Source organism: Seriola dumerili, unplaced genomic scaffold (assembly GCF_002260705.1).
Source record: "Seriola dumerili isolate Sdu_G_001 unplaced genomic scaffold, Sdu_1.0 BDQW01000138.1, whole genome shotgun sequence".
NCBI lineage: Eukaryota > Metazoa > Chordata > Actinopteri > Carangiformes > Carangidae > Seriola > Seriola dumerili.
The window spans coordinates 18,161,279-18,233,367 of record NW_019174393.1 but is presented as its reverse complement, the minus strand read 5'-3'; the positions used below and the strand labels follow the sequence as shown (position 1 = coordinate 18,233,367).

The 72,089-nt window shown below is 39.9% G+C and overlaps 4 protein-coding genes and 1 non-coding gene across 12 annotated transcripts; 1 reads left to right on the top strand and 4 right to left on the bottom strand.

The window, feature by feature from the left end:
- Positions 1-20,215: 20,215 nt before the first annotated feature.
- Positions 20,216-32,716, bottom strand: msrb3 (methionine sulfoxide reductase B3). Of its 8 annotated transcripts, none has more exons than XM_022749720.1 (8): positions 32,515-32,599; positions 29,662-29,738; positions 27,173-27,321; positions 24,597-24,705; positions 24,406-24,483; positions 24,152-24,180; positions 22,060-22,157; positions 20,216-21,222 (listed from the first exon to the last, which is right to left on the bottom strand). In XM_022749720.1, the coding sequence occupies exons 3-8, from the start codon at positions 27,246-27,248 to the stop codon at positions 21,028-21,030; spliced, it is 585 nt and encodes a 194-aa protein (XP_022605441.1). In that variant the 5' UTR covers positions 27,249-27,321; positions 29,662-29,738; positions 32,515-32,599; the 3' UTR covers positions 20,216-21,027. The 8 variants fall into 8 exon arrangements, with proteins under 8 accessions (XP_022605441.1, XP_022605445.1, XP_022605437.1 ...); XM_022749724.1 differs by having other exon boundaries at positions 27,277-27,321; XM_022749716.1 differs by lacking the exon at positions 27,173-27,321 and having other exon boundaries at positions 29,662-29,829; positions 32,515-32,716.
- A 3,204-nt stretch (positions 32,717-35,920) lies between these two features.
- Positions 35,921-50,699, bottom strand: lemd3 (LEM domain containing 3). The gene is made up of 13 exons (XM_022749752.1): positions 48,897-50,699; positions 47,125-47,165; positions 45,778-45,847; positions 44,818-44,891; positions 43,454-43,533; positions 43,174-43,319; positions 42,964-43,065; positions 41,241-41,343; positions 40,555-40,733; positions 39,157-39,238; positions 38,957-39,062; positions 38,778-38,856; positions 35,921-36,235 (listed from the first exon to the last, which is right to left on the bottom strand). The coding sequence occupies exons 1-13, from the start codon at positions 50,239-50,241 to the stop codon at positions 36,054-36,056; spliced, it is 2,589 nt and encodes an 862-aa protein (XP_022605473.1). The 5' UTR covers positions 50,242-50,699; the 3' UTR covers positions 35,921-36,053.
- A 716-nt stretch (positions 50,700-51,415) lies between these two features.
- tmbim4 (transmembrane BAX inhibitor motif containing 4) lies at positions 51,416-57,130 on the bottom strand. Its single transcript, XM_022749440.1, has 7 exons — positions 56,931-57,130; positions 56,302-56,410; positions 54,395-54,500; positions 54,113-54,146; positions 53,907-54,024; positions 53,772-53,817; positions 51,416-52,383 (listed from the first exon to the last, which is right to left on the bottom strand). Exons 1-7 carry the CDS (start codon positions 57,019-57,021, stop codon positions 52,177-52,179), a joined length of 711 nt encoding a protein of 236 aa, XP_022605161.1. The 5' UTR covers positions 57,022-57,130; the 3' UTR covers positions 51,416-52,176.
- A 7,945-nt stretch (positions 57,131-65,075) lies between these two features.
- Positions 65,076-65,147, bottom strand: trnap-agg. Its single transcript has one exon. It is a non-coding gene; the product is annotated as a tRNA-Pro (tRNA).
- A 3,221-nt stretch (positions 65,148-68,368) lies between these two features.
- LOC111224633 (beta-2-microglobulin-like) lies at positions 68,369-70,705 on the top strand. The gene is made up of 4 exons (XM_022749186.1): positions 68,369-68,509; positions 69,358-69,630; positions 70,076-70,111; positions 70,234-70,705. The coding sequence occupies exons 1-3, from the start codon at positions 68,446-68,448 to the stop codon at positions 70,087-70,089; spliced, it is 351 nt and encodes a 116-aa protein (XP_022604907.1). The 5' UTR covers positions 68,369-68,445; the 3' UTR covers positions 70,090-70,111; positions 70,234-70,705.
- The last annotated feature ends 1,384 nt before the right edge of the window (positions 70,706-72,089 follow it).

Sequence of the window (72,089 nt, the reverse complement as noted above, 5' to 3'; positions counted from 1 at the left end):
TGGTCGCTTGGGGACAGGCTCTCCACTTGGCTCCTGAGAGGGAAGGGAGGACATGAGATGGGTGTCAAGGACAGGAAACAAAGCCTTGAACCCCCCCCACCACCACCACCACCACCACCACCACCTCCAACCTCTTTGGTCCATGCATGTAGTGGGGACATAAATCTGTTTACAGGACTTCATCGTGGGGACTCCACTTGCTTTTAGGGACAAAAAGGAACCCCCATAACCCAGCCTTCATCGCTTTGGAGGAAGACTGGGTTTAAGGTTAGGATGAGGAGGTTAGGGTTCTGTGCATGGGTGGGGAGGGAATGAATGAGTGGGATTTATTCTGCACTTTTAAATTTTCTCGCCGAACTTCAACACGTCAACATTTCTATAATCAAAATAACCTAAATGCAACGTGATGCAGCTTCTCATCATATATTTTACTCATGCTTTATAATAAACAGCTGCAGGCTGGCGTGCGTCTGAAGGCGAAACTCATGTACAGCCACAGTGTCCAGTTTCTGACACCTTCACGAACTCTGCAGCCTGTGGCGTCAATGGACGTGATTCTGCTGTGAAGCTTCGGTGGGAGTGTGACTCATCAATCGACTACTAAACGCTTTCACACGAACACTTAAAAAAGAAAAAAAAAAGAAAAGCCCCTCAAGTTGTCATGGCGTCTAGTGATTCAACTCACGGAAGATCTGCAGAGTTACATTCATCCCCATACCTTTCCTCTTACTCATGTTGTCAACTGGAGGCACGCGCATTGCTCATGATTTGTACAGAAACATATTCAGCTCACAAAGCGAATGAAAACAGCAGGAACTGTGCTCCGAGCTCCTCTGCAGACAGAGAGCTGTACCTCACAGGAGCCATGAAGAGCATAAGGGAAGTTATGGAGGACTGCGCTCCCTGCTTTAATGTAAATACGGAGCAATCTGTTGCAAAATCAGCTCATTTTCACACAGGTTATGAAACATTTGCACAGTTAGTTGCAAGTATATGAAATCAGAGCCGCTTCAAAACACGCTGCTGCTTTACAGGAGCGAGTCAAAGCTGAAGTTTAAACCTCAACTCTCCGACTTCAAGTGTCGAGTCTATAGGATTCAAACTGCAGCACATCCTGCTCGGACTGTGCAGATCAATTCGTACTTGCAGAGTTAAGTCGTGAAAAGAGATACCATCCTGTCCAGCAGCGAGGCACAAACTCAAGACTCACTTTCTGGGGCTTCCTCGGTCTCCCCGGCCTCCTCTTCTGGGGCTCCGCGGCCCCCGTGGGCTCCTGGGAGCCGGAGCTCTCCCCGGCCTCGTCCCCGCGTCCGCTCATGGTTCCCGGCGCTGCAGCTCCTCCGTTCTCCCGGTGAACAGAAAAGACTTCAAAAGAGAAAGAAAGGATAGAGGGAGGGAGCCGACGACGATAGTTTCAGTGGCACTTTCACAGGTCCGCTGTCTTCTCGTGAGTCCTCCACAGGCGGGACGACTGGCGGCTTTGAAGCTGATAAAGTGAAGCCAGGGAGCAGCTGGAAGGTTTGGCTCAGTGAGCATAAGACAGGACACCGGGGACATCGGACTCTGAGAAGCCGAGCAGCTCCGACTGAAACTCGGCTACAGCACCCCCGCGGCACCGGGCAGGACCATGCAGCAGCAGCGGCGGCAGCAGCAGCAGCGAGGCGTGACAGCTCAGTCCGGATCGTCTGGGAAGTGTGGGCATAATAACCACATCCACACTACTCCAGAACCAGGCTCCACTCAATAAGGATGGAGTTAAAAAAAAAAAAAAAAAAAAAAAAGGAAGAAGAAGAAGAAGAAAAAGGAAAGAAATCCCCTCTCTCCTGTGGGTGGATAAGACAGGCGGGGGGAGGGGGGGGGTCTGGATGGGAGCCAGAGAAAACAGAGGAGACGGAATCCTGGCTGCAGGCCAGAGCTGGCTGGCCGCGTTTATGAATTAAATTCACATTTTCACGCGTTTCAATGGAATCCGGATTCCACAGAGGTGAATTCATTCAGAATTCATTCACCTCCGTGGAATATGAAGCTACTTCTTAAATCCGGAGGCAGTGTCATCTCTACACTGAAGTAAGAATAGATACAAACAGATGATAAGTACTGCATTAAACATTTAGTCCATTTACAGCCTTTTGATTTACACAGCTTAATCGAAAGTTAACTGTACATCTACTCAGGCTGCCTGTAGGTGTAACTTATTGTCCTGTAAGTTGATACAAAACATCTGAAAACAGCAGCCTACCTATATCTAATGAAAAATTATACGCAAATGTAACATATGAATATATATTGAATTTCCATTTATGACATGCTGTATATGTACATATAAAATAAAAACAAAATTATATATAAAACCTATTTGAAAGTGGACCAAATTCATACATGGACATATATATTTGCCCATACAAATATGTATGTTTATGTGTGCTTATATTGTAGACAAGTTACATAAATATATATATACCAAAGCCTTTCAGTAAATCTTATTATATACAGTAGGGTCTAGGGAAATGGGAAGATAGCCATGTTTAAAATTAATGAGCGCTTGATAATAAAAACCTATATAAACATATAGAATATGTTCTTTTGGTAAACTAACACATATAAGTTCAATATACATTGTTAGCGTTTATGGTTGCAACATATTGTAACATAAAAATTCTTCATATAGATATTTTTAATATATGTACATATACAAATTTTACTATGGGTGTTATAAACTTCATATCTACAGAATGTACAGTATATATGTGATAGTAATATATTATATCCTTTATAAGTGGCATATATATATATATCACTCTTTATATAGGGACATATATGTCATATTTCAAATATGGTGATATTTCCAAACATTTAGTGAACTGTGAAATTCCATGTTGCATATGTGAAATTAAAACTCACAATCAGTGAATTTGTATTTTAAATGTAAAAATGTCCAAAACTCTCCAGGTTGAAAAGTTCATGTTCATGTGTGAAGCTGGACTTTAAATGTGAATTTTTTATTTTAATAGAAATTTTCACCCTCTTTTCTACAGTTGCTTTCAATCTGTGTCTGTTTGTTTAAAACGTTCACATTCCTGTAACCTTCCCCTCAGGTTCCTGTCTGTTAATATTTCTTTAACCTGAGCACCTATGCATGCCTGTTCACCCTCTCCTCATCATACAGCACATACAGCAGGCCGCTCAGCTCTGAATTCATCTCTCATTGTTCAAATCCTCAGAACTTTATTTTTAAATTCTTGTGGAAGTCCCAAAGTTTTCAAAGATGGCTGAATTTTGGTGGAAATTATGCACTAGACATATTTCCTCTTCATGTAACAGTGCAGGCGTAAAACAAAAAAAAAAAAAAAAAAAAAAAAAAAAAAGAAAAAAGTGTGGCGCTTTGAAGAAGTCCACCGTGGACGTGAAGTGAGATCAATTACACAAGAACAACAAACACAAAGAATAAAGTGCCTTACGTGGAGGACCTTTCCCACGATCCTGCAGCCTGCGCTCCATGCTCGCCCTGCACAACACTGGCCACTGCGAGCAGAGGTAGCTGAAAGCTCAGGGAGGATCAGCCTCATTCTGAGCTCTGTGACATTTCACAGGAATATCATCAGCACGCACATTGTTGTATGAAGCATTTATTTTCATAAGTGCATGACTTCCTCCCACAGTGGCAGTCAATTTATGTAGTGTGTGGTTAATTTGTAGCTGCTGTTCACTTCATTCATAAGCCCCATTCACGGCCCTGAGACCCCCAAAGAAGGGGTTTCTGTGCAGACCCCTCCCTTTCAGACAGAGCGGCGTCAGCACCAAACCAATACAATCAATGGCTGCACAGATCCATTACCTCAGGGTGGTTTCATGCGTTCATCTCTGCTGGGCATGCAGCTCGCCGTGAGCCAGCTCAGGCACAATGAAGCAGGAAAGAAATGTGTTATTGCACTGAAACGGAAAGTTTTGTGTGTGTGTGTGTGTGTGTGTGTGTGTGTGTGTGTGTGTGTGTGGCAGAGTGTATATTCATTTCAGCAGCTGAGACACACACAGGACTGTGGTTGTAGCTACTGCACAAGCCAGTGACCTTTCACCTTGTTTGGCTGAAGTGCCCTTTTGGACCAATCAGATGCATCAGATAATAATAAGTAACATTTTCATGGTTGTTGCTGTTGTAGTTGCCAATATTCTTATAATTATGTGTTATTATTATTCCTGAGTACTCTGTATAATTGTGACAATTCTTCTGGAAGAGATGATCATCTTCAGAGCTGCATTCATTGTCTCAGAGACTGAGATGAGAGCAACTCTTTGCTTTCCTTGTTGTAACAGTTGTATTTTCTGTCATTGTCAGATTTACGACCATTTGTAAACATATGTTCAAAACTCAGGCACATATAATAATGTTAATAACAATAATAACAACAACAATAATAATAATAATAATAATAACAATAATAATAATAATAACTTTATTTATATAGCACTTTTCTTAACAAAGTTATAAAGTGCTTCTCAGACAAATAAAACCAAATAAAAATTAAGGCCAAAGAGTAAAAAGGTAATAAAACATGTAGCCAAGCAAAGTGATCCATAGTTAAGTCATACAGTAATGTAACATTTGACATACAGTATATGTCATACATATATATATATATCATATCAAGAGTTATGCTGCCATATATGTCACCTATAAGGGGATATATTATTATCACATACAAACATCCTTTAGATACTGTATGAAGATTATAACATACGTGAATTTTTATATGGTATAACATGTTGTGACCATATATGTTAATGACATATATTCAATTTATATATGTTAGTTTATTAAAACAACATACTTATTAAAATTCTACATGTTTACGTATATATGTTTTTCTCATTCGTTTCTCTTTCATTTGGGAAAGTGGTCTGAGACTTTTGGACTCTACTGTTTATAATATCAACATATACTGACAGGCTTAAACACTATACTTAAACATATATATTTGTATGGGCTAGACATACTGTATATGTTAATATATGAAATTGGTCCAGTTTCTAATAGGTTTTATCTATATTTTTTGCTTTCATTTTATATGTACATATATTTCATGTATGGAAATTTAATATATGTACATATATGACATTTGCATATGAGAATTTACACACACAGATTGAAAACACATGATCACATCAATGTTTAGGGTTTTTCTTCTTTCTCATGAAGAAGACGAAGAAGATTATCCCTCATTTTCTTAAAAAATGAAACAATATATTCATGTCCTTATTAGGGCTTGGAGCTGAGAGCCACAGCCTGGCGAGGAAAGTGTTAACAGACGGACCAACACATTGAAGGTTTTGGTCTCTTCGCGGAATTTGTTGACCATAAGAAAACTATAGAATAACGGCAGACTTATCCTTTAATTCTAGAATAACCTCCAGATACAGTTTGTTCCTCCCAGTGTCCGTCGAAGCAGCAGCACATGTGTGATGCATTTATGGTGCTGAGAGGCCATCTGCCAAACACTTCAGACTGTTTAAGGATTTCTGTTTCTATCTGCTCTCAGGTTACATTATTTTCCTAAATACGTTCAGGGCATCCCACCACAGTGGTGTCCTTAAGACAATTAAGACACAGTCTCTCTCTCTCTCTCTCTCTCTCTCTCTCTCTCTTTGAACTGGACAACATGTAGCTGCTGCAACCTGCTCACAGCTCAGGTCTCTGTGTCTCATCCCCACTCTCAGAGAGGAAATGAGCAAATTAAATATAGAAGCTGGTGGGAGATCCACATGTTAGGCAGTCGGACACCAAGTGTGTGTGTGTGTGTGTGTGTGTGTGTGTGTGTGTGTGTGTGTGTGTGTGTGTGTGGGTGTGTGTGTGTGTGTGTGGGGAGTATATATGTCAGAGGTCCAAACAATTGATGATCCATGCCTGATGGCTTCTTCCTGGACAGTTAAGACACAAACACACATGAAGGCTGAGTACAGTGGTCTTGTGAAATCCATGGTGTTCTCAGAGCTGAGTTCAGTTTTACACAGTCAGTGTGTGCACCAAACTGTGGATCGTTACGCAACATTCAGCCAATCATCACATGTTTGAAAATTCAAGAACTATTTTCTCACTGAAACTCAAATTTACAGACCGTTTACACACAAACGCTTCTTTTACAATGCAGTCTACGATTGAGGTTTCTGCTGAGGCAGCAGATGGTAGAGTCAGAATTTGGCGTCAACATCATGAATCCATGAATCCAACCTGTCTTGTGTCCAGGTTGGTGGGGGTGGTGTGATGGTGCGGTTTCCTTGACTCAATCTGGGCCTTAATATCAATCAAAGATGATTTTTAACGCCACACTCTGTCTGAGTATTATTGCTGATGTGCCTTTATTTATTCAAATGACAAGATATAATTTCAATCTTCCCTAGATCTACGCATCAAACTGTAATATTGTTATATTAAATATATTAAACCAGGTAAAGCTGGTGAGTCTCCTTCAGCTAAATATATAGATAATAGATCAGCAAAGGTTCTGGTGATTTGACTCATGTGAGGTTAAGTGCTGCTGAAAGCAAACCAAAGCTTTACCCATTTCTAGACAATTGTATTGTTTTGCATTGTCAGTTGTTTTTATCTGACTATTTGTCTCTTTGTTGTGCCATTCTTATTAGACTGAACATCTGTATATATTCATCTAATTGTAGGAGTCTAAACCAAAACCCTCTTTTATATAAAGTCTATATTTCATAGGACAACAGTTTACATCCTATAAACTTTATTATAAGAAACTTTTCTTTTCCAAAAACTGTGGCTGACAGACGGACGGATGGACGGACGGAGGGACAGACAGACAGACAGACAGTTAATAATGTTAATGATAAATGTATTCCCTGCACAGATTCTCAAACCAATTTAGTCTGACTAATGAAGAGAAGTCCAGCACAAACTTTTGATTTACATTTATTTAACAGCACACATATTTTACAGCATACTGTAAAAAAATATATATGACTCAGTAATTAATTATAACCTCACTGGAAACATTTACAGAATCTTGCAAAAATCTTAATGCTGCAGACACTGAAATCAAGATCTGAGGAAAACTGATATTTATTTAAGATTAGAGGGAAAATGAAAACTTGGGTTTCGTGTCATATGAAATAATTTATCATCATCATCATCATCATCATCATCATCATCATCACCATCATCATCATCATCATCACTGTATATTCCACGATTTCTACCCTTCAACACTTCAACAGAACAATAATCATTTAAACATGGAATAATGGATACCAGCCGCAGAGAGCAGTGAGCTCGTGCGTGTGCAGCCGCTGGAGGGCAGAGCTCCACAGAGACGCCGCTCTCAGCTGCACGCTGACCTGCACCGCTGTCAGGTGGAGGCAGAGGTGCAGTCACACCCGAGCCGGTGTGTGAACAGTACAACAAAAAAATCACATCTGTTCACTAAAATTAACGATGACATCATTTGACATCATTATGGGCTGTGGTTAAGGTCAGTGTTATTGTACCTCAGCATAAATAAAATAATGAACTGTTGCATCTACAATAATTAATCAGTGATTTACACGCTCATATTTCTCTTTACTGAGTTCACTTTTTCAGAACTCTTCCCACTGTCAGTGTGGACCAAACTATGGAAACAATTTTCATTGCTTTGACAGAGAATGTAAATCACCACATCTTTCAAAATTCAAGCTCAACCACCATCAAAACTTTTTGCACATTCACTGCACATAAACTGTTGAATTCTCACTCCGAACCCAACATAACATTAAATGAATCCATTGCTTCATCTACGGTGACATTAATGTAACATCAAATCACCTGCTAAATGTAATTCCTCTATTTTTATCTTCCACTCATCACCTGTTCATTTTCAGTGATGAGCAGTGAGTTCAGTTCATCTTTATTGTCAGACACAACGTCCACTGGAAAAACATACAATACAACATGGTACAATACATGCATTGATGACTGGTATTGTGCAGCACTTAAACCAGGGTTTGACTGCAGCTTAATAACTATGGTCTGAGAATCATTCAGTCAGCAAATAAACCTGATTTCTCCGTAGAGTCTGGAAAGTACTGACTCCTGCATTACAAAAAGAATCCTTTGTACTAGAGAATGGTGTCCCCGTGTCAAGTGCAGTACAGCAAAACATGGAGGTTACAAAAGTTGGTTTTTGGAAATGCAGGCATCAAACAAGAAGGCAGATAAACAGTTCTCAGAGTTGAGAGGAAACTCTCTCAACGTCGTTTGTCAGGAGTCTACGGTTATAAGTGAGCAGTGTCGGTTGATCAGGTTCGGAAAAGTCAGTGTGTTGCGGTGAAATGTGTGTTAGCAGTTGTATAAACATGCAGAAGCTTGTTAAACACATTGATGAATGACTTTCAGCCAATAGCAATCACTTCCATCCTTTGTGAATCTACAGAGAGAGTCCTCAAAGGTCGTCTAACTTCCTCTGTGGCCCGGCACTTAGACCCACTTCAGTTTGCTTACAACAGTTGCAGAGGTAGAGACAATGGCTGTGTTTAATCAGATGAGTTTTATTTGTGGATTTTGGTTCATCCATATGAAGCTATGTCATTTTACAAAGACTCAGTGATCTTGGGGTTGATGATAAAACCTTTTCATTCTAGTGCTTTTTGTCATATTTACAACACATCTGTGATTAGGATTCATTACTCGGTCTGCCTTGTACACAAGTTCCTTCATTGATTCCATGTTATTCAAATTTGGCCTCATATAAAAAGGCTGTAGTCTGGACACAGCTCACCTATTTAACTGCACTGTGACCTCCAACCTGAGCTATTATGGGTCATGCACAAAGTCAGTACTTTGACTGAAGCTTCATTTTACCTCCCTCAACACAATAAGTGCTGCTGTTATTATTAATAACACTATTACACATAAGTATCAGTATTATAATTATCATTATAACAGCCAGTCTGACAGTGATGAAAACAACAGTATATACAGCTGTTCCATCCCACCAAGATCTGTGGATTTACTGTCCACATTTACATACTGTTGTAAAAACTGCTACATCTACATTCAAAATCCAACATAACATTACATGAATCCATTGTTTCATCCACAGCTTTAGATATTACCGTCATTTCAAATCACCAGCTAAATGTAATTTTTATGTTCCACCAGGATGTGCCGTCACAGAAAGAGTCAGGGGTTAGCTGCAAAGAAGTCCATCAGATCAGGGTCATTTTATTGAAACAGGTTTGAAAAAGTGAATTTATTGTAGAGAAATGTGTGTCAGCAGGTGTGTGGTCTTTACAAGGTTATTCCGGTGCTTATGAAACACATGCCGAAATGATTGATGATGAGGGAACTGTTGGGTTTCTTTAGGTCTTGACCTTACTCTGTAAAGTGCCTTGAGATAAAGTATGTTATGATTTGGTTGTATGAATAAAAAATGAATTGACTTAAACTGAACAGTTAATGTCACATTCAAAATGCACTAATGGAACCAAAGCACTCCATACTACGGTGGCCCTGAGAACTCAGCAAACTGCAAATTAAGAAAACACAAGCAAATACTCACAACACAACCAAATATAGAAAAACATGCTGCAAGTAGCACAGACGAGTTCAGCACTTTTCTTGTTTCCCTGGAAATACTTCCATTGTTGTCTGTGCTACTTGCAGCACATGTTGTCAAATTGATGTTTTCTGAATTTGCTTGTGTTATTTGTATGTGTTTTCTTAAGTTGCACTGTGTTGAGCTCTCGGGGTCCAGACCCAGCCTGGTTCACTACTTTTTTGTGTCCCCTGTGCTACTTGCAGCAAGTTTTTCTGTTTGGTTGTGTTGTATTTGCAGCTCATGTGTTGTGAAATTGAGGAAGATGTTTTCTGAATTTGTTTGTGTTTTGTCTGTTTGCATGTGTTTTCCTAAGTTGCAGTGCGTTGCACTCTCAGGTTGTGTCCCCTGTGCTACTTGCAGCGCGTTTCTTTGTTTGGTTGTTTTGTGAGTACTTGCGGCACGTTTGTGTATTTGATTTTGTGTTGTGAGTATTTGCAGCACATATGTTGCCAAATTGAGGAAGATGTTTTGTGAATTTGTTTGTGTTTTCTTAATTTGTAGTGCGTTGAGCTTGCAGGGCCACCGTATCATACATATCTCAACTCAGAACACTGACATTTGTCTGTCAATAGCAAACACACTGACCTTAAACAACACTAACAACAGGAAGCAGAATATGTATCACTGTTGACTCTAAAGTATCTTTTATTTCTCATTACAACCAAAAACGGAAACTTGTATCAATTGCGCTACTTTACAGTACATGTCACAGAAATGAATCAGAAATGGTGAAATCTGCTTTAATTAAAAAACTGTATTACATGAAAACTAAAGTAATTCAAGTAATACACTAATATAATATAAAACTATACATCCTCACCATACATATTGTTCATATACATCATCACACCCTCTGTCTTCTCTTGCAATACACTGGGGTAAGAATGTTTTTTGCATGTCTGATCCATCCCTGGCAGTTTTCTGCAGATATGTCCAGACATCCAGGAGAGTCATCTGATCATGTGGCTGGAGGTCATAAACTTTCCACCTCCATGCGGAAAAGAATTCCTCTGTGGGGTTGAAGAACGGAGAGTAAGGTGGAAGGAAAATGACAACGTCGTAGGATGAGCTGTAAACCACTGGAGGAGAATGTGGAAAAGCCACATCGTTCCATAGAATTACAAAACGTTCTGGATTCTGCCTCACCTGCTGCTTTCCTCACCTGGCACACGTCTTTCATAGAGCTCATCAAGGAAAGAAAACAGGGCCTCAATGTGGCGTTTATACGTTTTTATTTTGTTATTTATTTTTAGATGTAGATGTAGCACAATGTATTTGCAACAGGATGTAAACATGCATCAGTTTTGAAGGTCACTGAATGCATTATGTGTCAAAACAAAGTGATCCACAGTTTAGTCATGCAGAAATGTAATATCTGACATACAGTATATGTGTGTGTGTGTGTGTGTGTGTGTGTGTGTACACAACTTTACATATATAACATATATGAAATACACATAAAAATTGTATATGTACATATATTAAAAATACAAGTCATTCATCTTTATATGGTAAAACATGTTGTGACCATATATGTTAATGATGTATATTTAATCTATATATGCAAGTTTATTAAAACAACATAAAATGATATATGTTTAAATATGTTTCTGTTATTCATTTATTCATTTTAAATTCTGTCTTCATATTCTGGTAAAGTGGTCTCAGACTTTTGGACCCCACTGTATATAATATCAACATATACTTTGGAAAAGGATATACACAATATAAGCATACATATTTGTATGGGCTGAACATATATGTCAACACATGAAATTGTCCAAATTCCTAATATGTTTCATATATAATTTCTACATATATGTGTGTTTACTTCATAAGTACATATATTTCATATATGGAAATTCAATATATGTACATATATTACATTTGCGTATGGGCCATTGATAGCTGTTGTGCTGACTGTGTGAAGAGTTTTGTAAAAGTGACAAAAACTGTTACACTAAGGAGAAGAAAAAAGAAGGAGAACAAAACCTCTGCACACCATCATGGTTTTGTTTTGAGCCTCACGGTCGTGACTCTTCTCCAGCGGCGCAGACGCAACGTGTGTTTTCTGTCACAAAGTGGTGTGTTTACTTCCTGTGGGAGATACAGAGGAAACTGAAAAAACAGTGGCCTTTAAAGGGCTGCGGTTGAACTCCAGTGGATTTGCGGTGGAATCCAGCCACCACACCCACAGAGGTCAGAGGTCACATTGCAACACAAGAAGTATCTCCCAAGGGCTCTCTGTCAGCACCCTAAAGAGGTTTCTGCTAAAAAAGGTATATTTTACACTGATTTCACCCAATTATTTAAGTTTCTTCTGGAGACTGATTTAGTAACTGTGATGTAGCAGTGCTGATGTACAAACATGGTTGTCACCTTATAATCAATTATAAACATAAGTTTTGAAATAGGCACTTTGGTTTTCCTCTTTAGTGTACAGTAACAATCGGCCGTCTCTCATGCAGCACTGTACAGCTGGCAGGGAGAAGGCTCCATCTGCTGGTCTACACACTCCCAGAGCATCTCAAAGTTCCTGCACACCATGAATGTGCATACAGCAGATTAAACTGCTGCAGCTTTGCATTTATACATCCTATATGTACTATTCCTTTTTCTTCTGTTGTTATTCTTGTATTTTCTTGTATTAAAATATTTATATTCCTATATAATTCGATGTAAAGCACACTGAGTTTTCTTGTAATGAAAAATGCTATATAGATAAAAATCACCTTGCCTAAAAACAGTGTATAGTGTGAGCGTGTAGAATGAAAGTGGGACATAGTTAAATGCAAAGCTGCATATTGTTTATCATCTGCATCTGGAGGACTGGAGATTTTTAAGGTGGTGCTCAGACTGACTAGCATTGCACAAAACAAATTGCTGCCTCTTGGTTCATGTCAGTGAGTCACCGCATTGACACAGATGATGACTGACGCACAGAGCTGTGGCAAAGCAAGAGTACAGAGTGCTGCAGGGGTGATGTATTTTTGTAGGAAAACCCAGATGTTAGCATCTCCCTGGTTCCCTCCACAAGAAGACAATAGAATTTTCCCATTGTCTTTTGGATTATTGCAGAAAATTAACAACAGTTTCTGATCCTGACAGGTTTTATTCAGCAGGATCATCTGCACTAATCAACACCACTTTATGATGTTTGAAGCCCAAATACAATCAGCCGAAGTAAAAAGCTGATGTTAGGTTATAAACCAACTACACCACGGTCACATGACTTCACCGCAAAGACTTCAACCTGTAGTTTGCTTTAGCTCTGACCTCTTCTACAAAAAAAGCCTTTCCTCTTAGTGACAGTTTGTATAAACACAACAAGACTGTAAAGGTGGACTGGAGAGGAGATCATTGTTTTTCATGTTCAATGTGATGAAGTTTAATGTCCCCGACAACCTCTTAAGTCTCGAGACGCTTGTTACCAACCGAGACATAAAAGCTTCAAGAAATCAGTACCGGGGTATTTACTGACTGATTTTATGTTGTAGAATAAAATTTGCATAAAATGATCTCAGCCATGTTACCAAAAACACACTCATCAAACCCATAGACTTCATGAGGAGGTGTTAAACATGCTAACAGATTTCTGGGTTTGATTAAACATCTGCAAGAACACGACTCTGGTGAACATCATTTGTAACATGAAAAGTGTAATTCTGCTGTTTACCTCATAAACTGTTGCCGTGACAACCTTCCAGAGTTGTAAAATCCTTATCTAAAAACTGGATCTCCAGTTTGTTTGTTAGTTGTTTTGACAAAGGCTTATTTTTCTGAAAGCCTGTAAAGAAAGGAAGTGTGTCTGTGTTGGCGCTGCTTTGGGCCGGAGACCTGTCCACGGTGCTTGAGAAGTAAGTTTACATCACAAACATGACAGTTAATTAATGTATCATATTCTTTGTGCAGTTCACTGGCTTCATATACAATCAACTAAATATTTCCATATGCAGTCTTTTAAGTGTTAAAGCTCTGATTTTTTTCAAAGCACCTTCTGCTTCAGACCCCCCCCCCCCCCCCCCAGCCTCAGTCATATTTTGTTCTTATGGGGGAAGGACACCTAAAGCCGGCCGGAAGTGTTAGTTATTGTGTGGGGCAGACAGAGGTGAAGAAGTGACAGCAGCAGCTGCTGCTTCGAGCTGGTTCGACAAACTTCACTTCAAAGCCAAGTGTCTTTCTTTTCACATGTTCCAGGCCTGTCTGCACCAGAGGATGTTTAAATTTACACTAATCCACATTAAGAGCGCTCAGGTCAACTTCCTAAACACACACACACACACACACACACACACACACACACACACACTGACTACATTCACTCCCCTAACCACAACCTTAACTATCACTGTATACCTCTAACCTCGAGGCCAGTAACTAAACTATTTTACACAGACAGGATTTAGTTATTTTTCCAATGCTGCACAACACACTATATGTTTCACACACAACCCATACATGATTATTCATAACTATATTCATACTATATTCATAACAAAAAACAGGGCACTGTTTCACACATGTGTAAAATTTATATATGAAACCTGTCAGAAATTTGAACAATTTTCATATATTGACATATCTGTGTACTCCATACAAATATGCATGTTTATGTGTGTATGCTTATATGTTACATCAATATATATCCAAGCCTGTAAATATATGGTAATATTATATACAGTGGGGTCCAAGAGTCTGAGACCACTTTCCCACAATGTGCAGAGACATGTTTAATATTAATGAGAAATGAAGAAAAACATATATTAACATATTTGTCTCTATGTACAGTATGTTGTTTTAATAAACCTTCATATATAAATCAAATATATACCAAATATATACAAATATGGTTGCAACATGTCATACCATATAAAATTCACCATATAGATATTATTAATATATTTCCCTTTCCAAATTTTACTATGGGTATTTCATATATGTTATAACCATATGTATCCAGAGGATGTATGTGATATTAATATAGGTGACATATATGACAACATCACTTTAGATACAGGGACATATATGTCATATATTACATTTCTGTGTGAGCATCATCAGTCAGCTTTTGCATCACCATCGATCTACACTCAATAACCCATAAGGACAAAGTGGAAACATGTATTAAAAAATCTGAAGAGAAAAAAATGTTCAAACCACCCAAAGACAGGTCTTCAAGATGATAGAAAATGTACAGGAGAACAACTGGAAGGCTCCTCCAGCACGGTTTCATTTGACTTGTTTATATACATGTATCTTGGTTACGCTCTTGTAAAACTGTGGGTTTTGGTTTCCATGCATTATCACCTCAGCAAGACGAGGAAGCAGGTTTGTTTTCTTAGAGTCGTTGCAAAGAACTTTTCCAATCACACAGCAACAGCAGCTCCGTCTGCTTCCTCTACACCTCCCTGACAAACACATGAAGCCAGTGAATGAACTAGAGGTACGGAGAGGACGGAATGACTGCTCTTATTTTGGCGAGGTCCACAGGAGCGGCATGCAATAAACCACCGGCTGAAAGAGCGTTTTTTTCCCGGGAGAGGAGAGGCTGAGATGTTCCCATCATGCTTGTGTCCTCTCTCTGACAGTTTATCATAAACCAACAATCTCCCTGCCAGACGGAGGCTTTGTTTAGCCTGTTCTTCAGTTAATGGAGGTCGTCCCTCTCAGTCGCACATTCCTGACCACCCCACAACCTTCAACCCTGTTTGCCTGAGAGCGAAAACACACCTCTACCTTACCACACCCGTCCTGGAAAAAGCTGTCACTTGTTTGAGGCAAAAAGACAAATTTCCATGCCCCTTCGCTCACTGCGTTTCACCGTCAGTTACTCCACAAACTGATGTCATCCTTCACAGTTTTAGAAAACAATTTACTCTCCAGATAAAATGTATCATCAGAGAATGAGTACTGACATCCTGTTGCTCACACTGTTTTACAGTTTCTAAAAGATATTGCACTTTTTGACCAAATACCCACAACTTTTAAAGGGATAGTTGGGGTCTTTTGACGTGGGGTCGTGTGAGGTAGTCATGCATAGTCAGCATGAGATCCTGAGCAGCGAGCTTCCAGTTAGGAGATCCGACTGAACTCCCGAATTCCTACGCACAAGTGTACCTACGGGTCGCACTGCATTACGCCGCAGCCACAGGTCAGCTGAGTCAATCAGAGAGCGACGTAATACAGTGAACTCCGTAGGTGCGCATGTACGTAGGAATACGGTTGTTAAGCGGTTTAAAAATGTAGCGTCAAAGGAAAGTGCTGAAGATAAACTGCTGAAAATATTCTACACAAAGCTACGTTTAAAGGGATATTGGATTGTTTCGGTGGGCGTCTTTTTAAAGTGTTTAAAACCCCTTTTTTATGGTGGCCCAGTGCACGGCAACACATCGCTCCCGGTTTGATCTCCTAACTGGGATCACGCCGCTCGGGGATCTAGTGCAGGTGATGTTACAACTATTCACGACTACCTCACACAACCCCACGTCGACAAAAACCCAACTATCCCTTTAAATACAGAGGGCAGTATTCACGAAACATAGAATGGAAAGGATCGTAGCTGTCTTACTCCCCACCATAGCTGACATCCACAAAGCCCAGTGTCTCTGAAAGGCCTCCAACCCAGCAGCTGACCCCTCACACCACTCTCACCATGTCGTAGCACTCCAGATCATACAGGGCGGGTCTGCCAGACTATGTAACAGTTTCTTCCCACAAGCCATTAGGATTCTGAACACTCAGGGACAAACGCCTAAACGTCCCCTAAACGCCTCTCATGCAGACTATCAGTAGACGTCTACAATTTGCAGATGTTCCCTCAATGCCTCACATGCAGGCAATGGGTAGATTCGAACTACAGCAGGGGCAACAGCAGTGCACTGTAAAAAGTCTTTATCAGAGTTTTAAGGGAGATTATAGTTGTCATTGCAAAATGTTCCAGTGTGAGGGGCCATCAGGGGCCCCTTTTCCTCCTGGGGACCCCAAGCATTTGCCTGGGTAGCCTCTCCTGATGGTGCACCTCTGAACACGCACACATAAATTGAACCGCATCTTTCTTTGGGACTGATTTTGTGTTATTTTTGGATTACCTCATATAGCGTATCCTGTAGTGATCCTGAATATTTCCTACATCATTATATTTATTTTCATTCCTACATTACAAACAGCACAAATTCCATATTGCACATAGACTTTATTTAATGGAAAAAAAAAAAAAACACAAAAACGTTCAGTTCATTATGCAGGTAAGGACGATTGCATAACATCTTAAACAGTATCAACATGTATATCAGCTTTTTTTTAACGTGGGGTTGTGCGAGATAGATACATGCATGTTCATCATGCTCGCAGTTAGGAGATCCCACCAGTCCCCAACTATCCAATATCTGTTTAAATGTAGTTTCACATAGAATATTTTCAGCGCTGTATCTTCCTGTGAAAGCAGCACTTTCCTTTGGCACTTCCATTTTTCTCAACTTTCTGATTCACTCAGCTGACCCACAGCTGCGGCGTAATACAGTGACTCTGTAGGTGCGCTTGTGCACAGGAATACAGTAGTTCAGCAGTTCAAAAAATGCAGTACCAAAAGAAAGTGCTGTTTTCATAGGAAGATAAACCGCTGAAAATATTCTACATGAAGCTACATTTAAACGGGGATATTGGATTGTTTTGGCGGCTGTTTTTGTTTTCTAAAACGGCTTTTTCCTGGCGGCCCCACGCACAGCAACACAACCACTCTGCTAGTCTGCCGGTGCTCCCGGTCGGATCTCCTGACGGGGAGCCCGCTGAACAGAATCTGCTGTGGGCAATGTGACAACTATTCATGACTACCTCACACAACCCCACGTCAAAAAAACTCAAACTATCCCTTTAATGATGTATCGTACCATATATGTGGAATGTGAATTATGGAGGTAGCAATAAAGAAACTGGAACTTTAACAATATGGAACCGGGGCACGGACTACAATTGCTAGCATGTAGCCGCTAATCTCCTGCTTAGCAATGAAGGTGACCGCCGTGTTTACAAGAATGTAAATAATGTTTCTGAGGATATTTCAACAATCAGTCCCATTAACAACATAGCAAGGCTCAATAAGACTGTGCACTTTCAGCCAGGCTTCATTGTATGAACTGTTAGCTGGTTTTCACAGGATAATTGCGCCAAAAACATATTTTTCCCACCCATCAAGATTTAATTGAACCAGTAAGAGGATGTGTCTCTACCGCTGAGAGAGAGAGAGGAGGGAGTGGGTGGGTGGGAGGGTGGGGGTACCGCTGTGGGGAATGTGAGGAATGTGAGAGCAGACTTCTTGGAGTCGACAAGGTCACAACCCAAACAGTAGCAACACTCACCAGTCCAGACGGACATTATCAATACGCTGCTCAGAGAGAGGGAGAGCAGACGTGTTATCAGTGTTTCCAGTTTGTCTTCTGTTGGAAAGAGGAGGAGGAGGGGGAGGAAGCTGTAGTTACACACTCACACACACATCCCTGGAAATTATGTTTAGATACCGTTAATATGCAGCAGCTTTTGAAGTTCTACATCCAGTTGTGCTGGTATTAGAATGTTTCGGTTATATTTACACACTCTCGGTTAAAGATCAGGGTCTGGTGTAAAACAGAAAGAGTCCACAGTGACTTGAGACGCAACATGTCATTAACATTTTACTAAAATCACAATCTTTTCATTAAATTAACCAACTTCCATGTCGGTGAATGAACCTCAGGCAGGAGTCAGGACCAGGACGCAAACCCTGGACTCTGATGTCACAGTCCTGCACATGGCTGCCAATCAAATCTGTTTCCACTCTGCCTCCATCTCTAATTGTCATCAGTGCTACAGTTTCCTCTGACAGACAAACCCGTCCTTTGTGTCTCCCGTTTGTGAGGACTCAGAACTGCGGGCGTTGGCCGACCCCTGTTACCGTCTGCAACAAGCGATGACACCATCAAACATCAAACCCTGACGCTGGGTTTCTCTGAGTGCTACAGCCACATTGTTATTTTTGCATGTGGCAGAAATGAAAAAGATGAGCCACGCTGTGAGAAACCACAAAAAAAAAAAAAAAAAAAAAAAAAAAAAACACAACCGTGTTTTGGTTTTACAGCAACACGAAAGGGTTTACAGCACCTGGCATGAGTCAGGTGTGATGTCTAATGCTGGCAATACAAACAGCGGAGCTACCGGTGCTGCTGAGGTCACTTCATATGAACATTTGAAGACTTTTATGAACAAATCAGTTCAGATTACAACAGAAACAATCATTAATGATTTGAGTTGAAGCATGAGAGTGAATGATGATCACAAGAAATCATTAAGAAAGGTTAAGACCATGATCCAACAGCCACTAAGTTCCTCCACCTGAGTCAAACTCACAGCAGAGACACATAAAACATTTACTCACAATGATTTTTCTTCTGTTAAACGTCATCTCTCTATAGTAGTAAACAGTAAATCATGTAGTTTGAGAAGTGGCAGTGATTGGAGGCTGAGGATGGATGGAGGAGGAGGTTCTACAGAGTAAATGAATGTGAACCAGTTCATTTTAACCTTTGTGAACTGAACTTTGAGCGAGCTCTTGCGAACTTGCACAACACTGTGAAGAGGTTGCTAACTCGCTGGTGAAAGTTTCCCCATCATGGTCCCTGACCGTCAACCACACCGTGGTCTCGTGAAGAAAACAAAACACGGCACGCCGTCACCCAGCTCACTTAGAGATGACCACGGTTTCCACGGTCTGCAAAGAACCTGGGATCAGTTAATGGCAGGGTGAAAAGAAGGGCTGCACACATGGAGAGTAAAGGAAAAGTCATCTTTTTTTATGATCATTAAAGCATGAAAACATTTTCTAGCAGATACATAAATAAATAAAAAATATCAACCTGAAAATGAGCTGACTATGTCCCCTTTAAATGACGGTTATTTAGCTTTTGTTTTTAAAAACTGAATCAATTGTTTTTCATTGTGACATGAATTTCCCGACCCAGATAAAAATAAAACCACAAGACAGGAAATTTGGCAGTTCAGGGGAAAGTTAGGGGAAACTTAAGTCACAGTGTTGAGTGGCCGATTGTCCTTTCTTTTCTTTTTTTGCCCCTTTTACTGTTGTGAAAAGGTGTTAAACATAGTGAGTAAAGTCTTAACACTGAGATCCGCCTTCAAATTTGTGAAAACTTTATTTTATTTAGGAAAGCAATAAAGAGCTTTTTTTTTCCCCACATGTAGGACACATCAGACCAGGTCCAGATCAAAAACCACTATATTTAGACCGGTCACAACTGGACTAGGTTATCCCAGAGAAGATAAAGACACTGCTGTTTTCATATGTAAACCTCATTCTACCAGGTCCACATCAAACACCATAAAGTCTTCATTAAATGTTCATTTGTTTTTCCTGGCGGACTTCACTTTGGTCAAATCAATCAAATAATGCAAATAAAAAAAAACACCTCATGACATAGGACAGTAATGTTGCTTCCACCCCACGAAAATGACTTATGACACTCTCCACATGCAGGTCACTCAAGGCCACTTGAAAATCTCCAAAACAGAGTTTGGACACACTTTCCCGTTGAGAACCACTGACCTACACACACTTTTCAAAAAGTAGAACAAGACAGTCATAGTGTTTCTAGATATTTTATTCATCCATTAAATATTTTAATTCAAGCTGTGAACGACTGAAAATATTTTCTAATGCAAAGAAGGAACAAATACAGGAAGTAACCTAAAGGCCACAGTTGTGTTTACCCATAATAAGATGCCATCTGTCACAGCTCCGTTACTGTGTTACTGCTGACAGGAGCACTTGCATAGATATCTTTAAACCAACCTCTCAGTATCAAATATCATTTCAATATAGTGACATATACATATTTATATACATATGTATGTATGTGCATATGCGCGCGTGTATGTGTGTGTGTGTGTGTGTGTGTGTCTACAACACAGCACTTCATCCAGAGCTTAGAACATTAAAGGGAGAAAATCCTGGTATTTGTTTTTTGTTTTTTTGTTTTTCATGCCGTTCTCTCATGACAACGTTTAATTCACCACCTCTGCTCTCGACAAATCTTTACAAATACAATGTTATGACGAACTATATTCACAACAGAAGAATCAGAGATTAACACCCAGGCTGACAAATACTGGAAGTTCTCTTTAAGGCAGTCAGTTTACGCAGTGTGTCCTGCAGCATCGACTCTGGCGACAAATTGGCTGTTTTTCGAAACATGCACTTTCCTTTGTGACAGATAAAACATCAGAGTATTTGGTCTGTGTCTGAGGCCTGAGCACCTTCCTTCCTTTTGCATTATTACCACCTCACTCTATTTTTACTTTGTGAATCAAAACCACTCCACTCCTAACTATTTAATGCGTGTGAGTTTTCGGACTATCCCTGCACAGGCGCAGTCATCGGTCTGGTCTGGTTCTTTCAGAGCTCTGTCTTCCCATCGCTCACTGAGCTGCTGGCAGCTCCACCCTCAGCCCCGGAGCTGGAGGTGGAGGCGGAGGTGGAGGTGGAGGCCGCATCTTTGGCCTGGAAACCCAGTGAGGCCGAGTTAATGCAGTAGCGCTTCCCTGTCGGTTTTGGTCCGTCATCAAACAGGTGTCCCAGATGAGCTCCACACTGAAACACAACAGGAAAGATTTTGACACTCAGGCAATAAGTTGTACATGTTCGACATTATCAGCATTTCACTTTGTAATCTACAGTAACAGGAATGTGCACTTGCAGGTGTTTGATTGGCCAACACAATGCGATGCGATGTTGGATGACATTGTGTTGATTATAAAGCAGGTCTAGCTTCTATATTAATACTGTGAAAGTATCAAAGCCTCAGTCCACAGAGAAATGCACACAGCCTGTATTCACGAACTGAGCCTTAAAACCAGCCGTCAGGACTTTAACTTTGTGATGTCACAACTATACAGTCACCACTCTCAGCCACGGCACAAGTCCCGCCCCCACACTGGACCCACCATCCAACCTTGCAGGATTTGGTTTCTCTGAGTGTTTTACCTGAAATCTGCTATATTGTTATTGGATCACTCAGAAAACAGTCAGCCAATCAGAAGAGAGACTCAGAGGCTCACTGACCTGTAAAACTACACTGAGATGGTTTTCGGTTCTTAAAACCACAAATATATTTTCTTATGGATCAACACTGGAGAAGTATAAAATACAAGACATTTAACATCTACTTCACTAAATGAAATTGAATTTTTTGAATGAGGTCATAGTTTTTCCTCTTTAAAATTAAACTAAATTTTATTATTTTTATTTCCAAAATATGTAGATACAGTAAGAGGGTCAGACTCTTTGATCATCTGCTTTGTTTTTTCATTAGTCTGTGAAATGCTGCAGGGAAGCTGCTGCATTTGATTCTATTCTCACAGCGAGTTTTGTGATAAGGGAGAAAACGAGAGCTACTGTTGGGGGTGTGATGCAGTGTTTCTATGGTACCTGGCTGCAGGTCGTCTCCACTCTGTGCATCCCGTAGGAGAAATCATCCGTCAGAGATACAGACTCCTCCTTCACCAGGTCGTAGAAGGACGGCCAACCTGAACACATGAAGAGGTATCACGTTAGGAAGCTGTCGGCACACAGAGGACAGTGAGAGTTGGTCAGAGAGCGTCAGTCATACTGGTCATCTGATGTGAGCTGGTGTTAAATGAAAGCAGTGAAATGCTGCATGCTTACTGGGGTAAATACTGGCTCAGAGCTTGATTCAGCTCTTTTGTAATAGTTTTTTTTGTTTTGTTACTTTGTGTTGACGTATTACTGGATTACATGTTTTCCTCGTTCAACGCTACACTGAAGACGTTATTTTTAGCCGTGCTCGCTGTACGCCAAGTCATGGTGTGTCGATCGGTCGTTCCGCCACTTTGGTCCAAATGGAAATATTTCAACAACTGTCATTAAATTCTGTATAGACATTCATGGTGCCCAGATGATGAAAGCTGCTCTCTGCTCATCTGTGTTTTTGTCATGTTTCCAATTACACTGAACAAAAATAGAAAATGCAACATTTTTGTTTTGAGTTGAAATAAAAAAAAAAATTGAAGACTTTGTCTGAACTCACAAAAAGCGTCTTTCTCTCAAATCTGGTTCATGAATGTGTTTAAACCAGCGTTAGTGAGCGTCTCTCCTCCATCTTCCTCACAGGTGTGACATATCATCAGCATGACTGTTGCACAGGTGTGACCTGGGCTGGTCACAATAAAAGGCCACTTTAAAAAGTCCAGTTTTATTTTGAAAAACATTTATTATGTAGTGAACTGTGTGGCAACAGATGTGCATTTTCTTGGTAGGGGGTTGTGGGTCCGAAAAAACGAGCTTCATGCAGTGCGACACATCTCCTCTGTTGAGTGGGTGATGTGTCTGGTGACGACACAGGTCATACAGGAACCGGCATGTTTTAAGCTTCCAGGTATTTTTCTACATGATGCTGCAACTCATGAAAAATGGGAGTGAAAGCAAAAGCGTTGATTCTGTATTTTCGTTCAGTATAGATGCTTCAACTTGTTTAGGGGAACTCATCCTCATCACTGAGGTGGACTCGTGTCCAGATGGAGGGGCAGCACCCTCTGCTGACCGACTGGGTTTTCTCCTCTAGTTCATGATCTCTTCACAGCGCTGCTAACAGGCAAACCCAGGAGGTTTACAGCATACAGTAATTCACAGTCAGCCACACTCACAACAAACTGGCTGCAAGGTCTAAATAACAAACTGCCCTCAGTGTTCACCTTCCTAACAGAAGTGACTTACACTGCAGACGAGTGCGAAACCACCAACCGATGTGACGGAGGTCTCATGATCCTCCTTAAAACACAAGCTCATATGTGTATCAGTAACATTAAACAGCATTATTAGGTCACCTAGGTATGAAACCACAGAGCACAGCAGGAAACCATGTCTGAACCTCCACGAATCACAAACACAACAGTGTTTATTTTTCTGCCTCATGAGGCTGAAAAATTCATGATAGAGAAAAACCAAGAGAGGGAACAGATCCAGGGGAGAACAGTGAAGTCTGCAGCTCAGCACTGATCCATGAAGGAGGTAACTAACTGTTCACAGTGACTGTCACTGTGCTGAGGGAGCAGCTGCTGATGGAGTGGACAGTTTTAAACCAGTCAATTAAGCCGTAAACTCTCTGTGCAACACATCAGTTTCATGCTTTGTATTAGAACTATGTTAAACTGCATCGTCCCTATCAGATAAATAAATAAACAAAGTTTTTAAATGCTGTGTACAGCGTGTCGCCTTGTCAATAGTGTATATTATCAGAAGGGAAATCCCACATCCTCCCACTTCACAGACTGTCCAGATGTGACACAAGCAAACAAGAAAAAGTAGTTTTTTTTCTGTATGTACATGGAGATAAAGTCAATAATTAAGAGTCAATGATGAGCAAATACCAGAATTTATATTCATTTGAATTTCAGGGTTAAGAAATGCAGCAAAAATAGAGCCGATCCGTAAAGATGAAAGAGCAGAGGAAAGAGCTGCAGGTGAGGAACTGGACAGCCGGGACTACAGTGATGGAACTCACCTGATCCTGAGTCAAATTTAGTGTTGGAGCTGGAAAAGCAGAAAACAGAAATCATGTTAATTTCATGCTTTAAAAAAAAACATACTTCCTCCTCTTTCTAATGTTATTCTTTTAAATTGTGGTGAAGTATCATGACTCCCAACATCTGGCAAAAAATTCTACTTTTAAATCCAAGATAAAAGGTCATGTGAAGCCTGCACACACACGCACGCACACACACACACACACACACAGAGAAGCAGTGCAGCTCTTACCTGAACAGCACGGCGCCGCAGACAACACAAGTGTAGCTCCCCTCATCTTTATGATGCGTGAACTCTCCAGTGAACGCACTGTTGAAAACAGCTCTGTCAGTCAAGCTGAGCGCTCCACACTGCCACACTGTTTTTCTATTGAATGGTGATCGACAGAGAGTGTAAACGTAAGGCTCGCTGGTGGGTCTCACCTCTCAGTTCCTCTCTCCTGAGTGACTTGGTACTGCATCGGTGTGAGGCGTTTCTTCAGCTCCTCCTGAGAGAAGCTCACCGGCCATGTCTTCTTAGTCCTACGCGCTCCTGAAGGGGGGGGAAGGCAGGGAGGACAGATAATACTAACTATGCAGGAAGACAAAAGAGCTGCAGGTCACAATAACACTATCACTTATGTCCAGCTATTCTAAGTCTTCCTCTGTCTTCATATCACTCTGAGACACTAAATATAAATAAAAGCAGGTGAGCCAAAGACTGCTCTCAGATCTGTGTGAATCATCTCTGCTGCATCATGCAGATGTTTGTTATACAAGGATAACTGGCTAAAAATACATATTTCATCTTCATCCAAGAACAAAACACAAAAATAACCCAAGAGCAAGAAAAACCTTTCAAGTGTAAATTTACTGAGCAAAACCACAAACCACAAACCAAAGCCAAGCAGTGAATCATTTGATTATTGTGTTAGTATTTGAAATTCCAGCTGTGCGACAGCAACATGGACCATTTTTACAAAGAGAATATGTTGACCACTTGAGACCGGTGAGTCGGAGTGTGTGGGTGATGTGATACAGAAAACTAAAGAGTCTACACTACTGTAAACAAAGCCTTCGTAAATGCTCCCAAGTTTGTGTATGTTTAGTCTCTTCGGGGCTTTAATATCCAACCTGTGTGTGAGGTGTTTGTCTGTTAAATCTCAGGGAAATTAGGTCTAATAACACGCATCCACACACAAGTGTCAGTTTAGATTACAAGCAGTGGTCCCAGTCGTTTTTGTGTCCAGATTTAGAGCTTGGTGCGGTTTGAAGACTGAGTTTTTCTAAACCCGGGATCAGTTCCAAGAGGCAGCGTTACTGTGTCATCTGGGTAACTTTACTGGTTTTACATGTTCCTCCATGTTGTATACAAAATAAAAAATAATAATTAAGATATTACCATTTTATCTATTATTACTATTTAGAATATTATAATTATATAATTATAATTAGCAATAATAACAATATCTTGTTGACTCAGATACGAGCGTGCACCTGATACAGTGCTCAGGACGTGGAGCTGTGCGCGCTGTCACTGTTTACTAAATGATAATATTGCCCTATATGTGTCAGACGTTTCCAGGCAACAATTAGTGGCTAACATTATTAGCCAAAACAAATTATTAAGGTGCTAATATGTCAGGATTGCGACATTTGAGAGAGTGTTGTTGAAAAAAATGTTTTGTAAAACATTCAGAATGACACACACAAAAAAATATAAATCTGTTTAGATAATCTGGAAAATGTGACCACGAATCCAAAAATCCAATGTTTCTGCTTAAACACATCGCAGTAAAAAAAAAATAATAATAATTTTGTTGTTCAGCCTTGCTGATTTGTAACCAGTGACAGAACATTGTGTGAGAATCATTTCAGCTAATTATCTCCTGTTGGATGTGAACCTGGCCCTGATTTTCTTATAGTATAAACATAGTTTTTTTAATTTAAAATAAAAAAGAGCTAATCTCTCAAATGTATTACTGGTTGATGTCTGAATGTTTCACATCTTTAAATAAACAAATAATATGCACTTTGCATTTCTAAAAAGGGCTAGTTTGACCATTTATACTACTGTTGATTATGGGATGTATTTTTTAAAGCAGAATTCAGGTTTCAAGAGATTGCTAATTGATTTTCATACTGTACAAAAAAACGAGCAGAACTCAACGGACTCCTGGAGCAATAGACAATATATCCACGTTTGTAAAATACAATAGCATCGTTTACAATATGGTTTTCTGTTGTGTTAAATATACAAAGACATGCAAAACCACTGCTCTGGCTCTTTAAGAGAAACCTTTATATCTGGACTTTGCCTAAATAAAAGATGCATAAGTATGAAAGATTTAAAATGCCAAACTATAAACAAAGTGTAAAAAACAACACACTTTGTTGTATGTATTTGCTTTTAATGTAAGAATTTAGTCTTAATTAAATGAAAAACGCATGTTAACAGGACTAACATTCAGCTCCTTGTCTTTAACAAGTGAATTCATTGTTTTTCATTGTAACCTGAATTTTCCATGCTACATTAAAATCAAATCACAACACAGGAAAAAAAAAAAAAAAAAGAATTGGTGAAGTTCATGTCAGTGTTGTCCAGCAGAGGGCAGCAGAAACCTGCAAAGCAGTGTCATTAGTTCTCATGCAGAGGTGCAGGTGTGCTTTTTTCTTTTTTGAGATGGCGAAGCACCTTCCATGCCAACATGAATCAGTAGAACATAAAACTTAAAAGAAAATAAAATAAAATAAATCAGGTAATATCTGATCAAAGAAAGTATTGAGATCCGATTACCAGCCCTGGTCAGATTTGGTTCAGATTTGGGAGCTCTGAAGCATCGCTCAATGCAAACCACTGATTACTGTTCCAAATCAAATGTAAGAAAAGAAGTGAAAGCAGTTCACGCCACTCTGAACACACGCAGACTGGGACAGTAAAGACATGCTGACACACCAGCCAGGTGTTAAGGCTTTAGAGAGGCAGAGCACAGCAGGCACACAGCACCCAGTCAGTGGACCTGAGGGAAGACTGCAGGACCTCAGAGTTACAGGCTGACTCTTGGTTATTAGATGCAGCAGATTGAAGCCCGACATGGCTGCTGGACAGAGGTACTCCACCCACCACTAGAAACAAACACCCCTCAGCAGGGCTACACCAGGGACTGGGCTAGATGAAGGGGAGCAGATAGAGGGAGAAATAACACATGACAACACTGGTTTATACTGAACAGCATTAGAGACAAGGTGTGGAATAAAAGGTCATGGTTATTAGGATCTGTTCTGAAGGGCACTGCTTAACAGGTATGTGGAACATGGACCTAGAAAAACAAAACAGATTAATACCCTCTCCTGCGTGGTTGACTAATCCCTTCATTGTAATCCAGATACACAGTGTAGCTTCTGACCTTCAGCTGGTGATGTGTAAAAGTTAACGTTAGCATTTTTATAAAGAAACCTGATTAATCTCACTGACCATGAAACACACAGAAAAACTCAACCCACCAATACTACTATCACAGGTATTTCCCAATGGTTTATACCATAGAATAAACTGTCTGGAGCTCAGTTTATAGTAGTAGTAAAAAATAAAATAAAAAAGATAATATTTTAAAAGTAAAATAAACAAATGACTAAATAAATAAATAAATAATACAGATATTATAATATTTAATAATAATAAGTTATCATAATGGAATTATTATCATTATTGTTGTTGTAATTATTATTTTAGAATATAATTTATCTATATTTTATTATAACAACGGAAAATTTTATGTCTGTTTCATGTTAAAAATGAGTTTACAGCACAAAAAAACTGCAAAAGAAAATGAAAAAAAAAAATGAGTGAAAAACAAAATCAAGAGTAAAATCTGCAGCTCTGTTCCAACAGACAAACACAGAGGTGACAGAGACTGAAGCCGAGAGCAACACAGAGAGAGAAAGAGACAGACAACGACACAATAGAGCAACGACCTGCTATTTTCAACCTCTCTGTCTCCCACAGTTGATTCCTGACTTTTACTGGCCCACTCCTCCTTACTCCACATTCAGCAGCAGAAAACTTTAGCTTCACAGACCCGTTACTTTCCAGATGTGCGCAACGTGCGTCAAAACAACACGGCATCAGGTCTTACTGAGCAGCACTTTAAAGGCCAATTTAAATGGATTGCGACGGAGCTCATTTACATAACTGATCAATTGTGATGACACAACCTTTTTTTTTTTTTTTTTTGCCCTGGCGACAATTCTGTGACAGGCTTGGAAAACAAAGTTGGACGATGATGTCTAAAATATCATTGTCATTGTACACACCAGCACAAACAGACCCAGGGCACTATTCCCCCTTCATCAAACTCTGCAGGTGCAACTACACATTCAGGCATCTGCCAAAAACAGACTTGTCCATTAGACTGCCAGAGAGTGAAACATGATTCATCATGATTCATCAAAAAAAAACACATTCCCACTGCGTACAACCTAAACAGCAGTGTGTGTGTGTGTGTGTGTGTGTGTAGTATTGTGCATAGTGTTCTTGGGGTTTGCCTGTCACTGTTTGGGCGTGGAAACGTAAACCTTGAAGTTCAAACTCTTATTGTGTTAACATTACTTCCGGAGGCTGGTGGTGAATGTTACAGATACTGTGTCCCAATTCAGAGGCCTCATCCTTCGGAGGCTGCATTTGAAGAGTGACTGCATCAAAGCGGCGAGACTAGACTGTTCCATTTCGAAGGCTCCTTCAAATACGTCTTTCTTTTCCTGGAGCAACAAAGGCTCAACCTATCCCGAGATTCATCGCACGCTGGCAGTGAAAGCAAACATCAGTGACAGAGAGCCCGAGGATTACACTTTTAAATCTAAGTACTGGGTTTCAGCTCGGTTCAACAGCTAACACTAGAACTGTTAAAACCAAGGACTTTAAAACCTCGAATTTATGTGAAAACAAGTTGCATGTTGTCAGGGTTGCTAGGCGACAGGAGCCACGCGAAAACTCTCGCAGGCCAGACCGTCTCATTTCAGTCCGGCCTCCGCGGTCTACAGCGGCTACGAGGGGGCCACACCTTCCTAGACCACATCCTCCGAATGATGTGGCCCCTGAATTGGGACACAGCTAGTGACACATGAAAAGATACTGAGCTCTTGGAAAATGGAAATGTTTATCAGTGTAGCTTGCTTGGCTTGCTTAATGTTATGCATCTGACAGCTCCGATTAGAAGGGGTGTCCACATATTTTTGGTCACATATTGCAAAAAGACTGCCTGATTAAATAAAAATGATTAAAAAAAAACATAGTGCACAGTAGGTACTTCATGAATTTCCCCTAGGGGCTAAATAAAGTATCTATACTGTATATGGTATGCTTTGCTATGTCATGCTATTCTACGCTATGCTATGCTATGGTTAGGCATCATAGTAGATGGACTAAAACATTCAAAAAACTAACATGTTCCTTAAACGCACCACAGTCACAGCTGGACATGTGAACACTAAAGCTAACAGGTTACTCTACCTAGAAGAGCGGCGCACGGCGCAGGGCGGCAGACTGAGCTGCTCACAGCGAGACGCACAGCCACGAAGACGCCACGTCTGAAGAGGACATCCATGAGACAAACAGTCAAACTGAAGAGAGAGAGAGAGACAGAGAGGGGGAGGGAGAGGGAGAGAGAGAGAGAGAGAGCTGCCAATTTCTGTGAATAAATATTTAATTACCTTATTAAACATGACCTCAATGATGGCTGGACTGTATTTAATCTCTCTGGGTCAACTGAGTAAAAGTCACCAAAGAAAATATAGTAACTCACATTCAAAGCCAGACAGCCACAAGAGGAAAATCTCACTCTGTGATAAAAAGGTGGCCTTATATGGCAGTGTTTCCAGCAGTGTGCGAACATCATCCTACAGGAAAACAGTTGTCTACCAAAGGATAAACAGTGGTTTCAGAAACTATTCAAACTCCCTCACTCTTTGCACACTTTATTGTGCTGTACATTTAAAGGTCCCATATAGTATAAAGGTAGATGTCCATGTGTTGTTTGATTATAAAGCAGGTCTAGGTTCTATATTAATACTGTGAAAGTATCAAAGCGCTCAGTCCACAGAGAAATGCACACAGCCTGTATTCAGAAACTGAGCCTTAAAACCAGCCGTCAGGACTTTTGGAGCTTTGTGATGTCACAACAAAGCAGTCACCGCTCTCAGCCGTGCCCCAAGTCTATCCCACCTAGACCCACCATCCAACCTTAAAGGATTTGGTTTCTCTGAGTATTTACCTGAAATCTGCTATATATTTTATTAAATCACTCAGAAAACAGTCAGCCAATCAGAAGAGAGGCTCAGAACCTCCTCTCTTCTGATTGGCTCACTGACCTGTTGTTACTAGAACTCCAGAGAGAGATCTAAAACTACATTGAGATTGTTTTTGGTTCTTAAAGCCACAATTATATCTTCTTATGGATCAGCACTTCAAATATGTATCAAATACTTATTTTCGCTTCGTCATTATGGGTTAATGAGAGTAGATAGTTGGACAAAAGTAGCTAAATTTATCCATTATAAATGAAATCTACAAACAACAAATTCTGCAAAAAGTAAAGGGCTCTGAATACTTTCTGAAGCCACTGTATGCCAGCCTCAAAATAATAAAGACACCAAAGCCTGACTGATGAGACCCTTTGTATTGGATGAGAATCACCACATGTTGAAAACTGCAAATGAACACACCACACATACTACAGCTAACAGCCAGTGAGAGGAAGAAACTGGTCTCTAGTCTGAAACATAATGAAAACACAAGATTACAGTTTTCACACCACTGTGAGTCTGTTTAAACGGCCAGTCAGCCTCTGATGTGGGCCGACTACTGGCCAACGATGCCAGCTACCACAGAAAACAATAGGAAGTGGTCGGCCACAGACACTGTTAGTTTGATGTGTCTCATTCACAAACTTTTTCTAGTGAGTTTCTCCATAAGAGTTGTAATACATCCTAATTCCACTTACTTTTTTCCACTTGATTTAGCTCTGATAAACATTTTAAGTTACATTCCTATTGTTTTTACTTTCATCAACAAAATGTTAAAGTATTCTGTGTAGTTTTCTTTATGCTGATTGTATTTCCTACCTCACAAAAAAAAAATCCAAAGCCCTTTTCAATTATTTAAAACCTGCAACTTTTACATTCTGTGTTTAAACCTGTCCTGTCTTGCTTTAGTTAGAGGACTACTTGATATTTTGCACTGTAACAAGCCTCAATGTACTATAACAATATATCCAAGTAATGGATGTTATGGATATCCGTGTTGCATGCATGTCCCTGTCAGCCATGTTCACCAATGTTTTCAGGTTTTCATTCAGTGCTCTCTCTGTGTTTGGCTCTGTGCACTGCTCTGTCACTCTGCTGCCCTTAGCTGAGCCAAACAAGAACAAACCTAACAATGTCAAATACTCTGCCACAGCTTCCTCTCATGCTGACAGAGGCAATTAAACCCAGGAGGGGCAATTCACAGAGCTTTGGTGTTTTAAAACTGAACTATAGTTGTGATAAACACTTTGTTTGACAGTGTAAGAACCACCATTTTTATCTCATGTTAGATGCTACATACTAAACCCTACGCACCATAGGTAAAACAAAGAAGGTACAGTAATAATTAATATTACACTGTGTGCATAATTCAAGGACCAGTTCATTAACAGTGCTTTCAATGCTGTGACTGACACTACCACTAGATGTCAGTTAGGTGAAAGGCAGTTAGAAATGCCCTGTAATGAGTTTCACCATAACATTGTAGTTTAAAGTGAATATAAGAGGAAATTGATCCTGATTTCATCACACAGCACGGATTACACGGTATACGTTAGGAAAACCGGGAAATACCGCGAGTTAAATTTCCTGAACTCTCGTGGTATCTTAATTACTAAAACCTAATTCACCAGTGCGCCACAGTGAAACACGGGTTGTGTTGATGATGGTATCTCAGACAGTTAGCTACATAAAAGAAAATGTCTGGTCAGCTGACGATGCGTAGAGTTGAGAAATGTCAAAGTAATAGTACATTTTACAACGTTGCGTTATGTAACGCTGTAGCTCACTGCCGCCATGTCTAATTTGAGCTTGACAAGGCAAGAACCCAAAATTAACAATAACTGAATCTTGGTGTTCTGTCTGTTTCTGAGAGGTTCACAGTCATTATTGAAATTTGTGAGGTTATCACAAATTCGTCAAAGTTTATGTTTCGAGTTGGTAAATTCCCCACGCTACAAAAAACTCCGTAAACGCGTCCCCATCAACATTAACTTTTGCCTTCGTCACCGTTAATGCTAACTGTGCCCTTCAAAATACACAGAAACACAAGACACTGACGTACCGGAGAGAAGCAGCAGCAGGAGCACGACGCTGACAGTCAGAATTCTCAGTGGTAATATGGCGGTGTCAGGTCGGAACATGAGCCTGACCTGGAGCACAAACACGGGTTACTAGTACAAGACACTAACACAACACGGTCCGTGCAGCTGATCAACAGGCTGTTTGTGTTACGGGTAGAATGACAGGCGACCTGCACATCTCCAATTATGGCCAGGACCACGCTCCGTTTCCGTTTTGTTCATACATAGCTGCCTCGTTACGTCATAATGTAATCGGGCTACAACCAATCAGCCAAATTCATCAGTTCATTTAAATATTAAAATCTTCAAATCGACTAAAACAGTAGATGAGGAGGCAGAAAACAGCTTTAACTGATGAAGCTCGTGAAATAAAATTAAAAGGGACAGTGTACATCAGGTGTACACAGGTTTGTTATAGTCATGGATGTTGAATACACTCAGCTATTGTATACACTGACAATGTAATAACAAAAACAACAACAACAACAACAACAATAATAATAATAATGATGATGATGATGATGATGATGATGATGATGATAAGGTCTTTTCCACGACTTCCCATTGAATTTATAGTGGTCAAGAAGTCTTAACCTCATCTCTGTCCTTTTGGAATAAATTGAAGAGTCATACTGTAGGTATAGGAGGCCAAAGTGCTCAATAGAAAATGTGAAATAATGATGATGCAAAATACATAATGTGTATTATTTTTAAACTTGGCTCAAATGTTATTTCAAACTGATTTTGGGAAAAGGGGCCATGTTGAAATTGTTTGTTTTTGCATATTTTGACTTACATTATCTCGTTATCTGTTGTTGAAAGCTAAAACGTTTCTAGGAAACTAACCGTGTATAAATGGGATTTTGTCTGACTAGAATACAACAAAAAGGTGTAAGAGAGTCATTAAACAGTGAAGCCTTAGCGGGTGAAAAAAATGGGCAGGGACCTTGATGGACAGTTTGAACTGACGCAAGTATTCAGAACATTAACACCTATTAAAACTTAAAAAAAAATTATGGATTTCAATTTAAAAAATTTAATAAAACAGCCTTAAAATGTATGAATAAGGCTTTTCTCTCACACGTGCAAATGACAGAAAAGTACAACAAACAAAATGTAAAAACTCCTAATAAATCTTTAATTTGAGCTGTTTGTACAATTGACAAATTACATTAAAACATCTATTTTTTTTTTTAAATGTCTAGTATATTACACCTCCCCCCTCTGGCTAGCAGGTTAGGGATACTGGTAAACCCAAACATACAATGCAATGGAAATAAAGCTGCATATAATGGTACATACTACACTTATATCAATGTACAGTGTTTACATAAAATACATCAGAGGAAAAGAAAGCATCCACGAGGATGTATTTATAGGTGAAGCACAAGCCTGGAGAGGTGGCGTCACATCAAACCAACATTTACATTCAGCCTCAGTACAGTCTGTGAGGTGAAATGCTGCAGGTGCACCGTTCTGCTGGAGTACAAAAATAGATTACAGTGATGCACTAACAACTGGCTTCTTTCTTAAAGTGTTCACTTTATTTTGTTGTTTTACACATCCTGACAGTTGTTTGGAAGTGGATGTAAGGTTGATTCTCGATGAAATAAAGTTATGACACATATGTAACAGGTACTGTATAGTGACATTAAAATAGTACATCACCATGGCTGTTTTTTTTTTTTTTTTAAAAAAAAGAAATAAATAGAGAGAAGCATTTGGTTTAATATCAAAGGAAACTGCTACAAAATACCAAATCTGAAGATGTAAAACTCTAACAAAACTACATCTATGGCAGGCCTTACTCACCCTTTGAACTGTTTCTATTTCTTAAATCCAGTATTGTCCAGTAATGCAGTGCCAGTCTTAAAAAAAGCACAAATTTAAGGCACTGTTGGGTTGTCCGCTGCCTACTGCAGCAGATTTTGAACATTTTGAAATGTGCATCATTTGTACAATTTCACACTGCAAATACTGAATCCAACTTTCAATTCACTGCATTTAAAAAAAAAAAAAAAAAAAAAAATGTAATTACGTCATAGCATCTCCTGGATTCTTAGCGTTTTTTTTTTTTTCTGAGTACACGAATGCTGTAAAAACACACAAGCAAATCAGGAATCCCTAAGTTCAGTAAACTCTCCTTACAGGGAGGGGCTGGCAGGGTGGTGGGGGTTGGGATGTTTAGAATTGAGTATTACAAACTTGTCAACATTCTCACAGTACTCCTTATGACTAAAAAAAAAAAAAAAAAAAAAAAAAAAAAAAAAAGCGTGGTAGCATCGTTTACGAGAGGCCAGTGGAGACAGAACCAGGCTCCGTCATGACAGGAAACATCTGTGAGGTGAGCACAGATTCTGAAACAGTCCTGACTTCAACTGACACACACCACTCATTCAGAACAGGCGTGGAAATCCAATTCAATGAGAAGGGGGTGGTTGCACCACAACTTGAAAGAGGTAAATAATAAATATAATAAGTGGTAATAATAACTTGGGGATATATTGGATTATATCTGCAGTAGAAAGTTTCAGGTGACTGTTAAAAAGGTTACACTCCCTGATTTTGTTATATCGCTCAAACGTTGAGGGTAATGGGAGCTCTGCTGGATGCCATAACAAAACCAAGGACAAAGGGAAAGAAAGCCCATACATGGAATACATGGAGCAAACAACACACACACACACAGCGGCTGAATCGGCATTCTACCACCTGAACTGTTCTGTGTGTGTGCATCTGTGCTATTGCGGCCTCTCTGGGAGTGTTTGCCTCTGGATACAGATGTACTCTGCTGTGGTACGTGAGCAGCAAAGGAAGAAAAAAAAAAAAAAAAAAAAAAGTGAGCTTATGCTTTGCTTTTTAATACAGAAGATGTAATAAAGCTTGTGCCACCATTCACATGTATTTACAGGACACCCTCTGCAAATCTGTCCATGCCTTCCTCGCTTGACTAAATAATAATAATAATCAAGAATAATAATAATAATAATAACAAGGAGTACATCGAACATCTTCAGGAAAAAAGAAATCAACATCCACACTGTTGTATTGAAAGCTTACATAGAGGCATACTCTGAAATAGAGGCATACGCTGAAACATGCAGCCGTTTTCATACAGTGCCCAAATGAATTCCATCATGGGATCAGTTAGTTACACTGTGGAGGAGGAGGAGGAAGAGGAGGAGGAAGAGGAGGAGGGAGGGTCGGAGTATCTGCACACATCTTAAATATTCCAGAAGAGCTTCGCTTCCTTGTTAAATCCATGACATTTCTAATACAAAGATTATAGAAAACAAACACTGCAACGCTGAACAGCTTTTCTTGCAAAGATCCTGTGTTGAAAAAAAAAAACAAACAAACAATTAAAAAAAAAAGAAGAAGAAAAAAAAAAAAAAGCTCTCCCATGGCACAGACTTAAGTCTTCCCCGTTATAAAGCAGTGAAGGAGCAGCAGCAGACTGGTGCTGTGCTGCTGGGAGGGCACAGAAGAGAACGCTAAATCTAATGCTTTAATGGTGATCTCATGAGAAGCCTGAAGAGTTGGCTGAGCCGTGGTGCTGCAGGCTGGGCGTAGTGTCCGCGGTGCTTGTGGTGTTCGGGTGGAGGAGGCTGGAGGCCTTCAGGGGCGTGTTGCAGCCCTGTGCCTGCGGGAAGCGCTGGTGGTATCGGTCCAAACGCAGATACTTTACTGTCACCAGCTTACCTGTCAAAACGGAAAACACGTGAGACTGTCACTACAGCGCTCTGTAACACATGCAGATAATCATCACATTAGAAGTAGTGAGTCAGCAGCTGCATGCAGGATGCTACGTTTTGTTTTGGATCTGTCTTCTCCCAAAATCCTCCACATACTGATGCTGTGATCTGCTCTGTGGTGGAGATGGTGATGGAGGAAGAGCAGCTGCACTAAGAGATTCTCCATCCCTTTATTTGACTGTTCCATGCTCATCACTCGAGTAGACAGGCAAATAATACAGTTGGAGTAGAGTGTTCTTGATTTTAGAAATTAAAAACAGTGGCTCTATAGGTCTGATTAAAGGTCCATATAGTGTAAAGGTAGATGTCCATGTGTTGTTTGATTATAAAGCAGGTCTAGGTTCTATATTAATACTGTGAAAGTATCAAAGCCTCAGTCCACAGAGAAATGCACACAGCCTGTATTCAGAAACTGAGCCTTAAAACCAGCCGTCAGGACTTCTGTTAATTTGTGATGTCACAATAAAGCAGTCACTGCTCTCAGCCAAGCCCCAAGCCCCACCCACTCGGAACCACCATCCAACCTTGCGGGATTTGGTTTCTCTGAGTGTTTACCTGAAATCTGCTATATTTTTATTGGATTACTCCAAAAACAATCAGCCAATCAGAAGAGAGACTCAGAGCCTCCTCTCTTCTGATTGGCTCACCGACCTGTTGTTACTAGAGCTCCAGAGAGAAGCCTGAGAGAGGAGATGTAAAACTACATTGAGATGGTTTTTGGTTCTTAAAACCACAATTATATCTTCTTATGGATCAACACTTCAAATAAAACACAGAAGAAGTGTCCCCCTTTAATCGGTATCATGAATAATATATTGTAAGAGAGGAGTCTGATGTCTTTCAGAAATAATCACTTTTCTTGTCCGTCATCATTTCCAGAAACTATGAGGTTTGATACGAGATATATTCACTAAATTTGCTCATTTCTGCGAGTTATGGGTAATTGTTAAATTATAATGTTACAAACCAAATATAGACGCTAATAATCAATAAATAAAATTGCTGCTAATAGAAATGTTTCATTTGCATTCAGTGTCTGAGCAGTGAAGTTCATTTACAGACTTCAGGTTCAACTGATTTGTTCACAGGGTAAATACAGAAAGCAGCTTTTTAGCTAATATACTGTTTCACAAACATATATTGCTTGCCAACTGTTTTTATGGGGAAACCCCATCACTGTGATAGTAACTATGCACCCTTCCTTTTATGTCAACAGTGCATATATGGGTAATTCTAAACCAGTGCAAGTTGTATAAGGCTGAGCGAGATGATTCAGTGTCTTAATAATGTGCTCAAAATGTCTTCTGTTGTCATCGCATGCTGCCAGTGAGCTGCTGATTGTTGTTGTCAGCCTCAGCAGGAACTCAGACTGAGTTCAGTACTTTGTTATAAATAACAGAAGGAGCTGTGTAGGTGTATTGCTACAAGTGAGAAGCTGAAATACAATCCAGACAGTCCAGTTTCACTGATATGTTCACGAGTCTGAAGACACCGAAACACTGCACACTGATGTCAGTGGGCTTGGGGCAATATCCAGAATTTAATATGTGGACACAGTCCAGCTCAGTTATCATATTATAAGATATAATCACCCGGGATTCTAATAAAATCATATTGTTTATTTCATGTTTTGTGTTTTAATAATTCATAATTATGATTGTATTTTATGTTTCAGGTATAAGTGATGCTGCTTGTACAATGTACACACGTGCATTTGATATTAGCAAATATCAGCCCATGTCTAGATGTCAGTATGAACACAGCCTTAGAGCCTCAGCCTGCTTCAAATCGAGTGTGTGTCAGATTGTACGGTATCTGGAAGCTCCTCCACCCAAAGTTTTCCAGCAGTGAAACAGGGGCTACGTCCTGTAACGGCCCAAAAACAATGGAGCTGTAAAAACAGGCACAGTTTGAACTTCTCTCTCAAGCTTTTTTCCAAACTTCACACAAGTACTTCAGTCATTTTTTGTATGAACAACCAAGTGCAACATCATGAACTTCAAGCAGAGACTGTGTGAAAGCTTTCGCTGTTATCCAGATTTGCACGACTCATGCATCTCACGCTGCCATTCAGAGCAGATTCAACACTGCTGCCTTTACACACCCCTGCCTCTGTGCTGCCTTCAGACCACTGTGTTGGGCTCAAACGCAAGCCGTGACACATGATGACCTACCAAAGATGTACAACAGGACCTTTTGTATCTTGTGGTTGTCAAGGTGGACGAGAAAATGACGATCACATGAGCGGACTCAACTAAATTCTGTACTACAATGTCCTTAAAATACAAGAAAAACCATCTTTAATGAATTACTAATGCTTTTAATTTGGAGGAATTGAGTTAGTTTCCTGTGGCAGCGACTTGTAACCTTCTGTCTCCTAGTATTATAAACTGCTGTTCAGCCTTCTAAACCCATGGATGAATTATTAGAACTGGACTTCCTGGACAGTAAATCATGTGACGTGCTGTAAATGTAAGTGTGTAATTTACCATCAAACCAGGAGCCATGAAGTGCCTTGAAGGCTTTCCCTGAGTGCTCTGCAGAGAGACACTTGACATAGACGCAGCCCTGTAGAGAGAGCAGGAAGTACACTGTAACATCCTCACAGCAAAACAGCATAAGAAGGTGGACATGACAGTTTGCTCGTCATTGGTAGGACGGAGCGTACCTCTCGTGAGTTCTTGTCAACAGTGATGTGGACGATGCCGTCGTTGTCACTGCACTTCTCCAGGATCGCCTGCTGGATGGCTAGATCCCAGTTCTCCCCAACCTCCCTGTAAAAAACACACACAAAGATGTTAAAAACCACAAAGTCAAACCAGGGAAGAGACTGAGCTCATCCAACAAGCAGCAGAGACCAGTACTCACATGACCGGGTCAAACATGTTCCTGATCTTCAGACATGGAGTCAGGCTGTTGGGAGGCGAGTTCCTCCGGTCCAGAGGGAACGCTGGCGGTGGGGGGAGGGGGACAGAATCTCAATGAACTGAAGACCATGTTAGATTACAAAGTACAGGGATCTAAGCTGGCTGTGTGATTCCTGTGGTGGACTCCACAAACATACGTGGCTCCAACACATCTCTCTCAAAATCTGAAAAACATCAAGCAGGGTTTCCCGCTCTTTTCTACAGATCATTTCCCAGGACTTTTCCAGGACATTTTTACTGATGATGTCACTCAGGAACTTTTGCTAGGTAAATAAAATTTATCATTATTAAAAACATGTATAACCTGCTTCCCTTTTTTCCCCATTTCTGCCTGAAAACCAATACAACAATTAGTCACCGACAATTTTCCCTCCTGACCAATCCAGAGCTTTGTGTGGCTAAATGTACGATTCAGTTTCAGCCCCTTCAGTTGTAAATCATCCAACCTGCAGCATGTGATGTGGCTTCGGGGTGCGTTCACAGTTCGCAAACAAAACCAATAGCCTCCTATTCAAAATACTATCCGACCATTTTGAACATCAACACGATCCTGAAGATGACTTTGGGGGGGGGTTGAAAGGTTGAAATAATTTTCCAGGACATTTTACTTTTTTCTCTCGTGTTCCATGTGTTTTCCGTGACTGGAAAACTGAGTTCCAGCTGACTTGCTGTTTCAATGACTTGCTCTTGAGCAGCCACGTTTCTAGGAAAGTTCACAGTTGTTCTGCCAACATTTTGTGTATCTTACAGCAAAGGGAACACATGTTTGCAGCGTGTTTAGATGCTTTGTGGCTGTACCTGAATATAACAACCCTCTGTGCCCTCTAGCTTTCTCTGTCATCACTCGCTCGAAATGTCAACAATGAAGCGGCGATAAAAATAATGATTTCATCTGCAGCACACCACCTTGGTAATGAACGCTGGTTAACACGCTAACATATTTATGAGCCACGATCATATCTCACACTAGTTCTGAGATTCCAATCGTCCAATCAATCTGACATCCACTGGTCTGCGGTAAGTCTGACCCAATCATTTTCTCTCCCGCCTCCTTCTACAAACACACTGATAATCGGATAACCATAGTGTTTATAAAGTAATAGGAAACAGCAGGTGTGCTGTACAGTGGTCACATTGTAGAAAGGACACTTTAACTGTTGTAGACAGCGTGACACCCCCCCGCAGAGGGGGTTGCAGAGAGCGCGCTGCAGTAGCTTGTTCACTCCACGTTCACTGCACTGTCAGCTATAAATATCCGTTTATCCATGATACCTTGCATTTCCGGGTTTCTGAAGGACTCATTACTACAGTCTGAGTGAAAACATTTAGTGTGCGTTACCTTTTCCCTGCCAAACTTTGGAGGGCATTAAGGAGGTCTTGTCGCAACTGAAAGAAGGCTGGATCCACCTCCAGACCAGGAAGTCCGCTCCGCCGATCCTCTGATTCTCTGTTCGAATCCTGGACTCGTCGGCTGAGAGGAAGCTCACAGCCCGGTCCCAGATCTTCTTCATCTTCTTCCTGTAAAATATCACAACTTGTCACTCATCATCTTCACCTGACAGATCCACAGGCAGACTGGACAAGGAGTTTGAAAGTGTATCTGAATGTTAACTTTAAGGAAGCCTATTAAAACACATGAAAACTACAATAACCATCACCCGAGACATTTCACCTGCTTTCTTTATATCCCAAATTTAATATCTCAACACATCCAGCCCAAATATCACGATACACAAAATGATCATGATATACAATATTATCATGGGGGACTTACTTATTTTCTAATAATACATAAAGTTAATATATTATTGTATTTTTTGTTTCAGGCATTTTTTAATAATATAAATATATAACTTTTCCGATATTATGTAAAATATTGCGTATGGAAATATCGCAATATTCAATATTATCGATTATTAGCCTAAGCCTAATGGCAGGTGTGAATATCAGGCCTTAATATACTTTTCTTGACAGTTTTCTATCTGGATTCAGACGGAGCCGTGGGTGGCAGCTGTTGGTACTGACCGATCCTGAGGCAGAACCAGGGAGTCTCTGACATGGGGGATGGGCATGTAGGGCTGTAGGTCCTGGTTCTCTTGGCAAGCCTCAGTGTGGCTCCTCAACACGTCTGAACAACAGAAGGTGGTTAGGAGAAGTCAGGAAGAATAAAAGGATCAAAGAGAAAAACCTGCAGCTTTCAAGAGTGGACATTATGTATATATACACACCGGCGTCACTGTGTATTCTGACCCCTTCGCTTTCTGCACACTTAATGTTGTACATTTCATTTTAAATGGATACAATTGCCATTTCTGCCCATCAGTCTCACTCAATAACCCATAATGACAAAGTGAAAACATTTCTTTTAGAATTTTTTTTGCAAATTTATTAAAATCAAAAACATCAATCTCTCATTTACAAAAGTATTTAAAAGCTTCATTCAGAACTTTGTTGAAGCCTCTTTGGCAGCAGTTACAGCGCCAAGTTTTCTTGGGTAAGTCTCTCCGAGCTTTGCATCTGGATTTGGGCAGTTTATCACATTCTTCCTTACAGATCCTCTCAGGTTCCATCAGAATGGACGGGAAGTGTCTGTGAACTCCCATCTTTAGATGCTGTTAGTCAAACTTCCAGCAGACTGTGACATGCCGTTTACTCACAGTGACTTATGTCTAGACACTCCATAAAGACTAACGCAGTGTCTTGCTGAGACGGTCGTCCCAGAAGACTTCTGAAGCTCTGTGACTGTTGGGTTTTTTGGCCCCCCTTCTCACCAAGGCTCTTCTTGCTCAGTTCTACTCAGTTTGGCCAGACAGCCAACTCTATGAGGAGTCCTGGTTCCAAACTTCCTCCATTTCACAATGATTGACTCCACTGCTCTCCTGGGAGCACTCAAAGCTTTAGAAATGGTTTTATACCTTTGCCCTGATCTACGCCTGGCCACTAAATTTTATTGCCGTCTACAGAGAGCTCCTATTCATTTCAGATTCTAGGTGCTGCTGACTGGAAAGCTGTTGCTAGAAAGTAGATAAAACCAGACATGATTTAAGAAATATTTAGTATGAAAAGAATTACTTTTTTTCATTTTCTATTTTTTAATTGTGTTTTATTGTACTGGCCCTTAGCTGCCTCTGTATTATCTATTTTAACTTAGATTCATTACAATGATGTCTTACAGAAAGCTTGTATGGAAAAGACTTCACACAAGGCATCACACTGTTTGTATGGATCACTTGATATCACAACAAAAAGAGAATTAAAACTTAAAACAATGACCCACAGAGGATGCACCTGACTACAATTTGGGGCGGCATTGCAAAGAGTCTGAATATTTTGTAAAAGAGATTTCAGCTTTTTTTTAAGTTTTAATACATTTGCTAATATTTCTGTTTTCACTTTGTCATTTTGGATTGAGGGTAGATTGATGGGCAAACACGACAATTTCATCCATTTAAAATGATATTGACCTCACAATAAAAAGTGCATAAAGTGAAGGGGTCTGAAAACTGTAAATATACTGTGTATGTGATTCAATGTCTCTATACATTATCAACTTATCATGAGTGGTTTTTATTTTCTCACTCCTTACAAAGCTAAAGGTTTCCTCAGTTCCAGTCTTTGTCATGAAACATGTTGGGAACCTTCTTGGTTCTGGATACACAGATGAAAGTGAAGACTGGTTCCTAATCTCTGTGTCAGACAGCAAACAGCAGTGACGTCAGACTGTCTCTGCGCGTGCGGCGTTTCTTACCGATGATCCTCTCCACCATGTCATACATCTGCCTGGTCTCCTCCTCCTCCCTCCTCCAGCGATACTTCATGTACCAGACCACGCTCCACACACAGCCCACCACTGCACAGACGCACAGGATTCACAGGTTCAAACGCAGTTTACTGGAGTCTGGTGGCAAAATGCGACACTGCACTTTGGCAACGCATTCATTAACTGTCGTGTTCTCACCGACTGCGATGACGAAGACTCTGCTGATGACGGTGACGAAGGCTCGACGGAAGCGGCATGTGAAGGGCATCTTGGGGTGCGTGGACTCCAGCCGAGAGATCTCAGACACATCGGTCACCGGGTTATCAGCTACCTGCCCAGTCAGCCTGCGCACACGCACACACACACAAACGCACACACACACACACACACACACACAAAGAGTGAGTACAGATGTCACACAGTGAGGGGGGGCTCTGAAAAGCTTGTGATCAGCATGAATGCTTGTGTCTTGTTTTACCTTATGCCCACGTCCTGTCCTGCCCGGATGATCCACTCCAGAGACAAATGAATGAAGCCTTCAAACTCCTGATTCTGGGCCTGAACAAAACACATGATACTGATGAGAGGAACAACACAAACAGTTCCCACTCCTAAGGGTCCTGCTTTATCGATACTGCTCGTCAATAATCTTCCATACTCTCTGGGTTTTCTTTTAAGCTCTGTTTTCACCGAGAGAGAAAACACCAATGTGGTGTGGTGAATGGTGCCCTTCACTGCACACCTGGACGCTGAACATCAGTTACAGAAACACACAAGCAAGCTGATGCTGGTTCCCTCCAGCCAGGAGAGAGATGACATGAAAATGTTCCTGCTTGAATTAGAGATATGTTGAGAAGAGCTTGTTTTAGCACTTTTGCCCCCTTTGCCACAGCTGCCAAAAACAGTGTGAGTGCATACAAGTATGGAGCGGGATACAGGCATGAATGTATGTGTGTATATCAGGGTGTTGCTGTGTGGATATCTGTACTGGCTGTGAAAACAAAACTCATTCTGGGTCAAAGCTATCTCACTCGTCTTGGAGCGGGAGAGAAAACCAATGTTACTACTTTAAAGGTCCCATATAGTCTAAAGGCAGATGTCCATGTGTAGTTTGATTATAAAGCAGGTCTAGGTTCTATATTAATACTGTGAAAGTATCAAAGCCTCAGTCCACAGAGAAATGCACACAGCCTGTATTCAGAAACTGAGCCTTAAAACCAGCCGTCAGGACCTCAGGAACTTTGTGATGTCACAACAAAGCAGCAACCCACCAGCCAACCTTTCTCCGAGTGTTTACTTGAAATCTGCTATATTTTAATTGGATCACTCAGAAAACAGTCAGCCAATCAGAAGAGAGGCTCAGAGCCTCCTCTCTTCTGATTGGCTCACCGACCTGTTGTTACTAGAGCTCCAGAGAGAAGCCTGAGAGAGGAGATGTAAAACTACATTGAAATGGTTTTTGGTTCTTAAAACCACAAATATATCTTCTTATGGATCAACACTTCAAACAAAACACAGGAGAAGAGAAAATATGGGAACTTTAAAAAAGCTGTTCCAAACAATTAACTAAACAGTGCTCCTCTTATGCTCACCACTCTCACTCAGCATCACTCTCATCCTGCCTTCAGGCTACATTCAAAACATCTGAAGCAGAGGAAACAGGTTGATACACTCTACCTTTCTGCAGAATTCACAGAAAAATGAATCAAGCTCACAGGTTACCCTGTTCAAGGTCATTGTGAACCACAAACATTGCTGTGTAGTATTCACATAACACAGCAGTCATGCTTACAGCTTGTGTTTCAAGTTTTGTTACAGGCAGGAACGTTAGTGTGGACGTACCCGTAAATACGCAGAGGCCTCGTCCATGGACAGACTCCTGTTTGGACACTTCTGGTCTCCACAGTCGTGCTGGCCTGTAATCAACAGCATCAAACCATCACTGAGGAAAACAAACTGTATCAACACAATGTGTCATCACATCCTGTTTATCTGCACATCAGTACTTGTGTTTACACGAGAGGTTTAAAAGGCACCAACCCTAACATTTTTAATCACAGTAGATTTTAAATACTGGGCAGTGTTCGATACATTGTACACTCACTGAGCACTTTGTTAGGAACACCATACAAGTAGTGGGTAGGGTTGTTATTAGCGATGCGTTGTTAGTCAGTCACTCAGTTCAGATTACAACAATAAAAGCTGCTTTCACTGAGGACCTCTCATGTGGCCTCTTCTCTTAATCCATGTGTACAGAATATAAAATGCAAACGTGAGACTTGCTGTCATTCCAAAGAACTAGACTGGAAACAGCACATGATTCTATTTGCTTTCACCTGTGCATACAGCAAATTATAAAGCAAATAAATGTGCATTATCTGCTTGTAATATCATTAAAAACACTGTGTTAATTAGCTCTCATCGGCCTAATGAACACACTTAAACGCTCCCTATATTGACCAGTCGCAGTGTGTTATCACAGCTTTCAGTGCACAGTGAAATGTGCCTAAAGTTGAGTCAGTGTTCCAATGGACACCCAGTATTCATGTTAAATGATGTTCAACCTATCACTAGGCCTATGAATATGAATGAGTGCATATTGCTACTGTAAGCAGGGTTAGCTTAGCAAAGCATTTATGCGGTGAAAGAATTCACATAATCAATGAAAATAATCACTGCTCACTCAGCTGTCAGAGACAAAAAGGGAGAAACTGTACTCTACACTAAGCTACTTCACACAGCTCTACACAGTCAGTCAGTCAGTCAGTCAGTCAGTCAGTAGTGCAGAGAGTTCATAGCTACCAGCGATGTGGGCCAGGTGGTCGTGTAGATTGAGCAGCAGCTTCAGGATCAGGTCCTTCTCTGCCTTGTCCTGCAGACACAATAAATCCTTAGTGAACAAACCAACAGAAGTGCATTGATTTGTTATTTCATTTATACACCTTTCTGGTGGCACAAGTTCATACTGAAAATATGAAGGGAAGCAAAATTTTACAATCTAGCAGCAAAGTCAAATATTGGGTGTCTGCCAAAGTCCAATACAATATTTTATCCACTTCAGTGTTTACTTAATATAATAAATACATTTTCACAAGGTGCTTGATCCAGATACTGAATGTCCTGTTTCAAAACCATTATGTTTATGAGCTTAAATTGTAAGTTAAATTGCGCATGAATGAAAGTTAAAGTGGGAAAATGTAACTCCTGACGTGATGAGCTGGAGAGAAGGTGTATGAACTACAGTAACACTCAGTCAACTTGCAGTTGTACAGCGGTGTCATACAGACACAGGCAGCATAACACATCTAACCAGACAACAGACAAGTTTATGGCCCATCATCCTGTTCCTCAAGGAATCAACATTAATGAACAGCCACTGATGTGACCTGTTGTCATTTGAAGTGGTCAAAGTGACGGTCACTGCCAGCTGAAAATGAGACGCTGCTATCTGAATGTTTCATACGAGGCTCTGTGCTAATGATGGTTAATGTTGGAGCTAAGTGTCTGAACTCGGAGTCACTAACTGGTGTGCCCAAATCATTTTCCACATTTAAAACACTCACATATGCAGCAGAACGCTGCACTCTAGAGGCCGGCTGTCATAGAGGGGCACAGCACTGCAGCACTAACAGGCGGAGGTGGAAAAAACAACAGAGTACAGTAAAGAAAGGATTTAGATGGGCTTTGTTTTAGCATTAAAACACACCCAGTTAAGACATTTAGTGAACTCTTAAAATAAATTTGGATCCTAATGTGAGTTATTCATAGTGTTCAGTTCAGGTAAACTGGTTTTACAGCCTGCATCTTTGATCCACCCTTGTTGGTACAAGGGGGGTGGACAAAACGTATGAAACACCTGGCACAAAGACAATTACTGTCTGTCTTTCCAGCCGACGCGCACATCACAAAAAATATGAAACGCTTGAAAGGTAGCGCCGGTCACAGCCTGGCCAGGAGAGCGAGCTAAATTCATTAACACGCAGCACTTAAGCTGTGTTCACTGCTCACATTATAACGCTTCCAATCTAATTCCAGGTGAAGTGTTCACACTGCATTTCCTGGGCTCTCTAGACTCAACAAAAAGTTTGCTACACAGCTTTTGTCATACACACAACTGGAAGAGGGTGTCAGAGGAAAATATATACTTACATAAGAAGAGTCAAACTCGCCGCCAAAAGGGTGGCTCTTAACTGTAACAGAAGAGAAGGTGGTCAGTCAGGGGACAGAGACGCAGCATGCTCATTTAAACTGCACTGTAAACCTCACACATAAGGCACAGGCTGGAATAGTAGAAGGAAAAACTTGGTGTTTTACAGTAAGACGACATGATTGGAGACATGAAATGTGAGTGGAGTTCAGACATCACATGTGAGTCAGTGTCTGTACATGAGGCTCAACCCTCGAAACCCTCACCACATCAGCTTGGCACTTGAGGCCTGAATTAATTCAGGACAGAATTACACACATGATATTCAAGGAAATTTGGCATCTGGTTTTTTGTCGACTGGTCGAAACTTCAACTTTAAAGCAATTTAACAAAATAATAACATCATTGGTTAGGTTTTATTTCAGCACACAGGTAGAAAGCAACCTAACAGTCATGTACATAGCTTTGTGAAATAGACCATTTGTATTGCTGACAGTGTCTGAGAGGTGCTGAAATCCATAGTAAATTTTTAAGGTTGTAAACTGTGGTGTTTTTAAATGTGGAGGAGCAAAAATACAAGAAACGATCCGACAGCTTTGGTTTCAAACTTTTTAGAAATTTTGATTCATCAAGTTTGTTTTAAATGGAAGGAGGGAAGGAAATCAATTCACTACATTTATCATATCACGAGGGTGAGGTTCGATGGCATTTTACCGAACCTGAATCTAGATCTAAATCTGCTGTCGATCACTGGAATCATGTGACACCATTAGCGGGAATGTCCATCGCATCACCTGCAAGCACATCCTTGTGTGCATACACAACTTTTTTTGTTATCTGTGAGGTGATCTAAGTTGTAAAAGATAAGATTTGCGACACTTAATTGAACGTTTTTAACCTTAACCTTGATTTTAATTAAGTGAACATTTCAATTGTTGAGTAATATTATTATCCCTTTGTTTCCATTGTCTTGTTGATATTTGTTTGCAATATGCATAATCTTCTAAAAGTGGAGTCTTTGGAAGTCTGGAGAATGTGCGTTCAAGAGTGCTGGTGAATTTGATGAATTGTGAATTTGGACAACTCTTGGCACACGTTCACTTCCTGGGTACGCAACCTTTAAGTGTGCAAAGTCTGCACATTTGTATTCATGCATACATCATGGAGGAAAGGGGAGGGTTTGGGTCATCTCTGAGCCACTTGGAGATGAACGCATCAGCAACAACAGCATCTAGAACCTGTTTGGGTCACGGCTGAACCAACATTTGTGCCAACACTTGTTAGAGAGGGATGGATTATGTTCCTGATGGTTCAGACTACTACAAATCACATCTAGTGAGTGCACCTGCAGGGGGGGAAAGACTGAAAACACACTGTGGCCACTGATCTGTGCTCCTGGTTTGCATTTGTTGACAACATATTGTGTGAATTCTGCTTAACTGTAGTAGTGTGTGGGGTAGTCTGCTCTTGTTTTAATATGTATAATAACAGGTTTGCTATTCTTGCTCAGCTATTTACTTTTTACAGTTGTGCAAAAAAAGTTGTATATCCTTGTGAATCTCCTGAAGCTTTAAAAAACATCACTTTCAATTATTTTCAAACTAGTGTACAGGGGAAGCTTAATTGTCTGGAGATTAAAAAAAGACACTAACACCACAACTAAGCCACATGGGAAAAAACATTCTACCTGAAACACTGGCTTTAAATTGCCAGTGGACATCCATGACCCTAAACAATGGAAAAGCTTAAATAGCACATCTTATCAAATACTTACTGACTCCATCCACCTCTGAGGATCCAGAGCCCCTCATCCTAAGGTACATGAGGCCTAGCAGCAGAAAGAAGAGGCAGGCTGCCGTGAGCAGGAACATGGACAGGTAGTGAGCGCTGAAGCTACCAGAGGAGGCCACTTCTTCCCTTTTGAATTGCTGGAGCAGCTCATCCTCCGGGACAGACAGCTTTTGCTTCAGCGCTGTCTGGCTGTATGAGTGGTTGGGAGCGGTGTGGTTGGAGTGGTTGCCCCTGTAAGGCTGGGACAGGCTGCTGTAGTTGGAGAAGCGCGGTCTCAGCCCGATGCTGAACCTATTAGAGCTGCTGCTTCTGAAGGATCCGTCCTCGCTGTCGACGTGGTTGTTTTTGCCGGCCTCTCTTCCATGGTTCTCGGAGAGGGAGACGTAGATGGACTTCCTGGGAAAGTTGTGGCTCCGCAAGCCTCCCGATGGGTCCGAGTCCCTTCTCTTCACCTCGTCTTCCTCCCCCTCCTCCCTCCGTCTTCCCACCATGTTTAGACTCCCAGGCGAGTTAACCTCTCTGGCTGCCCCTCCCGTCTGAGACCCTCGGCCGACTCCGTGGGAAGGGAACGCCGCTTTCGGGTGGCTCCGTCTGGGCTCTAACCTATCCCGCTGTCGGTCTACGCCGCCAAGGCCCCCAACCTCCTCCTCGTCGGAGTCTGAGTAATCCCCGGCTAACTTGCTAGTGATCAAGTGAGACGCCCCGCAGCCATTTACAGAGCGAGAGTTCTTCTCCGTTTCCCCCTCATAATCGTCCTCTTCTCCCGATTCGTCGTAATCCCTCCCTTTCGCCTCAGGGCTGGATCTGGCACGAACTCCCCAGCCCAGCGAGACACCTCTCTGTCCGTCCGGACCCGGGGAAGAACTGCTGCTATTCAGCGTACTCCCAGCGCCATACTGACTCTTGATAGCCACAGTCGGTGTTGTAACAGGCCTTATCTTCGGTTGTTGTTGAAAACCGGAGCTTCGGTCTGCCCTGCCGCTGTGATTGAGGCCCTTTCTTTTCAGTGGAGTTTCAGCGTCAGACTCGTCGGAGCTGAAGCCGAGGACGGAGGACTTCCGGCCCGGTCTCCTGTTAGAGCTCAGGTGCGTGACGTCATGGCTGGCTGGCCTGGATCCCGCCGTGTTGCCGCCGCCAGTGGTGCTGTGGATGGCCCCGCTGCTACGGGTTTTACCCGATCTGGAGCCCCGCTGCTGTTGCTCTTCGCGAAGCTTCTTCAATTTCTTTAAATACACCGGACGGGTATTCTCGGTAACCGGGCCTGGAGTGAAACCGAAACGCTTTAATTCGGAGAAAAGCTCCTCATCCGTTAACTGCATTGACGCCATCTTAGACAAAACTCTAGGAGAAGGTTGTGTGACGGAAATGACGTTGAGGTGAAGTGGCAGTTGACCAACTGGGCTGCGTTCAAAACCAACAGAACACTGTTTAAAAACGTTCAAATTCTTAGTTATGAGGACTTTCTTAGAACTAAGACATTTAATATTCCATATAAATTTACCATGTTTTTAAGTGGAATACATATCAAAGGCCACAAGTGTACAAATAACATACAAGTTTTTATTTCTAAACAAGAAAAATCACTCCACGTGGAAAATTTGTGTGGAGCTCCCATTTTTCCAAGATTCAGTGGCAAAAACTCCATACAAACCTATTATTTTCAACCAATAAGAGAAGTACACAACCAAACTGTAAATAATATGCTAATTCTTAAACCTCAAACTTTGTCATCAAATCAAATGTGATTTTTGTAAAGCCGAATAAGACAATACATCTATCAAGGTTGATATATACAGTCTGCTAGAGAAAACCGATTATTTTGCTAATCAAACAATCCACATAATTAAGTTAGAAGCCAAAGCGAGTCTATTTTAGATAAAGAAAACAAGAACGACAAAATACTACTGTTAATGTATTACGCTTATTTAGTAAATTTCATATAAAAAAAATGCCCAAATTTTATAAATATGTCCCATCTATTGAGTTGTTCATTACCACATTTGGAAATTACATTGACTCTGTTAAAGGTATCAATAATATGTTTGCATACAATCCATCTGCTATAGGAGTTAAATGATTTCAGTAAATGCCTTCTGCACCTTATTTTTTCCACACTTTTGTTTTTATTTATTTGCTTAACTTAATTAATATGGATATTAATATTATTACTATATGTATTGTTATTAGTAGTGTTTATCTTCTCTATCATTTCTGTTTGTACTACATTATGTTTATTCAAATGCTGGTTTTCAAGCACTGTAACAGCTCTCAGCTGACTTTTTTTTCTGTTTAAACAAATTCATTCCACTGAGAGGTTTTATTAATATTGAAAGGCATACATCAATAATCTATTTCAAGTCCAAAAGGCAATGTTTGTATTAGTAATTCTTATTAAAAAAGAATCCCCCTGTTGGCAGTGATCAACAGAAACACTGTCAAAGTGAAAAGGATCCATATGAATTGATTTAAATGAAGTACAAATAAAAAATGCAACACAACAGGTGAAGTTTGCGAATGAAAAAACTTTGCATTAAGTCTTTATTAAACCATGCATTAAGGACAGCTGAAGCAACATTTACCATGATGCTTGCAATTACTTAAAGGATAGAATGACATATTATTTATTTACTTTCATTACATTTACACCATAAAATTACAATATGTACAACCACAGATATTAATAACCCCAAGCATGCACTTGAACTTCATTAAAATGAACATATAATGTGGGACATGAGAGGGCTGCAGCAGTACAGTGCACTGGTCGAATATAAACAACAAATTTTTGACAACATTGAAAACATTCAACAGTAAATTCAATAAGAGAATAAATTAGAATGACAGCTCTGAAACCCCTGTGAGATGTACTGAAAAATATACTTTGAGAAAAGGGATAATTTTTCTGAAACAAGGAGAGAAGCCATTGCGCCAGTTGGGGGTGCCAGTGGGCCTTATATCAAATCAGGTAGTGTACATTTTAGTCTCATGACATGATGATTATATATCCTGGTTACAAAACAAACAGCTGCACTGATAAACATCTCCTCAACTTAATACAAAAGCACAATCAGCTTGGGTGGAATAAAAAGAAGCAGCTACCTGGAAAGAGTTCACCAATGACAGAGAGGTATTTAGATTTTATCTATGAAGATTCCTCTCTGAAATCTAATTTTTGATGAACCTCACATGAACACGTGTTAATCACAGCACAGGCATATGAGTGGGTTTCCAGTGAAGCTGGTAACAGCAGAGTACAGCAGCTTTCAGTGCTTCTTCATGGAGTCGAGGATACGCAGGATGTGCAGGAAGAGGTTGACGATGTCCAGGTAGAGGTTGATGGAGGCCAGGATGTGCTCCTCGGGGGAGAGCTGCTTCATCAGCATGTGGGTGTCGTAGATGATGAAGCCGCAGAAGATCAGAGCCCCGGCTCCAGACAGGACCAGCTCTGTGCTGTCACTGTTGAAGAAGAACTGCAGAGAGAGAGAGAGAGTCAGAATGAAGGGGAAAGCAAACACACTCCCATCCAACAGCTCAGCATGGCTACTTAAACTGTCTTTTCTCACCAGATAGAAAACAAAAAAAGTAGACTTAAATTTAAATTCAACATAAATGTTGAATCTACATTCATTCCAGATTTTCATAAACATAATGAAAACATTTGTGTTGCCTCATATTCTGCTTTCATGCTTTATGCTTGAATGCCTGCTGCTTCTGTGACAGTTACAGCAACGACGATATGTAACAGTGCGTATAATATGTGGCAGCAAGCAGTTTAGCTGCCACGCCATCTTGTTATTAACCGCTCATTTTTTTTCTCCGCTGGACTGCAGTGGATAATATTGTGGTAATGGATAGGTGTGTCCTACAGAGGCTACCATACTATGGCCAGATGTAAACAGGAAGAAGATGAATAAAATCAAAACCCAATGTACTACAATGAGTCACCCTTGAATTTATAACACAAATATTAGACCTAATTTAGTAATTTAATTTTTTAAAAGAATGGATTTGACTGGCTAAAAGTCTCTTCTCTTCTCTAATGATAAATCAGTCATGAACCTCACTGTTGTATTGGTCTCAGGACTCTCTCTTCCCCTACATTTAAACCCATTGACTTATATTAGACAGAGACAGGAACAGGGGGAAGCTAGTGTTGAGTTAGTACACACTGTGGCTGTGATGGCACCCACGTCTTATCCAGAGACATAAAATAAAATAGGCTACTTTTTGCAGTTAATTCCATACTGTATCATTCATTTAAAAAGTAATAAAGTGCTTACAAAGTAAAAATGAATTCATGAGCTCATTTCAAATATTTAATAATAACTGGCTTCCAGTTAAATATCAAATGACATAGCCAGATTGGAGCGGCGGGAGTCTCCCCTCTGCTCCACAACTACAGTGAGGAGGATGAGACAAATAAAATAAAGCCTCTTCATCCTTAGACATTCTGCTGAGGGAATGATGAGATAACAGAAAATCTATGTATAATTAACTTATTTAAGGTGTTAAATAAATCTTCTTTGATTTTTGCTCTGATACAGAGTGTGTGGTGTGTGTTTTTGCATAAGGCTCCTTTCTGTCTCTACACATTCCTGAAGAGGCATCATACAATTTAGGATCAACGCAAATGAGAAACATGAGCAGACGTCTTTCGCTTCCATTCACAAATCTCCCTGGACTCTGTATCAATTCATGCCCCCTTTGAGTTTATGGTGCACAGCCTTTAAAGTGATGTTTTCTGTCTGAACACACACCGTTTCTGTCTCTCTCTCTCCTTTTCTTGCACTTATTCTGCCTTTTCCTCTCATTTCTTTCATATGAAATAGCCACATTAATGTCAGGCACTTCCACTCACCCTCATGGAGCTTGCAATGATGAGGATCCACAGGCAGGCGAACAGGCTGTAAGGTCAGAAAAGGGCAGATACTGTCAGTCTGATGGTGGCCTCTATGCGGCCATATGTAACAAAAGCTATGACACACTAACTCACCCCACTCCCATTTTGCTGAAGTCTCTCTTGGACTGGAAGGTGTAGGCCGTCAGTCCGACAAACACAGCGCAGGTCAGGAACAAGGCTTGCAGTACAGTGGCGTATTCATAGAAGGACACTGTGGAGAGGAAAAGCCTGCAGTCAGGACAGTCTGCCGACGGGTTCAGAGGATGGCAACTGACTGACGCCTTCAAGAGATTACTTACCAGCTGTGGCCACAGAAACTGCCTCCAGTAGAGTCTGCAAACAACACACAGTTAGTGACACTTACACACCATCCAGCTAGGAGTTATTATTAAATAACCAGCTTCTGTGAAGGTCACTGAGCAGCTAATCCATCATTACAAAGTGACACTGGGAAATATGGAAATAAATGGAAGGGGTAAATATACACTGTACCCCATCTGTTACAACTCCAGCCTAACAGATGTTGCATTCATCCGACGGCTAAAGCTAAATGTTACTTTCTGGAAACAAAACATGCTTACAAACACAACTAGCAGGTAGAGGTTGACTGGATGTTTGTGCCTGTACACGGCCAGGGCCAGCAGAAGAACCAGAGAGCCCAGAGCCGAAACCAGAACCACAGCAGGACTGAGGAAAAAACCATAACACATTCAGGCATCTGTGACAACACAAGCTTTAAGGGTATTGATGATAGAAGATTACTGTATTTACAGGATGTGTATCTGGTTTTCATTACTATACAAACATACATACATATACTTAGTGTCAAGCTTTGGAGACATACATTATGAATCCAACCCCTCTGTTATGGGGCAGTAGCACAACATTAAGGTCTCATAATCCAAATTGGTGAACCCTTTGGAATGAGCTGGTTTTCTATGTTAATGAGTCATAAAATGTGATCTGATCTTCATCTAACACACAAATGAAGACAAACAGTGTTCCTGAGCTAATATAACATAAACAACTATAATCTTCCTTGTCTTCATTGAACACAGCCATGAAACATTCAAAGAATTGGTGGAAAAAGTAAGTGAAACCTTGGATTTAATCAATGGTCAAACCTGTTTTAGCAGCAATAACCTCAAACAACCTCCAGTAGCAGCTGATCAGACCTGAAGAATGTTCAGAAAGTTTGGACCACTCTGTCTTATAGAGCTGCTTCAGCTCAGACAGATTCTTAGGATGATGTAAGCGTCTCTGCTGGTTTAAAGTCTGGGCTCCAACAGGTGCATTTCCTTTGTTTGAAGTCATTCTGTAGTAAGTTATTTAACGTTTAGGCTTCATTGTCCTGCTGCTTCACCAAACTTCTCCCGAGCTTCGGCAGGTGGACAGTCACCCTGACATTATCCTGGAAGAGACCTTGATAAACCGGAGAATTCATTTTCCCCTCGATGATGTGGAGCTGTCCAGGACCAGAGGTCAGCAAAACTCCACTTCACCTTTGGGATGATGTTTTCATGTTGGTATGCAGTGATCATTTTACACCACACATAGAGCTGCATGTTCTCCCCAAACAATTCAACCTGAGAGTCATCAATCCATAAAACATTCCCATTCAAAGCAGTGCTGTGGAGAGTCAAGCTGCTCTTCGGCAAACTTGAGGGGCTCAGCTACGTGTTTTTGGAGAGCAGCAGCTTCCTCTGTGGTGTCCATGACAGGACAACCGTGCACTATATAATGTGTGTGTGGTAGACTCATGAACAGAGATGTGAACCAGCTCCAATTCTTCCTTCAAGCACTTAGCTGTTACTCTGAGGTTCTTTATTACGTTACCGAGCCTTTAGAGTCATGTTAGCTGGACATCCACTTCTAGGGAGAGTAGTCACAGAACTAAATCATCTCCATCTATAGGCAGTTTGTGTGACTGTGGACTGCTAAAGATCTTTTTGGGATGACTTTGTAACCCTTTTGGCTTCATGCAAATGAACAATTCTTGATCATAAGTCTTCTGAGATCTTTTTTTTTGCATGGCATGGTTCAGCAGTGTCAAAGTAGCTCTAACCCACACTCACTCCAATCCAGTTTCACTCATTGGACTCCAGGTTTGATAACTCCTGACCCCGGTTGACGTCTGTTATTGTCATTTTTTGGAGGTTTCACATACTTTCTCCAACCGACACTCAATGTTTGAATATAGTTTGTAGAATGGAATAACATAATGATTTATGTTATTAGTTAAAATAGATTGTGTGTGTTCATAATTGTAACTTGGATGAAGATCTGACTGTATTTTAGGACGAATACATATATATATATAAATGAAGCTCATTCCAAAGGACTCACTTTCTGAAATTATGCATCAGTCTTTTTTACAGTCTGCTATGGATACAGAGAGAAATGTTCATAAAGTAAAAGTCTGTGATTCTAAGCTTCAGTGTTAACTGGCCCAAGAAAATGTTATATATCACAGACAAACCAGCCTCACCTGGCGTGAACAAAATCCTTGATGGTTTGGGAGAACATGAAGAGCGCAGAGGTGGCTGTGGTCAGAATCATCTGCAAGCTCAGGAGGCTGTACACCTTCTTCAGGAAGTCTGATCAACAAAGACAGCAGTGGACACACAGCATTACAGTAGATGAATCCTCAGCTGGACGTGTACAATTGATTTACAGATACCATCAGCTTGCTTTACTAACGTTACAGCTACTCCTCTGAACCAGAGGCAACAGCTACTTACGTTTTGTGTTAACTATGTTTAGCTCGTTTAACTTTACATTAACTAGAACAGTTGGTTCTTCAAGCTAACTGCGTCAGGTAAAGCATCACAAAGTTACGTAACAATAACTAACCATCAACACTAAACAATATATCAGTGCTAACAACGTTGGTAATGGTTTAACGTTATGTTTTAACCAGTGCTATTTAGCTAATATTGGGTTACCTTTTTGGGAAACTGAGCTAACGTTAATAAACGATGTTAACGATGGTCTATAATGGCAACAGTAGAGTGGGAGTCATTTATATTTCTACAGTAGTTAACGTTAGCATTGACTAGCCATAGCTGGCGAGACAAGGAGCTGTCAACACTGCAACACAAACACTGCTTTACTTACCCATTCGTATGTGGATACTGGCTGTAGCAACATTTGTGCCATAGTTAAAATCGTCTTCAATAGAAGACCGGGGGTATTTTTCAGTACTCATCGTGTTACTCTAACGTTTTCTCAGCTAGATATCGAAAGAGACTGTGGACTGAGGAGAACACGGAAGGACTGGTATTTAAGAGGCTGCGCCGGGCTGAACCGCGGGTGTACTGTGGGCTATGCTTGTTGTCAACGCAAGGGCACGTCAGCCACGTCACGCAGCGTGAAATCGCAGTTGATTCCCTGCAAACAACATCTTCTTGTCTGGTATCCTACTTGATTCCTTGTGTCTTATAAACAATAAAAAAAAAAGCATCCGATTTTTAGAGTGTTGTAAGAATATTGACTATATTTTCTTATGTATGACTATTTGATGTTTTTGTAATGGTATTATTTATTTATTTATTTATTTTTGAAGTATAAATACATCATTGTATTCAGATGTGCATTTAATATTTGAATTATAATTTCTTGTATACTTTTGGGAATCCTTGTTATCAGCTCTCATATCGATGTGTATGTGTACTTGACGTATTTTGTACATTTTGTTCATTAATAAAGTTGAGAAAAAAAAGATAAAATAACAGTCTGCTTAACTTTACCGTGAGGAGAAGTGGTGAAATATAACCATTTAAATTATCAATTCGTAAAATATGATGCATTGTTACAGATTACACTACTACTAGCCTTATATCAAATTGCTAAAATTAGCTCTTCTTGACATTAACAGTCTCTTCTGGTCATTTAGTATTTCACTAACACACTAAGTACACAAGTCACAACTATCACCAGGAACATACAGTATATTATTTTTTTATTAATTGTCAAAAACACATCTTCAGTTTAACTTTAAATATTACATTGTCCAGTTCATACCTGACTCCTAAAACTGAGTTGATAACAAATTAAACAAAATGAACTGGATTTTAAACTATATTGATAAAACAGGCAAACTTCTCTCACACCTGCAGTGTCATCTGAATATTTATGTCTTTTTTCAACTTCAAATTTTACTGCCCACTGCATAGAAACCACCAGGTATATACTTCTTATAATTACATAATTTAAATTGGCCTAGATTGTGCTGGCTAACACACACAACCTTATACTTTATACATACACAATACTTACTCCAAAGTGGACATGGACAGCAAAGTTTACTATATTATGCTTTAAAGAACAGCCATGTTCTGATTGTTGTTTCGTTTTTTTTGTCTTTGAAGATCCTTAGTCAGGTCTATGGAAACAAGCCAAAAAGGGCAAAACAGTCAACCTTAGAATGTGTGTGAGAGAGAGGCCACTTGATCAATTTATTTGGGATTTTATAAGGATTATAAGTATTAAAAAATACTGTAACTACCCAGCTCTTTGGCCATGACAAATGGAAGGAAATACGCACAATGTAACTTGAAATGAAGAATAAATCATTTATTTACATGAAAGAAAGCCAAACATATCAATGAACTGTATGAAATAGGCAGTAAGTGGGTCAGTAGTGTTGGTGAGTGGATGTATGAAAGGTGGTGTTGTATGGTGCAAAATAAAAGTATACCAAACCAAAGAAAACAAAAGAAACAAAGTGGTGCAAGGCGTCGATCCAATGATGTAGTGAGAGGGAGACAATGGGGACGGATGATCTTTAATGCATTCTGGATGGACTGGCCAGGTGCACCCACGTGCACTAATGCCAACTCCGCCTACCAGGACCTGAAGGGAAACAAAACAGAAGCAGAAGCAAAAAAACTTACCACAGCTTAACACCATTTAGCATCGTTCTGTTCCTGATTTTAATCCAATAAAATTTACCCCCTTAGGATCCTAGTGAGGCCCTAATAAAAAAAAAAAAAGGAGTAACAGAACATGTCTTTATCACTCACAGAGAAGCTGCAGCTGGTGAAACAATGGATCATCCTCCTCGTCGTCTTGTCATCAGCTCTGTTCCTCTGTAACACACACACACGCACACAGACGAACACGCGTGCGCACACACACTTCTATCTTTGTGAGGACAATAACTGAGTTGATGCATTCCCAAGCACCTTATCCTAACCTTTACCTAAACCTAACTCTAACCTTAAAACCAAGTCTTAACCAGTGTGGACCAGCCAACACATCCTAACTTTGCCAACACATCCTAACTTTGCCAACACATCCTAACTTTGCTAACATGTCCTAACTTTGCCAACACATCCTAACTTTGCCAACACATCCTAACTTTGCCAACACATCCTAACTTTGCTAACATGTCCTAACTTTGCCAACACATCCTAACTTTGCCAACACATCCTAACTTTGCTAACATGTCCTCACTTTGCCAACACATCCTAACTTTGCCAACACATCCTAACTTTGCCAACACATCCTAACTTTGCTAACATGTCCTCACTTTGCCAACACATCCTAACTTTGCCAACATGTCCCTAACTTTCCCAATATGTCCTAACTTTGCCAACATGTCCCTTGCTTTGTCAAAATGTCCTCACTCCTTAAGGTCTGTATGTCAAACTGATCCTCACAAAAATAGAAGCACGCACACACAAACACACACACGAACACACACAAACGAACACACACAATAATAACTAAATCGTACTTAGCATCATAGCCTGGTATTAGTAAACATGACATAGTTACAGCACTTACTGTAATTAAAATCCTGTCTTCGTCTTCATCTGTCTCTCTAACGCTCCACTCAGAGTCCACGTGGCTGTTGAAACATTGCAGCATGTCTTATCTTCTCAGTCCACATTTTATGTGGAATATGCTGCTGAGAGTTTCTTGTCTATTCTATTACTGATTCTGGTTTGAGCTGTGGTTTTGCTTGTGACAGGAACACAGTCACAGATTTCCATATGTGGATGTGAGCTGGACGTCTCTGTTGCACTTGTCTGCACGCTTCCACCAAGAAGTCATGGCACCCAATCTTCACACTTCTCTCTGCTGTGCTCTCCATTATTGCTCCTCCAATGCCATAATGAGGGTGGCACGATAATTAAACAAGGTGTAATTTAGGATTTAGATGTTTGATGTCCTTTGATGATCTGAAAGTGAAGCTTCAGTTCATCCCTGCACTGAGTGAAAAGCAGTTGTGAGAGTGAGAGGCTACGTATTAAAGGTTGTGTTGACGTATTTCGACTAACTTGCTCACACACAGCTGTAAGCAATGGCAGCTGTAGATTTAGGTTTTTCTGAAGCAGGTGATTGAACACTGATTTGTTCCTCCACACCGTGACACTGCAGCCATTTGTACCTAACCAAATGCACTTTTTGATGTCCAGCTCAATCCTCTTCTGCTGGTTCACCATCCAAGTTAATCAATCCCAAAAAGGTGGACACAGATTTTGTTCACTGTCATATTGAAGTAGAGGATTACCACACACTTGATAGATGTGATATCTGTGCTGTCATCGACCATGAGGGAGTGTTGGTCATCTCCAATATCCCTGAGTTCTTCGGGCATGAATGGAGCCATTGTGTTGATGTTTGTGTTTGATTAACGCTGTGCATTTGGTCCAGTGCATTCTGATTTCTTCATTAAGCAGATCCAATTAATTCACTGAGATGGTCAACAGAACTAATGGATGTGTGACAGGCCATGTCTATCAGTTTTAGATAGACATCAATGTAATCACCTATGCTTCTCATTGACCTATTTATGTTGAAATGTACACATACACGTAAATTTAATTTTAACCCACCTCCACCCCCCCACCCCCCATTGGAGGACAACTTTATTCTACATCAATATTATTATTATGTACATGATACCTATATTTTCTTTTTTTTTAAAGACATTCTACTTTCCTTTTCTAACAACTTTAATCTTACTTTGAAATGATTTATCAGCGAGGCTGCGTGTTAATGGTCCATGTGGAACCTTGATCCTAAAGCATTAGAATTGACTGAATTGTTTTGTGTTAAGCAATGAACACTTCAGTTATTTAGTAGCTTCTCTCCTCTCCTCTTTCTTATTTGATTGTGTTGAAGTGTGGATGAAAACACATTTCAACCTTGCATGTTTCTCATTACTTTTTTTAAATTTAATTTTATCCCACCTCCACCCCCCTCATCGGACGACAATAACTTTATTCTATATTACTGTTTTAGAAATCATCTTTTCCTTCTCCGCTAGTTAAACCTAAAGAATCATATCCAGGGATGTGATTTTGTTCAATTAGATTATGTTCCTTTTTTTTTCATTTGTTTAGACTGCAATAGATTGATATCATGCGAGCTTCTTATCCTTTTTTGGACAATCCTTCCTTTTTTTAAATTCAAATTTAAGTTAAATTTAAGTTACTTTTAACTAGAGACCATCAATCAATTCTTATTTTCATTTTATTTGATAGAATTAATTATCATATCGAATTATTGTATCACATACTTAAATTGTGCTGCCAAACATACGTCACTGTAATCACCTATGCTTCTCACTGACCTATTTATGCTAACATGTGCACATATACCTTTTTTTATTTTTTTAAATTCAATTTTAACCCACCTCCACCTTCCCCCTCATCGGAGCACAAACTTTATTCTATATTAATGTTTTATAAATAAACTTTCCCTTGTCAGCTTGTTAAACCTAAAGAATCTGTTCAATTATTTGAAGTTTTTTTTTTTGTTTGCTTTTGGTCAATCCATCAATTTTTATTAGTTCAAATATTAAGTTAATATTAACTAGAGACTATCTTTTGAGGGGTTCACAACAGCTGTGTCACTGTTATATCTGCACTTGAAAGAACAGCCATGTCTTCCTTCTTGTAGGTCTTTGAAATGGCCTTGATGACTTGGTCCTGCTGGTGTTCAAGGTAGCGGATTTTCAGGTTTGAAACGAGTCCCTTCTTCAGAGCAGATTTATTTCTCTCTGTCTCCTCCCCCTCTTCCTCTCCATCCTCCTTCCTCCCCCCTCTTTCTCCTCCCTCTCCTGTCTTTCCTTCTCCTCTCTCTCCTCTCTCTCCTGTCTTTCCTTCTCCTCTCTCTCCTGTCTATCTCTCTCCTCCTGCTCCTGTCTCTCTCTTTTCTCCCTCCTTTTCTTGATCCTCTCCTGTCTCTCTCTCGCCCCCTGTCTCTCTCTTTCCTCTCTCTCCTGTCTCTTTATCTCTTCCTGTCTTTCTCTCTCCTCCAGCTCATGTCTCTCCCTTTCCTCTCTCTCCTGTCTCTCTCTTTTCTCCCTCCTCCTCATCCTTTTCTCCATCCTTTCCTGTCTTTCTCTCTCCTCCAGCTCCTGTCTCTCCCTTTCCTCTCTCTCTCTCTCCTCCAGCTCCTGTCTCTCCCTTTCCTTTCTCTCTCTCTCCTCCTGCTCCTGTTGCTCTCTTTTCTCCCTCCTCCTCATCCTTTTCTCCATCCTTTCCTGTCTTTCTCTCTCCTCCTGCTCCTGTCTCTCTCTATTCTCCTTCCTCCTCCTCTTTTTCTCAATCTTCTCCTGTCTCTCTCTCTCCTCATGCCTCTCTCTTTTCTCCCTCTTCCTCCTCTTTTTCTCAATCCTCTCCTGTCTCTCTATCTCCTCCTGCTCCTGTCTCTCTCTCTCCTCCTGCTCCTGCCTCTCTCTTTTCTCCCTCCTCCTCATTTTCTCCATCCTCTCCTGTCTCTCTATCTCCTCCTGCTCTTGTCTCTCTTTCCTCTCTCTTTTCTCCCTCCTCCTACTTTTCTCCATCCTCTCCTATCTCTCTATGTCCTCCTGCTCCTGTCTCTCTCTTTCCTCTCTCTCTATCTCCTCCAGTCCCTCTCCTTCCTCCTGCTTCTCTTTTCTCCCTCCTCTCTCTTTACCCTCTCTTCCTCGACCTGCTCCTGTCTGTCTTCCTTTTTCAGTTCTCTTCTGCCTCTCTTCTCCTTCTTCTGATTTTCTCACTGTGTGCGCTTGTGGTGTTCTCACTGTTTAGTATTCTGAAAGATAAATTAATGATATTGTTTTAATGTACTTGCAACATAACTTATGAGTGAACTGTAATTATTCAAATTACATATTCATATCCTGTCATCTGCTTTAGCTTTACCACTGTCACTCTGTGATCACATTCGTTTCCAAACTGTTAAAGATGTTTAACTACAACAACTAGCTACAGAGCGCTGACCTTACACAGGAGCCTCACTACTTGTTAGTCGGCAGGAATGGCAGAGCCACCAACACTCTATAACTACATGTTTAGTAACAATTGGCATCTATTCGGTACAAAAAAGTATGTTATCGATTACCCGTCATTATTTACTTATTGAAAAAGTAGCAAATGTAAACACGAACCGCCGCCGTTCACCTGCAGCACCTGATAAACTAGCTAACAGGTACCGATCTTGTCGCATGGTCTTCAATCATCACATAAAGTTACTCTAACATTTTCCTTACATTTTAAAATGTATGTATGTATGCATATAATGAAAAAAGTAATTATTGACACAATAACAGCATTACTGTTATGATTGCATTACTTTTCAGACAGAAAATATTTTTCAACGACAATAGTTAGCTAATATGCTAATGCTAAGCTAATGCTAGCTAGCTATCTAGCTAGCCAAACCTAGACTGGTGAGTTTAACTTACCTCTCCGAAGGTCTCGGTGAAAGTGATGGCGGAAAGTTCTGCTCGCGTATTTATATGCCAGCAGCGTTCTGGAATGTGTTGCTATGCACATAATTTTATTTTTTGTTTTATTTTATTTCACTGTTGTATTTTCGTTTTATCTGGTTTTCATAAAAACTCGTGTGTTCAGTCTTGTTTGTAAATATGTTCTGTATGTATTGATCTGTACATTAAAAAATTTAACATAATAAGCGGCCGGTTGCTATGCACACAACGGATTTTTTATTTTATTTTATTATTGATATTTCTTTCGTCGTTTTTCACCTGATATGAACAGTTTGTGCACTGGTCTAAATAAATAAATAATAATAATGACTATAGATAGTGAGTATAATATAGCCTTTATAGAAATATAAAGGTTTTGTTGTTTACCAACTGACGACCGGACTACTCCAAATAGTTTTATATTTCATATTTTAAGACTCATTCAGACATTTCTATGTGTACAATATGTGCGCTTGTTGAAATTGCATTATTTATTTATTTTTAACTCAGGTTTAAGCCTAAAACAGAGAACCCTCACCCCTGCAGCAGGTAACAGTCTTCTAATGTTAGACTGCAACCAGATGTATGAGTTACTTCAGCCTCTTTTACATCAACGTTTTTTCTCATGTTCTCTTGACCAAAAATATTGGTGAGGTTAAGAGGTATTGTAGTCTATATCTTACTTATAAATAACCAAATACATTCTCTATGACGGGTTACATGATAATCATATCCATGGCAATGCAGATTAAACTTTCCTAAAAATTGTGAGATTAAAAAAAAATACAAAATATTTTCTACGAACTCCAAAAATTCAGTCGTGATCTTTAAAACTTAAAAATGTCACAACAGAAAGTAAATAAGAAGAGTAGGTCAACAGAACGTTTGTTGCTGACACTGATGAAATTATAGTAATTATGCACTATTTGCATAAAATACTATTTTTCTAACCACTTTTTAAAAACTGTCTAAAAAAGTTACTTGGAGAATTTATATATATAAGCAATATAATATAAGTGTAGTTAGATCCTATCACAGAATGTCTGACAGGTATGTGCAAGTGTGGGATCACACTGCTGATGAAACAGATGAGACTTGAGGCAACTTGATTTTATGCAACATATCAGTTAAATTCACTTTTTTCAATGTCATTAATTACAGTTGTGTATTTTTGTCAGTTATTTGCTGTCTGCATTATTTTGCTGACATGCCAGTCAGTTTCTTAAAATTTCTTAAAGTTTCTTAAAGTTTCCTAAATTCATGCGAAAATATTTATTCTTTTTCACAGTGTGGTTCATTACACTCCAGACCAGAATGTTATAAACAGCTGACATAAAGGCAGGTATGTCCAATAAAAAAACTTTAATGTCTTTCCTTGGATTCTTGGAACTTTTTTTTTTTTTTATTTTGTCTGTGTTCGTTTAGACTGTGAGTGTAAATACATCATTTTGAAGTTTAAACTCATAAACTGCAACGTTGTGTTTTCCATTTGCCTTGGAAATTAGCTTCCCAACAGCTGTTTGGATTGATGTGATCCTCAATGGTTAAAAGCAGGGCTCGTCCGGGATTTGAACCCGGGACCTCTCGCACCCTAAGCGAGAATCATACCCCTAGACCAACGAGCCGGCGGGCACATATAAGTTTCGTCTGTATCAGCCTCATATGAAGGTGCCAGTACTTTTCGGGTGTGTACCTGTGTTTATGACATGCAGTAGAGTGGTCCTGAGTCAGTCTGTAGTGTTAATTCCTTTCCCACCCGCACTCTCTGAAGACCCGCCCTCCTCTGCCTCTGATTGGCTCGGACCCTGATACTCTTCTTCACAGAATGTAGGTCGGGGAAAAATAAGTCATGTGAACGTCCTGTACTCCTCGTCGAGCACCATCACAACCGTAAAACATACCGTTAACTTAAAGTGAAGAGAACTATTCATTGTTTTTACTGCAGTGTCTGTTACACCTGTCCCTCGCCCTGAAAGGCTCAGACCCGAGCGGCGGCGGAGGTAACCGCTCCACCACCCCCGGCGACATTTTGTGGTAGGTGTCTGACAAGCACCACTGAAAGCACATCATGCTCAGATTAAAAGAAACTTCCGGTTAAGTGTTTTACCATCTTTCAAACTATTAAATCTTTCAAATTAGCGCTGAAACTAACTATTACTTTCATTATGGCGGACACGCAAAACAAATAAAGTTATTTTTTTCATTAACCTTTATTGAACATGTTCATGTACAATGCTGAAGACGAAATAAATCAAATAAAACAACACAATTGTATTTAGACATGAATACAATCCACTCATTTGTTCTTATCAGTGCAGGATCTAATAGAGTAAACAACGGGACTTTAGCTGGTGAATTTACATTCGTGAATATGAAATGTAACAGTTTCACAATCTGCTAAATTGTTGTGATAATCCTAAAATGAGTGACATGGTTGTTTTTCAAGCTGTCTGAACCAAACTGTGGGCTATTCAACAAAACCAACAACTCAGTTAAAATAAACTGATCTGCTGAAACAACTCACAGTCTTTTAGTAAAGAGATGAAAAAGAAAAAGAAAAACAGTTTCAGGTTCACAGTGCAGAGATAATACAATACATCGTTGAGTGTAATAGAGGACACAATGTGTGCAAGTATGTTGGAAATGTTTTTTAAGGATTGTAAAAAAATAAAATAAAAAAAAGAAGAAGAAATAAACAGAGTCAGCCTGAATGTCAGAGAGATGACTCAGTGACACATGACTAAGCAGTGACACCCATAAGGAACCATTGCTCCAAATCCAGTAAGCCTGAGGGGAAAATGCCAAATAGAGCTTGTTGATGTTCCTGATTGGTCCACTAGGGTTCAGGGTTGTACCTCTATGAAATCGGCCTGTGAGAGCTTTTTGAGCCCATTTCGTAAAGATACCTGCACACTCACAGACTGAACAGCCCTGACAGACTAAAGCCAAATAGTCATAATAGACATATGACAACATGTCATTCTCAATACCCTTCTGATTCACAAGTGACATAACTGTATTTATAGAGGGTCACCTCCAGCATGCTGATATTCATAAGCCATTGTTGATCCTGCCACAGTGGATGATGACATTTAAGCATTTAACAGTACATGAAGAAATCTGTTGCTAAGACATTACTCTTTTCTTTTTATTCTGTGAGTTGCCACAATAAAATACAGAGAAAATAACATTTAATTTCTGTTTCTGTTTAGTTCTCTCTCTCTCTCTCTCTCTCTCTCTCCCCCTCTCCCAATCAAATTGGGAAACTGTTTTTAAAAAAAATCAGTTTCCATCGGGCATCCAGCCCTAAGTGTGCCTGACAGACCGTCACTGACTGACGTTGAAGCATTCTGACTGATTCGCATGTCAGCCGGGGAAAACCAAAATCATAAAAACATAAAACACATTGAGAAAGCTGGAAAGACAATCACTTAATCATGGACCCGGAGTAGGTTACTTGTATTAGATTTAAGATGCACACTGTAAGATATTGCTATTAGATTGCTGTTATCAAAAGTAATTCTGCAGTTTTGTGATTATATTGTTATTATTTCGTTTTTTAATTTTAGATACAAATAAAACAGAAAGCGAAAGGCACAGATTTTGTGTCTAGCTCAGTGGACTCCAAACTCAAGTACTATTTTTTTTATCTACCTGCTGTAACTTGAACCATGCCAATTTATTGAAGAAAACCTGAATCCATATTTTTAGTGAAACTCCCTTTATGATGCCTACACGTGAACGACATCACAAATAGATTAAGATGTCTGTTTTTGATAGACAACATACAGAATACAAGGCACTGATCTGTGACAAGATGCTCGTGATCGGTTAAAATCCCCCAGATGCTACCTGTAAGAGCCAAATGTAAAAGAGAAACATTATGAAACATGTCTGTCTTGTTTGTAATTTAGCGGAATTCCCCTCAACAGTCCTGATTTAGTTTCGATTTTCATTACCATCTCTCGCCGCGACAGGTCACTCCTCTGGCAGCAATGTAAACAAGGATACTTATAGAGTGTTCTGAGGAAACCTGCAGCTGCCCAAGAGAGTCGATCTTTAAATTCTCAGTGAAATAAATTCTAACAGATAAAAACATCAAGTGTGTTTTGTTAGAAAGCAGCATCTCAACCATTGTTCCAGTGTATATCATTGTCATACTAATTCAGTGAGCTCTGTATTATGGATAGTAAAAGTTTAGCCAGACTATATACATAATACACACGTATACAAAATAAATATAGATATATTTATATAATATATGTGATAACATATCTGAATACTTGACCCAATGTGGGTGTCAATAACACCACAGCTCGGCTTTACATATATGTAAACACACAAGGAGTGCCAGGGGCAAACTATTGTTTATGACGACTAAAAAGCAAAATGAAATATACAACAACACGAGAAACACCTGAAGAGATTAGGGCAAATGGACATGGAGGGAAAGAACTAAAGTAAAGAATGTGAGAGAATAAAAAAAGTAACAAAAGAACAGACAGTGGGAAGAAGAAACCAATAGAGAAAGCAGGGGGACTGAGAATCTCCGATATTCCTCTAAACTGTTGGATTTAACTGTATCCCTCCTGTTGTGGGGTGATGATGTCATATTAACTTATTCTTGGCATTATTACACAAAGAAAACAATCATTTTTCTGCAGTCTCAGGTAGGCGTTGAATGTGGGTTGTCAGGGAGTTTCCACAAAGCTTCCTGGGTCCATGAGGAACCAAACCTCTTTGGCCACATTCTACCTAGTAACAGTGTGATGGAAATTTCTGTTTGGCTGGTGCCGTGATGTGGGCTGGCTTAGAGCGCTTGACAAAGCTCTGCTCTCCACACTTTCACTTTATTTTCGGTGCCTGAAGGAGGTGGCAACGCACGTCTTTTTCAGCTCCTGTGAAACAAAGGATAGATCAAACATGAATATCGCACTCTGTGTTGCTGTGATGGTTGCTGTCTGTCTTTCAGTGGACGCCAAAGTCAGTAAGTACTGTTTTTTTAATCTAGCAGCTGTAACTTAAAAACTTGGCATTTTACTGAAGAGTAGCAGAGACCATATCTTTATTAAAACTTCCTTTAATGATGGCAACACATAAACCACGGCACAGATAGATTAAGATGTATGGTTTTGATAGACAATATACAGTCTGTTTACAATGTACAATCTGTTTAAAAAAAAAAAACAAAAAAAAACAGGCTCGTGTAAGAGTAGATGTGAGAGTAGAGATCGGCTTTGTGAGAGTCATATGCAAAAGAGAAACAGAATAAAACATGTCCGTCTTGTTTTTTTCTATCGGTTGAATTCCCCTAAACAGTCTGATTTAGTTTCGATTTCCAGTAATACCAACTCTGCTGTGACAGCACCCTCCTCTGGCATCAGTGTGGTAAACATGGATGCTTGATGGTGTTTTTAGGAGACCTGCATCTGCCTGAACTCCAGAGAGTCAATCTCTAAATTCTCAGTGAAATAAATCCATGCAAGATAAAAAAAAAAAAACACAACATGTGTTTTGTTAGAAAGGAACATCTCAACCATTGCTCCATTATTCAGTCACTTAAGGGTAAATTAAGCGGAACGTCACCTCGGTTGCGATTGGGTTTCATTTTTATTTTTTCATTTTATTTTGCGAGTTCACTTAGTTTATGTTCAGACAAGTGTGTAAAAAGCAGCCGTTCCACAACAAGCCTCCAGAACAGCTTCAGTTGTTGATAGGCTTTAATTGAGGTGACGTTGAAGTTTTTTCCTTCCAGGAAGTTGCATCTGGTAAAATAGCACTCTGTGTGGTTCATGGTCATTTGACATAATTTCCCTTTCTCCATGCTGCCTTCAGGTCCACCCAAAGTTCAGGTGTACAGCCGTAACCCCGGAGAGTATGGGACGGCGAACACCCTGATCTGCCACGTGAGTAACTTCCACCCCCCTGACATCTCCATCGAGCTCATGAAGGATGGAATGGAGCTCCCCAACGCCAAGCAGACAGACCTGGCCTTCAAGCAGGACTGGCACTTCCATCTGACCAAGAACGTGGATTTCACACCCAATGACGGACAGAAGTACAGCTGCAGGGTCACTCATGGCGGGAAAGTGAATGAGTACGCCTGGGGTGAGTTGAGATCAGCCAAGGAACCAACACACTGGACAGAAAAATAAAACTGTATCAGCATGTGATACACAGTAAAGTAGGCAATAAAAAGAGATAATCGGAAGAAATAAATAAACTGACACTTCTGATAAACATACATTTATCAGGGCTGAAATGTTGAGTGAAGAATTTTTCAGTGTTTCATCAATAGAGAATAAAAATAGAGAAAGGAAAAGTTCCTTCCTCCTTCCTTGTAGGTTTGCAGCAAAATAGACAATTATAGACATCACATGTCAAATCATTAGCCTTGATAAACAAGACACGAAGAAGACATGCCAATCAAAGGACATGTAAAACATGTTAATGCACATAAAGAAAAGATCAGTGGTAAATGCAAATGCTGGCTCACCAGCTTTTATGAGATGGATAAAAACTTATATATACTTTTTCTTTTTTTGTTTTACAGAGCCAAACATGTAACTGTCAACAAAGGCCCACGTTGGTAAGTTCATTTCTTTATTGTACAGTGAAGCTACACCAGGAATGTCTCATTTGATTGCCACGTAAGATGTTGATTTGTTGTTGTCTGCTGTATAACGTTTTGATGTCATTTTCTCCTCCTAGAGTGACAGATTTTGACCTCAGCTATGGAAGCATATTGTTCTTCACATCTCCAATCAACAAGATCACAATTTCTCAACTTTTCTCTACACAAAGTCAACTATCAATAGCATATTAGAGGTGAATGTAAATGTTCAGTTACTTTCTTAATATGAGAGAACACACGGGCTGCAGGTCATTTGGTCTTTTTTAAATTTAGCAGTGTGTTGCTTAGATTACTTGCAACTTACTTTTCATCCTTGGCTACTGGAAATTGTGTGTATATAAAGCTGAAGTAATGAAATCCCCCTTGTTTATTCAGTGTGTAATATTTCTTCTTTTTCATACCTAAATAATGCATTCAAATAGTAACTGGTAGGGTTAATAATACATGAATTAGGTGTTCTTTATGGAATTTATGGAAGTGTATTCTACAATTTGTAATTTAAGACATTTGTAAATTGCCTGTTCTAAATAAAAAATGTCTTAAAATATATTGCATTGTGTTCATTTTTTAAACAAACCTCTACAACTTATTTACTACAAGGATATTGATCAATCTGTTACCTTAATGGCTTCATGAAGTAGAAAATGGTAACACTTCTATATACACATATATTAAAAATATCTATGATTAAATTTTATATGGTATAACATGCTGCCAACGTAAATGTTGATGATATATATTTAATTTATGCAAGTTCATTAAAACAACATACATATAAAAATTCTATATGCTTATATGTGTTTTTCTTAATAATTTCTCATTGATTTTAAACATGTCTGTCTTTCATTGATTTTAAACATTCTGCAAAAGTCGTTTCAGACTTTTGGACCCTACTGTATATTATATGAACAGATATTAACAGGCTTTGGGATGGATATATATTTATGTAACATGTCTACAATATAAGCATACATACATAAACATAAATATTTGTATGGGATTTACATATGTACAATACATGAAATTGTTACTATTTTATTTTAATAATAACCTAATAGGTTCTATATATATATATATAATGTGACGTTATGTTTTTATTTTATATGTACATAAATTTCATAATAGAATTTTCAATATATGTACGAATATTATGTTTGCATATGGGAATGTAATGTGTAAACATTTATGACATGAGTCGCCAAGATTATACCCTTCCCTCCTGCATTTCATATACATTGTGCTTCACTGGGTGGTCTAATGCTGATTCCTTAAACAATATATAAGATGTTCATTTCTGCTCCATGTGAAAATTGTTGTGAAAACTACTATTCCAGGGCATTTGAAATTGCTCTTTGAGTTAAACTTGATTAATAAAAACATGTAGGCTAAGCAACTCTCTCTTGATGTTAGGTGATAACAATAACAATATCCCAGAAAGCAAAATGAAACTTTAGGGTCAACCTACACCTGGGTCCTCGAGCTTGGCCCACATCTGGCCCATATACTTCCACATCTGGGCAGATTCCCACTGTTGCCCCCTGGTATTAGCTGACAGCCAGAAGACTTTTTGTGTGTGTGTGTGTGAGTGTGAGTGTGTGTGTGTGTGTGTGTGTGTGTGTGTGTGTGTGTGTGTGTGTGTGTGTGTGTGTGTGTGTGTGTGCGTGTGTGTGTGTGCCAGAACTGGTCCAGATGTGGAGTAGCATCTGACATTAGGGCAGTGGAACCAGGGGTATACTGGGCCAGATGAAAACAAGCATATGGGTACAATTTATCTATCTATCTATCTATCTATCTATCTATCTATCTATCTATCTATCTATCTATCTATCTATTTTATCTTTTCTTTTTAAATCACAACGTTTTGAAAATACCATTAGTATTTTTATTAGATTTTGTAGTGTTATTATTTTTAATATACAGTCTATGGTATTTG

Excerpts from the sequence above, each read along its gene's own strand:
- msrb3 (XM_022749716.1), bottom strand. The coding sequence starts at position 32,593 with ATGTTCCGACCTGACACCGCCATATTACCACTGAGAATTCTGACTGTC. Across the intron at positions 24,706-29,661 it reads GCCGTGCGCCGCTCTTCTAG|GAGCGCGTAGGACTAAGAAG; the intron begins GTAGAGTAACCT and ends CCCCCCCTTCAG. Across the intron at positions 24,484-24,596 it reads CAGGAGAGAGGAACTGAGAG|TGCGTTCACTGGAGAGTTCA; the intron begins GTGAGACCCACC and ends TGTTTTCAACAG.
- lemd3 (XM_022749752.1), bottom strand. The coding sequence starts at position 50,241 with ATGGCGTCAATGCAGTTAACGGATGAGGAGCTTTTCTCCGAATTAAAG. Across the intron at positions 47,166-48,896 it reads CTCAGAGGTGGATGGAGTCA|TTAAGAGCCACCCTTTTGGC; the intron begins GTAAGTATTTGA and ends CTTCTGTTACAG. Across the intron at positions 44,892-45,777 it reads CCACCTGGCCCACATCGCTG|GCCAGCACGACTGTGGAGAC; the intron begins GTAGCTATGAAC and ends TGTTGATTACAG.
- tmbim4 (XM_022749440.1), bottom strand. The coding sequence starts at position 57,021 with ATGAGTACTGAAAAATACCCCCGGTCTTCTATTGAAGACGATTTTAAC. Across the intron at positions 54,501-56,301 it reads AAGGATTTTGTTCACGCCAG|TCCTGCTGTGGTTCTGGTTT; the intron begins GTGAGGCTGGTT and ends TTTTTTCCTCAG. Across the intron at positions 53,818-53,906 it reads TTCAGCAAAATGGGAGTGGG|CCTGTTCGCCTGCCTGTGGA; the intron begins GTGAGTTAGTGT and ends CTGACCTTACAG.
- LOC111224633 (XM_022749186.1), top strand. The coding sequence starts at position 68,446 with ATGAATATCGCACTCTGTGTTGCTGTGATGGTTGCTGTCTGTCTTTCA. Across the intron at positions 68,510-69,357 it reads TTCAGTGGACGCCAAAGTCA|GTCCACCCAAAGTTCAGGTG; the intron begins GTAAGTACTGTT and ends TGCTGCCTTCAG.